This window comes from Dysidea avara, chromosome 10, assembly GCF_963678975.1.
Source record: "Dysidea avara chromosome 10, odDysAvar1.4, whole genome shotgun sequence".
NCBI lineage: Eukaryota > Metazoa > Porifera > Demospongiae > Dictyoceratida > Dysideidae > Dysidea > Dysidea avara.
The window spans coordinates 19,067,433-19,139,521 of record NC_089281.1 but is presented as its reverse complement, the minus strand read 5'-3'; the positions used below and the strand labels follow the sequence as shown (position 1 = coordinate 19,139,521).

The window sequence follows — 72,089 nt, the reverse complement described above, 5'->3', positions numbered from 1 at the left end:
GGTCATGTGTCATAATGGCCAACCTCCATGCCACTGGGAGCTTTGGATGGACCACAATGACACAAAACATAGACATTTTCATGTTTGTGCAAGGTTGTAAGCTACTCCAACCTAATAAAACATCACCTGAATGCACTTCAGTGTCTTCCCAGGGCCTCTAGAGCAATGTATAGCCCTTGACACGCCTATACAGAAGTCTTTCTTTAGAAAACAGACCTGGCAAGAATAAGACAAAGTTAGTGGGAAATTTGTTAGCCAGATAGCGTAGCCATCTCTTGCTGGTATTTTGTTTATGTCATATTTATGACTTTCTTTTTAAAAAGTCTGTATCCTCTGCTGAATATCTGCAATGGTGTAGCTAGATGTGTAATATTTGTTACTTTGTCTTGTGTGTGTGTATGTGTGTACATGTGCGCGCGTGTGTGTGTGTACATGTGCGTATGTGTCAGGGGCTGATCCAGAAATAAATCAAAGGGGGTGGCTGGCATGCTTTTGCAAGTTTTTTTATACAGTGAGCACTGCCATATAATGAAGTGGGGATTTATCAAAGTGTTTGTGTTAATAGGTTCAGTGTGCGAACATGCTCTTACTAGGGGGTCTGGGGGCATGCCCCCCAGGAAAATTTAGAAAATTTCCCTCCTGAGATTGAATCTGGAAGTGATTTTGTGCTGGCCACTTGTACTGAACCTAAAAAAACACTGGTACTTGCATGTAAACACTTGTAATTGCCACAAAAGACGGGCATCAGTTATGTACCATCTTAAAAAATCTAAATGGAATCATTTACTGCAAGCAGCTCAGATGACAACCTTGATAGTGAGCTTGCTAGATGGAAAACTCACTACAGTAATTTCTGCGCAACTTTAAAGGATAAGTCTATAACTCATTTGTTGAGTGAAGATGCAGATCCTATTCTTCCCCAATATATGAGAACTCCTCTGCATATTGGCAAAACTACCCATCGGAAGCACTGAGACAGAAAGGACCTTTTCTTGTCTCAGGCAAATCCATTCATGGTTGTGCACCACTATGAGTGATGAAAGACTGGGTAACCTCAGAGTGTTGGCAATGCAAGGATTTAGTTTCCCACTGAATGTTGAACAAATATGCAAAGAGTTTGTCACTAAACATAACAGAAAAATGTGTCCTATATACAAGTGTATTATCAAGACACACGGTAGTGTGTCGTGCGGCCCAAGAAGCCGGCGTGCCACCCGTGAGTATATTAATAGGAAGAAAGAAAACGCAATTTTCACACCTATGTAGCTCTGTGATCCCTTATCCGATTGGAACCAAATTTGCTAGAGAGGTGCCGGCCAGCAAGGGGAGTCTACACACCAAATTTGAAGAAAATCGCTCCAGCCATTTCCGAGATACGAGCGAACAAAATTTCGTTTTAATTTCTTCGTTTTTTTCTTCTTAATTCTTCTTCTTCATTTCGTACACTTCGCAAAATCCGCCATAAAACACGAATGCGTGCTCGGATCGGACTGACATTTGGCACACTTAAAGGGCTCATTACGGCGGATCTCTGTACCAACTTTGATAGGAATCCCATCAACATTCACGGAGTTATTACCGATTATTTGCGTAAAATAAGGTCGAAGGTCTGTCACGCCTACAGGGTAAACTCCTTTGAGGAATCAGTTGAAAATAGCTATGTAGATGGAGCCACCATCGTAGGAGTGCCTTTTTGTGGTTTGAAAGAAATCGGGATAAAGACCACGGAGATATGACACAAAACCCGACCTGTGTCAAAACTACGCGATCGATTTTTATGAATAAAAAAGCTATTAGTTTTCGTGTCTATCAGGCAAACCGCTTAGAGCAATGAGCTGAAAATCAGTATGTAGCTGGAATAATCATGATAGAAAGTCCTTGCAGTAGTACAGAAGAATCGGATTACAAACCACCGAGTTATGATTCGAAAGGCAACTACGTGTAGCAAATGCGAGATCGAGATACTCTAATAGAACAGTCACCCTAATAAAGTATTCAACTGCATTTATAATTTACTCAATTTTATTACATTGCAAGTTATTCTGTAGGGAATTCAGCTACAAACAAGTCACCCTGTAGTTAGATCAGCCAGAAGATGGTACCTAATAGAGAGTTCAGCTACAAAGAAATCATCATGTAGAGAGTTCAGCTCAAACAAATTGCCCTGTAGAGAGATCAGCTAGAAGAAGTTACCTTGTAGAGAGCTCAGTTACAAAGAAACAATCATGCAAAGAGTTCAGCTGCAAACAAATCACCCATGCAGTAGAAAGTTCCGCTATGAACAGATCACATTGTAGAGAGTTCAGTTAGAAACAAGTCATCTTGTAGAGAAATCAGCTAGAAGAAGTCACCTTGTAGAGAGTTCAGCTACAAATAAACCACCATGTAAGAGAGTTCAGCTGCAAACAAATCACCTGTAGAGAGTTCAGCTAGGAACAAGTCACTCTGTACAGAGATCAGCTAGAAACAAGTCACCCTGTAGAGAATTCAGCTACAAACAAATCACCCTGTAGAAAGATCAGCTAGAAGAAGTTACCTTGTAGAGAGTTCAGCTACAAACAAATCACCCTGTAGAGAGTTCAGCTACAAACAAATCACCCTGTAGAAAGATCAGCTAGAAGAAGTTACCTTGTAGAGAGTTCGGCTACAAACAAATCACCCTGTAGAGAGTTCAGCTACAAACAAGTCACCCTGTAGAGAGATTAGCTAGAAAAAAGTCACCCTGTAGAGAGTTCAGCTAGAAGAAGTTACATTGTAGATAGTTCAGCTACAAAGAAACTACCATGTAGAGAGTTCAGCTGCAAACAAATTGCCCTGTAGAAAATTCAGCTACAAACAAACCACCCTGTAGAGAGTTCAGCTACAAACAAGTCATCCAGTAGAGAGATCAGCTAGAAGAATAACCTGGTAGAGAGGTCAGCTACAAAGAAATCACCCTGCTTCATCTTTTCTTCTTCCTGTAGTAAAGAAAAAATGATAGGTTAAAAAAGCCCTAAAGCCGGCCATAGGCCGGCTTTGGGGGTATACAAATACAAAAAGAAGTGAAATCTAATCCAAAACAGCCAAGCTGTTAAAAAAGTGCGGCCCTCAGACAGGCAATGGTGAAAAAAGATGTGAAATCCAAGGTGGCGGCCAAGAAATGGCTGTGATGGTAGGTTAATGGTAAAAATTTTAATAATGACAATTCAGGTGAATTTTGTGCCAATACCAAGCGGCACCAAATTCAGCTGAATTGTCGTTATTAAAATATTTACATAAAACACGAATGCGTACTCGGATAGTGCTGAAATTTGGCACACTTGAAGGGCTCATTAAGGCGGATCTCAGTACCAACTTTGGTAGGAATCCGATGAACATACACGGAGTTATGACCTATTATGTGCGTAAAATAAGGTCGAAGGTCTGTCACGCCTACGGGGTAAACGCCTCGGAGGAATGAGTTGAAAATTTATATGTAGATGGAGTAACCATCGTAGGAGTGCCTTTTTGTGGTTTGAAAGGAATTGAGATAAAGACCATGGAGATATGACGCAAAACCCAACCTGTGTCACAATTATGCACCTATCAATGTTATCCCCCATCTCCCCCCTCCCGGGCGTAGTGGGGGAAATGGTGGGGATTTGACTTTTTGAAAAATCAAATTCTCCACCCACTGGGGAACAACTAGTGGTCAAATCTCCATGTAGTATCGCTGGAATAAACTTTAGGAAACAGATTAATTTTCATAGCTCGCAAGCTAAAGCAAACGCCTAAAATTTCGAACGGTCAAATGCCCCACTAGTGGGGCAAAATTTCTGATCAAATCGGCGAAAATCCCCCACTAATCCCTTAGTAAGCCCGGGAGGGGGGTAGTGGGGCTTAACATTGATAGGTGCATTACGCAATCGATTTTTATGAATAAAAAACTATTAGTTTTCACGCCTACCATGCAGGCAAACCGCTTAGAGCAATGAGCTGAAAATCGGTGTGTAGCTGGAATAATCATCATAGAAAGTTCTTGCAGTAGTACAGAAGAATCGGATTACAAACCACTGAGTCAGGATTCGAAAGCCAACTACGTGTTGCAAATGCGAGATCGAGATACTCTAATAGAACAGTCAACCTAATAGAGCATTCGGCTACGTTTACAACTTACTCCATTAAAGAATTATATTACATTGCAAGTTATTCTGTAGGGAATTCAGCTACAACCAGTTAATCTGATAGACAATTCAGCTACAGGCAAGTCACCCTGTAGAGAGTTCACCTAGAAACAAATCACCCTGTAGAGAGATCAGCTAGAAGAAGCCACATTGTAGAGAGTTCAGTTACAAAGAAACTATGCACCATGTAGAGAGTTCAGCTGCAAACAAATCACCCTGTAGAGAGATCAGTTAGAAGAAGTCACCTTGTAGAGAGTTCAGCTACACAGAAACCATCATGTAGAGAGTTCAGCTGAAAAAAATCACCCTGGAGAGAGTTCAGCTACGAAAAGATCACCCTGTAGAGAGTTCAGCTAGAAAAATTCACCCTATAGAGAGTTCAGCTGCAAATAAATCACCCTGTAGAGAATTCAGCTACAAACCGCCCTGTAGAAAGATCAGCTAGAAGAAGTTACCTTGTAGAGAGTTCAGTTACAAATAAACCATCATGTAGAGAGTTCAGCTAGAAGAAGTTACCTTGTAGAGAGTTCAGTTACAAATAAACCATCATGTAGAGAGTTCAGCTGCAAAGAAGTCACCCTGTAGAGCGTTTAAATCACCCTGCAAGAGTTCGGCTGCAAACAGTTCACCCTGTAGAGAGATCAGCTAGAAAAAGTTACCTTGTAGAGAGTTCGGCTACAAAGAAACCACCATGTAGAGAGTTCAGCTACAAACAAATCATCCTGTAGAGAAATCAGCTACAAACAAATTGCTCTGTAGAAAGATCAGCTATAGAAGAAGTTACCTTGTAGAGAGTTCAGCTACAAAGAAACTATCATGTAGAGAGATCAGCTACAAACAATTCACCCTGTAGAGAGTTCAGCAAGAAGAAGTCACCTTGTAGAGAGTTCAGTTACAAAGAAACTATGCACCATGTAGAGAGTTCAGCTGCAAACAATTCACCCTGTAGAGAGTTCAGCAAGAAGAAGTCACTTGTAGAGAGTTCAGCTACAAAGAATCCATCATGTAGAGAGTTCAGCTGCAAACAAATCACCCTGTGGAGAGTTTCAGCTATGAAAAGATCACTCTGTAGAGAGTTCAGCTAGAAGAAGTCACCTTGTAGACAGCTCAGCTACAAGAAATAACCATGTAGAGAGTTCAGCTGCAACCAAATTACATTGTGGAGAATTCAGCTACAAACAAATCGCCCTGTAGAAAGATCAGCTAAGAGTTACCTTTTAGAGAATTCAGATACAAAGAAACCATCATGTAGAGAGTTCAGCTACAAACAAGTCACTCTGTATAGAGATCAGCTAGAAGAAGTTACCTTGTAGAGAGTTCAGCTACAAACAATTCACCCTGTACAGAGATCAGTTTGAAGAAGTTCTTTGTAGAGAGTTCAGCTACAAACAAATCACCCTGTAGAAAGATCAGCTAGAAGAAGTCACCTTGTAGAGAGTTCAGTTACAAAGAAACCACCATGTAGAGAGTTCAGCTACAAACGCATCACCTGTAGAGAGTTCAGCTACAAACAAATCACCCTGTATAGAGAGATCAGCTAGAAGAAGTTACCTTGTAGAGAGTTCAACTACAAACAATTCACCCTGTACAGAGATCAGATAGAAGAAATTACCTTGTGGAGAGTTCAGCTACAAAGAAATCATCATGTAGAGAGTTCAACTGCAAACAAATCACCTGTAGAGAGTTCAGCTACAAACAAATCACCCTGTACAGTGATCAGCTAAAGAAGTTACCTTGTAGAGAATTCAGCTGCAAAGAAACCATCATGTAGAGAGTTCAACTATAACAAATCACCTTGTAGAAAGATCAGCTAGAAGAAGTCACCTTGTAGAGAGTTCAGTTACAAAGAAACCACCATGTAGAGAGTTCAGCTACAAACTAGTGACCCTGTAGAGACATCAGCTAGAAGAAGTTACTTTGTAGAGAGTTCCGCTACAAAGAAACCATCATGTAGAGAGTTCAGCTACAAAGAAACCATCATGTAGAGAGTTCAACTACAAACAAGTGACCCTGTAGAGACATCAGCTAGAAGAAGTTACCTTGTAGAGAGTTCAGCTGCAAAGAAAACCATCATGTAGAGAGTTCAGCTACAGTACAAACAAATCCTGTAGAAACATCAGCTAGAAGAAGCCACCTTGTAGAGAGTTCAGTTGCAAAGAAACCACCATGTAGAGAGTTCAGCTGACCCTGTAGAGACATCAACTAGAAGAAGTTACTTTGTAGAGAGTTCAGTTACAAAGAAACCACAATGTAGAGAGTTCAACTACAAACAAGTGACACTGTAGAGACATCAGCTAGAAGAAGTTACCTTGTAGATAGTTCAGCTGTGAAGAAACCATCATGTAGAGAGTTCAGCTACAAACAAATCACCCTGTAGAAATATCAGCTAGAAGAAGTCACTTTGTAGAGTGTTCAGTTATAAAGAAACCACCATGGAGAGTTCTGTAATAATTATGTATTTTATATATATATATATAATTTGTACATTTACTGATAAAATATTTAAAGTACATCTGCTTCGTCTTTTCTTCTTCCTGTGGTAAAGAAAAAAAAGATAGTTTTAAAAAGTCCCAAAGCCGGCCATAGGCTGGCTTTGGGGTATACAAATACAAAAAGAAGTGAAATCTAATCAAAAACAACAGCTAAGCTGTAAAAAAAGGTGCGGCCCCAAAAAGGCCATGGTGAAAAAAGATGTGAAATCCAAGGTGGCGGCCAAGAAATGGCTGTGATGGTAGGTTAATGGTAAAAATTTTAATAACGACAATTCAGGTGAATTTGGTGCCGCTTGGTCAATTGACACAAAATTCACCTGAATTGTCGTTTTTAAAATTTTTACCATTAACCTACCATCACAGCCATTTCTTGGCCGCCACCTTGGATTTCACATCTTTTTTCACCATGGCCTTTTTGGGGCCGCACCTTTTTTTACAGCTTAGCTGTTTTTGATTAGATATGATTAGTATGAGTACTTTAGCTATTAATGCATGTGTAAGTGAAGTAGTTCAATTCATGGTGGGTGGCTAGCCACCCCATCCACCCCCCCCCCCCCCCTATATCAGCCCCTGTGTGTGTTTTCTCACTTTTTGCACATGTTTTCTGTGTAGCTAATTTTTGTATGCTGTAGTAACTATTATGTATACGTTTGTATGTGTGTTATATTCTGGGGAAGCACCCTCGTGCAGGCCTAGCCTTTTGGTGCCACCCCTTCTAATTTGGATGAATTAGATAATAAATAAATAAATAAATGTTCATTAAAAAACAGGATACTTAGTTGGAAAGCATGATGACATTACCATTGCAAAGGCAAACTCTTTTGTAATAAAAATGCATGAATTTGTCAATTTGTATGCAGCTAACTATGCATTAATAATTGAGCTTCTTAAATAAGGGTTGCTCCTTTTGATTGCTAAGGTCTTAAACTTTCCTTAGTTATGCGACTCCTTAATATAAAAGTAGTTCACATTTTTAAATTTTGCTAGGCAAACACTAAATGACTTACAATTTTGACTATGAGTGTTCGGGTGAAGCTTGTTTTGTGCATAATATCTATTCTTTGCTTTTACAAATCGTTGGCCATATCATGTTTTCAACACCGAAATGGGATTCAAAGATGTACAGTTCATATTATAATCTATCCACTACAGTGCACTCTTGTGACTCCCAATACGTATTATGATCATCATTTTATTATGTAATCAATACTTATACAACTATCACAATAATTTATTTTAGCCTTCGAATATTTCCCGTTATATGGTATTTCTACCCCCAGAAAAATCTGATATTTGTTACCTATTGTATGATAACAATGGCATTAACTCATGTAGCTCATTCCAGCTTCGTGAAACATACTAGACTACATAATTTATAAACAAAATGATTGGGTTATGTCCTATGTGAGTTAGCCATGATGCCTGCCCAATGTAAACTGACATTTTAAAGGTTACGTTTACGTACCTTGCTGGAGCTATTTTTCATCTTTTCCATGACTTATCGTTTCCACTTCAATGAAGCTAAGTGCCACTTGATGAAGCTTAATAACCATATACGTACACAGTATGCATGTGGAGATATTTTTGTAAGTTGGACCATGCCTGCATGTAAGACTCACCACTTGGCATTTCATGTTTGTGTTAGTGGGTCTGGTACTATCCCATTGTAGTTGTGAGGTTTTCTGTGTTTACATGACATTGCTGCTTTCAGTATATGCTAAGGATGTGTGTTTCCTTGTCATCTTAACCACTCTGCCTGGTGGATGACAATGCATTGTTCCATGACCTAACAGTTTTAGTACTTGTGTATATTATACAATCTGGCCCTTCACTTTATAGACCATTTGGTAGTCTTGTGTGACATCATCTGTACAGAGTAGTGAATAGTGGAACAAAAAGCATTTTGTAGTTCTAAAATAGATCAGTTCACTGATGCATAATGTTCATGCTTGTTCTAAGATAGGTACAAAAATATCTAACCAACTGTATTCCGTGCTTAATACCATACCTGTTTCACTGCCCATACAAAAGTCTCAATAGTAGCAGTGAAATTTATCCCGTATTTCACTGGTAGCAGTGAAAAAGTTGTAATTGCAATTTCATTGGCTAGAATTGATGTTAACAATGTAGCGCCAATTAGTGTTGACGCGTGTTTAGTACATAGTGACAAATTGCGTACATAGCGACACTAATGCACAGCATGTGTATATGCAGCGAGTATGGTATTAACTGGGAATAGCAGTGAAATTTGGGATAAATACCACGAGTGTTGTATTGGAAATTTATCCGGCCCCATTTCCAATACAACACTCGTGGTATTTATTCCAAATTTCACTGCTACCCATGCTATTACTAGTACATATTTGACGTACAGCACTTGTGGCAGTGCTTTAACTCTTACATATGTAATTTTAATAAGGACATAACTATGCTTTCATTATTAATCAACAACTTTGATTGAAGCCATTTCTTGGCTTAGCTACACTGTTTCACTATTTTAACCCTGATAATTTTTAGGCTGCACCCTATTTTTTTTCCAGCTTAGCCGTTTTGGTATTGATTTTTTTTTCTATGTTATAACAGCTTACAAGCAGAAAGTGTCTGGTGCTTTTATTGTGGAATATTCTATAACAGATGTATATGGTACTAGCTATTTGGGTGACTGTATACTATTAAAGTATTTCATTCATGTACCTTTTATGTTGTATAATTTTCAGTTTTACTATTATTATTCAGTTTGCAAATTTACATGACACAGTGATTTTCAACTTATTCTTTAAAGTGGCTTACCTTGTAGGTATGACAACAAATTGCTTTTATTACGTTTTAAGTACACATAACTTTGTGAACATTTACTAGAACCATACTAACTTAAAACTTTACCTTCATAACTTGGTCCCCAGGTTTTTCTTTTAAAAGTGTGTCAAATTTCAAGGCAATCAGAATTATTCTGTGTTCATGTTTTTAATATCTGTGAAGTGTGCAAAAGTGAATAAAGACAAATATTTTGGCTGTGTATATCTTGAGAATGGCTAGGGTGATTTTACTCAAGTTTGGTAAATAGGCTACTTTATATTCTTAGCAAGCAACTCTATATTGCAAAAATTGTCACATTTGAAGGGAGCATTGCATGAGCTATATAATTATGTTTTTTTTGTTATTCATGTTAATGACATACTGCAGCCTCCTCAGCTCAATCCTTGGGTCCACATGCATATTTTGATATCTACTAAATGTCAAGTATACAACTGCTTATGGTGCATACTGAGTGCCTGGTATATATTCCCAAGCCCGAGGGATACAGGCCCAATTAAGGGAACAGGTATATTTAGCTATCAGACCATGGTCACTCTCAGGTGTGCTCAAGAAATATAGTGCATTCTCCATTTAAATGCATGCTGTTAGCCTTGTCACAATATAGGTATATGGGGTTTAGTCATACCTCCCATATGTGCATGTACATGCATACATGCATGTGTTAGCTATATTATATATTAGTATGACACATGCATACCTAAGAGTAGGTATAGGTATATATATTATGTATATGAATTAAGCTTGCCATTATTATCATTATTATTATTATTTGGGGGAAAAGGGCAGACAGCAAAGCTGATTAAGCCCAAACAATTACAAATCAGTGCTGTTCAATCAAGTTATCTTGCTAAAGCCATGGAACTATGATGGCCTCACTGTGGCATTGAAGTATTATGACCCTGAAAGAGTGACTGCTCTGTATGTACACATTGCTTTGGATTATTTTGTTCAGTTAATAAAACTTGTTGGTATAAGCATTTTTGTGTGTTGTGTAAGAGCAAAGTGCAATATGCATTTTTCATTTCTGATCATTATAATAATGCAATTACAACTTGTGCAGTACTGATGAAATCAATATTAACACACCATTATAATGTTATGGTGCCATGAGCCTAGCAGATCTAGCAGCCTGATCTTAAATGGGTTGCAAGAATGTGTATCCTGTTTACAACTACATACATTCCTACAACAATTTAAAGTAAGCAAAGAAACCTCAAGGAAATTGAAAGTACAAGTGAAAGGGTGTGTGAATTAGCTATATGCATGTCAACTATCATGATGCACACTGTTCTCCATATATAACCTGCGCGTTGCTGTGTATAGCTAGTAATGATAGTTCCCTGTATGTCTTGTGGACATAATCATATCCCAGGAATATAAATAATCGTCATATACAATTTAATCAATAAGTGGCAGGTGTACTGATAGCCATAGCAATGTATATATATAGCCACAGTCGAACAATTGCCTGATTATATATAGATATGCTTATATCACTAAATGTACTTGTGTTATTTGGATTGGTGCATATAGTGATGCTAACATTAATTTAAAGTAGCTATTAAACTTGATGCAAACCACAACATCCTTTTGTGTATAAACATCTGCAAGAAGGAAAGTATATTGTCATGTAAAATTTCCCACATACTCAATGTGACCACATGAATAGTATAGCACCTAGATGTTAAATGAAATATGTATAGCTACATGTATACATGTAACAATTGCAGTTTCTGCATGTGCTACAGGTTCTTATATGGATGTTCATTGCATTCGAAAAGTATACTTTATGACAAAAGACTGTCACTGCCTGTTATCATTTTGTGTGCGTATGTTGAATCTGTGCTTATATGACATGTTTTGTGTGCTAATCTAATGGTGATCAGATTAGCACACAAAACACATTATATTTATTCTGTGCTGGTAAGTGCACAGACTCAACAAATGCACACAATTATAATGTAACAAGTAGGAGAAAAATTAAATTTGATTAGGGATCATAGAAATAAAAAAATGGTGAAACAAGGAAGATTTCCTACACCTGAAGATATACTAGTGGACAATTTAATCCCTAATTCAATCCCCCCCCCCCCCACCAGGGCCGCCCACAGGGTGGGGCAACTGGGGCATTTTGCCCTGGGCCCCAGCTTGAAAGGGGCCCCAGGAGGCCCCATGAAGGGCCCCCTGAATACCTGTTTAAAAGATCGATATACTCTAATAGAGCAGTCAGATCTAAATACTCTAATAGAGCAGTCACAGTATTCTTCAGAGGAGCAGTGTAGCAAGCTTATAGATAAGGAGATATGGTTGGTGATGGGTAGTTATTGTCATTGCCAGCAGGTTGTGACCTTTTTTTTTTTTTTTTTTTTTTTTTTGGTCTTCATTTTATAACTTGGGTCAAGAGCCCCACTTTAACTCTTTGCCCTGGGCCCCTTAATTTCTCTGGGCGGCCCTGCCCCCCACACACACACACACTTTATTTCTATGATCCCTAATCAAACTTAAAATTCCTAATTTATCCTTGTACTTCTTTGTTTACCTTTTTTGTAACATTATTATGACTGGTTATTTGTCCATACCCCTGGACTCGAATCTCCATAACAACTGTTGAAGATGCGTCGACCTTAACTTTAAAGCCACAGGATCTGATGGTATCCCATCCAAACTATTGAAAGAGACACAAAAAAGAGAAGGGTGCTGAGAACAGCCCAAAGACACAAAACTAATTATGATGGTTGAAATCCATTACAGGTAATATACTGAGTATGATTGTCTAAGTTCTATAATGTAGTACTTTATCAAATCATATATATGCTTTGGTTGAAGCAAACACATCAATTTGAATTCTGTAATTCTCTTATTATATATATAATTATTGAGATTTGAAACAAAGTCATTCACAGTACATATTACTCATGACCATATTGGCATTTAGAAAGAACATTGAGACTGTTCAGATGTTTTGTGATATTAAACACTCAAGAGTTTTGCAGCATACTGAAGTTAATGAGGCTGGTTAATTTTTTGGGCACTTTGATTAAATGAGAGAGTCAATAAAGGCTGTCTTTCAATCACGAGAGATGCTTCCTGCTTTAGAAATGCATTGAGGAGTAATGTCAAATTGTAGGCATATTCCATATATAAATGACTTAACCAATTGTGTGCAGCTTGTTTGCTGATGACTGCTTATTGTATAGACCAATTCAATCTACAGATGACCAGTGTATATATTTCACAGGAGCATGGATAGAAGAATGGGCTAATAAATGCATTATGATATTCAATACTGATACAAGAACTACTCCAGAAATTTTGGTGACAGGTTTCCAAATTTTCTGGGGATGCTACTCCAGGAAAGCTGAAATTGAATCTGGTAACAATTTTCACCATAAAACCTTTAAAGCTGACATTTTAAATATTAGGCAAAACTTTATTAAGTTTGCCATACAACACATGCATGGGCCTGTTACAGTATGCTTTTCCACTAAGTAATGAGACACTTCTGCCATTAAGCAACTGTCGTAGGCCTCGAGATACGAGTGGAAATTGTTGCAGGTTTTACAGATTAGCAACTACATGCGCGAGAATCCCCCTTGAAATTTGCAACCTTGATCAAAATGGCATTGCTTGAGCACATAAAAGATACTGAAGAAGACATATATATATATTGTATATTGCTTTATGAATTGGCAACCAATGTAACTATATATGCATGCACACAGTGATGTCATTACGTGGTCAAGGTGATTGTAAGAGTCACTTGAAGCATTGCTATATCACCTAATAGCTACTGTGACCCTTGTGATTCACATTACTTGTAGGAAAGGTGTAACCATAAACTACACTGACTATCCTAATAATTGGCCCACCATGTGTTAGGCTGTGTGATCTTTTATCACTGAAAGTGTTGCTATTATGAACCATGCAGGGTATTATGAGTCACTGTGTTCATAAGGTCATTATTTCATATCCAATTATGGTAAATGATAGGCTACTCCAAATAAATTCTCTATTTCTCATCCTGGACTTGGATATATTTGCATGTGTGTAGGCAGTCCATTTCCAGTATTCCATTATATATAAGATTGGAAGCTTTTCAAGCCATTATTTGCCTGCCTCAACCATAAGAAGCTGCATAAAAGCATACTGAAGCTTGTACCTTCCCCTTTTAAGTTGCAAAAAATAGCACAAATGTGAATTTGTGCTAATTTATTACAAACTGAGTACAGTATGCAAGAAAAATAATGGAAGAATATGGAATAATGAAGTATTTAGAGGTGACACTAACCAGATGTGGGCGGTGGACAGGAAAGAGAGAATTTATTTGTAGAGGCATTAAATTTGGGTGAAGTCATACTTCAAAGAATTTATCTATACTTGGACAATATGGTATAGCTATTGCTTGAGCAATAACTACCATATTGTCCAGTAAGATGCACCAAATGTGTAATGGTGGCAATCATCAGCATAACATGTTTGTGTCACCTGAATATGAAGCGAAGTGCCCACAGTCTTTATAAACCAGTTATATCACAGCAGTTGTAGATATTAATACTCATCTTTGGTTGTATATGAAGCCATGTACAAAGTACTGACAGTTTTTTTACTTGAACATAGTTGTATCACAACAGTTGTTGTTATTATATAACACTTGTATTATTATTATCAAATTGTTTAAAGGGATACACAAAAGGCATGTGCCTGTACAAGGTGATACCATTGTCATCAGTTTTGCCTCCGACTTGTGTCAATAACTAAGGTATTCTATTCTACTCCTGCTGTGAAATAACTGTATAACTTAACAAGCACTCTAGCAACACAATCATAACACTTTATTTATTTATTTTATTATTGTGTAGGACTCTATACAGAGTATGACACACATATATACAGTAAACACCAGATTTGTAATCTACAGTGATTATACAGTAGATCTTTAAAACTGTTCAAGGGTGACTGGTTGACAATGCTCTCTGGAAGATTGTTCCATGATCTAACCATTGAAGGCAGGACTTAAGGAGTAATGAATGGTAAACGTTAAGTTTAGCATGTGGTGTTCTAAAATGTTGCGAATGCCCCCTGGTGTACATTAACATTAAGATTAATGATACGGATGGTACAACAATGAGATTATTAATTATCTTGTAAAACATAACTAGTTTAGAGTAGGTGTGGTGTGATTCAAGAGAAGGCCAAGTGAGTTGAGCATAGCGGTAAACATTGTTTCTTCATTCACTATACATATCATGCTGCAGTGCATTGTACTTTTTCTATAGCAGAGACATCTAGCTACTTGTAAGTGAGGTGACCATGCATATTCAAGGATAGGTTTGACTTTAGTTGGCTTATAGTTTGTGCAGTTAATAACTTTGTACTCCTTACTAGGTAAATGGTGAGGAGTGCAGGTATAGCTAAGCCACTCCAAATAAACTTTCCAAACCACCCGCATCTCTTTTTTGTCAGCATTAAAATCTTCCATTATTCCGTATTCTTCCATCATTTTCCTGTTTTTCTTGCATGCTGTACAGGTTCAGTAAAAATAATCCTGTAAGGGTGTCAGCTTGTGTATCAGTGCTATCAAGCAGGCCCGTAGCCAGGAATTTTGAAAGGGGGGTTCTTTTTGACCAAAAGTGGACCTTTACTTGCATGATGATTAATAAAGGTACTGAGACTGGGTGTGCGAAGCACACTCAATCTAGGGGGGTCTGGGGGCATGCCCCCCCAGAAAATTTTTTGAAAACAGATACTAAAAGGTTGAATTTAGTGGCATTTCAGTCAATAAAAATAACAATTTTTTTAGGTAAGCTGAAGACCAGCTGTATGAATGATATCTGGAAAAATATCTCTACTGCTACTGTAATTATACCATCTGCACATGCATGTGTCTAAATATAATATATTGGAATGTCACAATGAATAAGAATGGGAAAGATTGAGCACTCTGCCATGATCAACAGGGGCAGTGTAGCAGAACAAAGGGTATCTTAAACAATGAAATTTACACATTGCATGGAGTTGAAGCATGGATGCTATTCGTGGGCTCTGCATGGAGGGGCTTGTCCACCAAAATCTTATATTTTAATGAAAGCTCGGTTTAGACAATCTACATGTAAATTAAGTAGCTTTGAAAAGAAAATGTAATTGTGACTGTTCTATTAGAGTGATTGTTCTATTAGAGTGGTTGACTGCTCTATTAGAGTATCTCGATCTTGCATTGCATTTAATGCAAGCACTGAATGAGTTACTCGGAGCACTTATTTTAGCTTCTTATTATAGTGGTGTCTAGTAAACTGTAGCTAATGGACTTTTGCTCCTGAAAATTTGGACTTGTATACTAAAATTGTGGACCTTTTTGCTAAAATTGTGGACCTTTTACTGAAATTGTGGACCTTTTTTCCAAGAGGGCGGTTCTTCAGAACCCCCCGAACCCCCCCTGGCTACGGGCCTGTCAAGTCTGCACAAATTCACCTTTGTGCATGCTATTCCTGCGTCAAGGTACAAGCCTCAGTATGCTCTCATGCAAATTGCTATGGCTGTACATGTGCCAGGCAAATAATGATCATAATGAAATAATGGAAATGGACTGCCTGCATGCCTGCATGCAAATAGCCATGCTCGGGTAATACTACAGGAGAGGAAACAGAGAATTTATTTAGAATGCCTAATCTAGGACAGTGTTTCTACATAGTGACACAGGTTAAAGAGCTATTTTATCTTCTGATTGGATTTGTGGTTAGCTAATGATCACTGCCTATGTTTTAGAGGTTTTCAGTAGATTATGAAATCATGTATTTCATTGTATATGCATTATAGCATAGAGGATTATGTAGCTCATAAATTGCATTAAATTGCTATAATATGTGCAAGTTGAGCTGGATCCTGAAAAACAGAAAAGTGGATTTTTTTCTCAAGAGAATTAACATTTCAGCCAACCAGATGATTAGTGGTGACAGTAAAAGTGTCATCAACAGACATGTGTGGTTTAGCTCCATCACAAGTTTGGAAAAGGGCTGTAATGAACACTGCACTTTTATACCTTTATAAAAATGTAGTTTTATTTGGAGGTGGTCATTATAATGAGGTGATCACTAGTTTAATTTAGTGTCATACTCCTCCCTATAGGGTCAGCAGTACATGCAGAATCATAGAATTCGATGTGCGTGAAAGACCCCTTTTTACCAATCCAGTTACAAATAAATTCCATTAATATATATATCCATACTGTACAGGCTCAGTAAAAATAATCTTGTAAGGGTGTCAGCTTGCGTGTCAGTGCTATCAAGTCTGCACAAATTCACCTTTGGACATGCTTTTCCTGTGTCAAGGTACAAGCCTCAGTATACTCTCATGCAAATTGCTATGACTGTGCCAGGCAAATAATGGTCATAATGAAATAATGGAAATGGACTGCCCGCATGCCTGCATGCAAATAGCTATGCTTGGGTAATGCTATACAGGGCAGGAAACGGAGAATTAATTTAGAGTGCCTAATCTAGGACAGTATTTAGATATTACGCTGGAATTTTCAACAAGCACATTCAATGGACCTGTAAAAGGACAAACTCAGCCCTAGCATTCATTAGAATAAATTCTCAGAGAAGATGCATACTGGGATGCATATACTGTACATACATGAGACCAATTCTGGAGTAGACAGCTTTTGTGTGGTCCTATTGTAACTGTAATCCGTTCAAAGGAGATGTGTTAGATGCGTAATGTCTGACTTTAATATATACAACATGCATGCAGTGTTACTGACATTTTGTCTATACCTTGCAGTGGTATAGCTTGAAGAAAGACAACATATTCAGTCTCTATGTGTTTTCTTAAATGGTTTAATAGACGTTTCACTCCCAGGGAGCATGATCAAAAACTCTCTCATCACTATATAGGTCACAACAAAAGATTCTATTATTATTATTTGTTGTTGTATTGTGCAGGCCTCAAGAAGAGTGTGGTACACAAAATCATTACAATATCCTCGACCAGTGGCTAAAAAAATTGTTTTTACAACTAGCCAAACTTGAGAGTGGGGGGGGGACACTTGTAAACAAAATTTGCATTTAGGTTTGATGTACATATTGTACTCTATAATTATTGTTGTGATTGTCTAATAGCTAAAGTAGTGAAGAGAGAACTTGTGTAGTGAAGTGTCAGTGGATGGGGAAGGCCTAGATGGACTGGGGCATATATACTGTCCCAGGAAATTTTGAAATGTAGCTATGATGAGATTGAATCTGGAAGCAGTTTGAGAGAAATGGCTGAAATCAGGATGTTTTAAGGGAATTGAAAGGATAAAAAGAACTATGTATAGAGGCAGCATAGTTAGAGTTTGAAAGTAGTTTTTTAGAATAAATTATTGTTTTATTAGCTATAGTAGATTATAAGGCAATTTTAATCGTGGACTGTATAATAAAAGTAACTATCATGACTATAGGCTGAATTGTAAGGCAATCTCTAGTGGAGTGGAGAAATTTTTTGAAAAATAGCAATCTTAAGATAGGATCTTGAGGTACTTCTAGCCTAATTCCTGTAAAAGAGATTTAAGCTGTACACACGTGCGCATAATACTATTATACATAACTTTGAGGTTATACTTTTCTGTGGTGTAGCTTGCTATTTTAGCCTGACTTTTACAACTAGCCCAATCACCATTTACAACTAGCCAAAAGTCACTTACAACTAGTTTTTTGGCCACAACTAGCCCCCTTTTTAGCCCCTTTTTTAGCCCCTGTGACCCCAACAGTTGATAGCTACAAGCTCAAATTTTTCTATGAATATAATTCCTCAAATTTTCAACTTTACTTACAAATAACTATATTTACTTAATTATATATACTTAACTAATTACTTATTTACTTAATTAATTAATTATACTTAACTAATTGCTTAATTAATTATACTTAACTAATTACTTATAAATGCTTAAATTAATTATACTAAATAAATAAAGTAATTATAATTATACTTATTTTAATACTTAACTAATTACTTGTACTATACTATACTTACTTATTGCAAATTATACTTATGCATGCATATGAGTTTTACACAATGATGTTGATCTGAGATGGTATCATCCTTTCTTCCTTTATATATATATAATTAAATCTGCAGGACCCACTGAATATATTTAAGCTGTGACCCATAATACTCCTCATGATACCAGCATCTACTCTACTATAGCTAGTGTGTGCTAGCTATGCACCGTATTAGCATGCATGCACTTGTATTGCATGCACGCATGCATGAATTATAGTTAGCTATATAAAGAATATTTATGTATTATATTATTATATATCTATATAGCCAGGCAGTGCAGTCGCTACGTTAATTTCGCTGAACTCAGTGGTAGCTAACTCGGCTAGCTATATATATAGCTAAGTATAGGTATATTAAGCTTATAGTACTGAAATATTATCACAATGGCTGTACAGTTGTCTGACTCCGAATACAGACGCTTGCTGCAAAATTGTGGACGAGAAATAGCAGTGCAAACTAACTTGCTTTTGTTGCTTCCCATATTACGTACAAAAGGGTTGCTGATTGACGAAGAGTTTCAAAAACTACATGAACTGCCGTCGTATGATAAAGGGTCACATTTGGTGCAGATCTTGTCGAAGAAAGGAGGTGAAGATGCATTTCGTCAGTTTGTCAGTGCTTTGAAACAAGAGAGAGAGCACACAGGGCATGGAAATCTAGCTAGAAAATTGCAAAATGAAAAAGAGAATATTCTATCGAAAAGACCACCGCCAACACTTCCTCGAAGAAAAACAAGCCAAGGGCCTGCCTTTACTCCACCTCCTCCCAGAAAAATACCTTTGATTCCTCCGGTGAACAATAGATCCAAGAGTCTCCACCAGATAAATGAAGTGGGACGTGACAGAGATCAGGTAAATGATATCTGCATGTAGCTATAGCTATATATATTCTTCCTGTTCGGCCAAAAACGCATTCTTCCGGCTATTTTATAATAATAATAAAATAATAATAATAATAATAATTTTCAAGTCAGTAAAATAATTGAGGTTCACTGGGTTAAGAATGACCACCTCTGATTTTAAGTATAGCTAGTAGCTAGCTATAGATCTATCTAGCTATCTTGATGATGTATATATAGGCCACTCCAAGTCATACCTTAGTTTCTGGTCACTCCCAAGCCTACAAATGGATGCGGGCGGGCGGATGATCAGGACTTCAGGACTATAGACTCTACTGTGACAATATACTGTATGGTATTATTATTTGCTCAATTTAGCAAATTCATGTTGATTTTGTTTTTAGTCAAACTTAACCAACAACATAAGTAGTTGTGCTTCGGCAAAAAATGCACTAGAGAAGTTGTTGATGGATCATGGCTAGCTATACACTGATGTATAGCATTTAAGTATATTTATTTATTTATTTAGAATATACTATAGGAAATGTTTTGCTCATGTAGCTACTTATGCTTTCCAAGTGAAATAAATGTCTCATTAGCTATGTCAGGAAAGTATTACTATGACTTATAGCTAAGTTGTTCAAATGATCATGATCCAAAATGAAATTTAACTTCTATCATCACATCAGAAATTCTTCATTCAAATGTGAAGTCTTAGCCCACTAGCTATGTGTTTCCAGCCTTCTATTCAGTAATCTTGAGAAAAGTAACTGTCAAAGTTTTGAGTCATTGAGCGCTCCAGACTAGTGTTTTTTAGTGATCATCTGGGAATGTTTAAACTATAAGGGTTTTTACTTGCCAATCTAATTTTAGTTATGGAAAAGTTTAAGTTTAAGCTCACCGAATGTTGCCGGCTTTCCATACCCCTGCAGTGTTCAGTGATAAGGAATTTGAAGTTACTAGACTAATCATTAGAGGACTGCATTTGAATTATAAAGTTAAAGCTATGGCCCATCTGCACATGATGGGCTAGTAGTTAATGCTACTGAAATTTCTTTGGTTACAAAAGTATTAGTAACAGTTATAATCTGAACAGCTATATAACCAACGACAAAATTAGCTATAGTTAGAAACATTTTATTAGTGTCGCATATATACCTAATATTAGAGTTAAGAGTAGTGTGACTGCTCTATTGGAATCCCTGACTGCTCTATTAGAGTATCTCGATCTTTTGCAGTAAAAAATAAGTGTCTTGCTGGGTCACATGCACTTAAGCACCTGTAATATTAATAATAGTCCTCATAAACTAGGGTTCCAGGTTTACCATGCGGGCGGGTGACTAGAAACTAAGGTTTGACTTGGTGTGGCCATAATCTTGACTGTCATAAAAAGAAATTCTTAAAAGTATAAAATTGAGAATGCTAACTACAATTGTGGTCAGGCAATTGGAAACAGTGGAAATGGAAACCGGGAAGTGGAAAATGGTTAAATTGTCATATAAATGTACCCTAGAGTAAAACCCTTGTTTAGTGGCCACCTCTTAAAAGACCACCTTCTTACAAAGACCACCACTGTACAAAGGCCACATTGTAATTAGATCTCATGCAAAGATGGCTAAGGAATACCGACCACTTTATGGTCACCTTTTATAAGATCACCTCTTTACAAAGATCACCTCTTCACATTACAATAATAGCTAGGTTCCAAACATCCTGTCATGACCACTTTATCAAAACAGCTAAAAAGACTAGGCTCTTAAGGTCATCATCCCCTAGGAGACTTCATTTTTTGTTGATATGGTAGGTTGTAGTGTATACTAGCTACATTTCACTTGCACGGAATATTTTTTTGTATGACACATTCTGGTACCATATTATTATCTATGCTGGTACAAACTAAGTGATGATGGTATATGACTTGAGAGGAGTGTGGACAAAGAGATGACATTGATATGAGTCATGAAATACACGTTTGAATATTACCATGTAAAGAGGTGGTCTTTATCAAAGGTGACCACGAAGTGGTCCTTAGCCATCTTCAAAATCTAATTACAACAAGTGCAAGAAAAAATTAGGAATTTTCCATATGAGTAGGGACTGCAGCAATAAAAAAGCACTGAAACAAGCCGCTGAGACAAACACAACTGAATGATTGCATTTTTAATCCCTACTTTAACCATACATCATAGCAGGCTAAAGTAGGGATTAAAATACAATCATTCATTTGTGTTTTGTCTCAGCGGCTTGTTTCAGTGCTTTTTATTGCTGCAGTCTCATATGGAAGATTCCAAATTTTTTTTGCACTTGTTTGTGTACTTTTTGTAAATTTTATTGAATAACCGTATTTAGAAATTCACCCCCCCCTGCAATTCTCGAAATGCACAACTATACCTTCCTAAGTATAGGCGGTCCTGTTTTGGTTTTAATTGAAACTGCTAGTTATTTGACACGAATAATTTCTTTAGGAGTTCGTTTGGCAGCAAATATTTGTGCTGGGCATTTGCTTTTGAGTATTATTTGTGGGTTTGTTATAAATTTATTAAGTATGGGCTGATATTCTCTTGGATTGGGGCTGGTCTTATTTTTTTTTTCTTTTAGAAATGGCGGTCGCGGCGATTCAAGCTTATGTTTTTTGTTTATTAACTTCTATCTATCTGGTAGACACTTATAAATTACATTAATTGAATCCCAAAACTATCCATTTTTGGGATTCATAAATTGATACAAAGTGTCAATTTATGAATCCAAAATTAAATTTATATTTAATTTTGGAATCAGTATTAAAATCATATTTTGTGAAGAATTTAGAATGAAATATTATAGGCCGGGGGGGCCATGGCCCTTCCCGCTTTTATGGGACACTGTTTGCAAGAAAAGATCGAGAAACTCTAATAGAACAGTCAGGATCTGGATACTCTAATAGAGCAGCCACAGTATTCAGAGAAGCAGTGTAGCAAGTTACTTAGCTACGTATATGTGTAGTTATAAATAAGGAGATATAATCGGTGGAGAGCAGCTATTGTCAGCAGGCTGTCACCTTTTTTTTTTGGTTTTCAATATGCAGCTGACCTGGCCCCCTCACTCTTTGGCCTGCTCCACCGCCCCTGTTCCTAATAGTCCCGCTTAGCCAGACCCTATTTCTCCGCACGGCACTTATCGATTGGAATTTATAAGCGCCTGCTCCGAAATTATAAGCGCTTTCGGAGCAGGCGCTTATAATTTCCAATCGATAAGCGCCGTACGGAGAAATAGGGTCTGGCTACGCGAGACTATGTTCCTAAGGCTAAGGATCCGGATTTTTAACAAACCGCTTTAAACAACACACAGAAGTATCTTTCCAACTGTTTTATAGCCGGTGTGTCTACAGTATTCAGTATTTTCCACTACTTCTCTCAACAAAGCCTCAGGGCTGCTCTTACTTTTAGTTCGCGTAAGTACGGGTCACGCCCACTTTCTAGACGATGAGATACGCGAGCCTGTGAGGCCTACTACGGTATTTTTCAGTTGTAGTACGCCTGAAAAGTGCTCTGGGAAAGCTACCCATAGAGTCTGTAGAGAGGCGCCATATACAACCGGTTTTTAAACTCGGAAAAGAAACCATCTTCGAGCCAAAGCAAACACTCTAATCCTTACGCGTATAGTGGCAATGTTGAACAGGCAGCAGCATACAGTCTATTTCAGGTTGGTTGTCCACGTAAGCCAAATGCAGAAATATTACGTGAATAGAAATAAATAACCAATGAAATTTCACACCAGGCGGACGGCGCTAGTTTAAATGTGTATCGTCACGAGCATGCAGCTAGTTTAAATTGAAGGCTGCTGATCTCATTGGCTACTTTCAAGCACGTGACTTTTAACGCTTTGTTTCCCCATAAATATACAGCGGTTCTAAGAGACCTTGCGCGACAACAAAACAAGCGAAAATCACGTGTACAAGATTTCGTCCAATCAAATCAATTTATTTTTGAAGTTCAAACTATAATTATCGCACGTGACGTTTTGTTGTCGCGCAAGGTCTCTTAGAACCGCAGTACCATAGATATACAGACAAGTACCCGGGATTGGAATCATCCGGTTTTTCGTGCCGGATCATTGTTACCGGAAGTAGCAATATCTTCGAATTTATAACACAGAAGACTACTTCTACTCTTGTGAGTACTTCCTAAAACATTAATACTTAGTTGCCGTGCGCTATAAGTCTGGTTCCCTGGATAATGGTGGCTACGCATCGAGGGACACACCTACAAACCAGGCCCTACCGTTAATTAACCACCCCCTTTCGCGAGGAAGGCTTACCAACGACTAAACAAACATTCTCACATATTGACATTTTACAGAAACGTATTGTGAATGGCGTATTTCACTATCCCGCCTTTTCTGAAAGGGGTAACAATGATCCGGCGAACGCGTTTGCATTGAAGTTATTGGCTCACGTGAGATGATTCCAATCCCGGGTACTTGTCTGTATATCTATGGCAGTACAGACAAGTAGCTACCCGGGATTGGAATCATCCGGTTTTTCGTGCCGGATCATTGTTACCGGAAGTAACAATATCTTCGAATTTATAACACAGAAGACTACTTCTACTCTTCCTAAAACATTAATACTTAGTTTCCGTGCGCTATAAGTCTGGTTCCCTGGATAATGGTGGCTACGCATCAAGGGACACACCTACAAACCAGGCCCTACCGCTAATTAACCACCCCCTTGAGGAAGGCTTACCAACGACTAAACAAACACTCTCACATATTGACATTTTACAGAAACGTATTGTGAATGGCGTATTTCACTATCCCGCCTTTTTCGAAGGGGGTTGTTAGGCGCAATCTGTGAATTTGCGCAGTTTATACAGAAAATTGCATTGTCTTTGCAACAACCGGCCATGCGCGGTTTGAGCATGCGCGTGTTTCGAATAATAAAACGCGCGCAATACCGGGTATAACAGTACGCAGGCATCGAAGCCGTTCAATTCCGCGTCAGTTAAATCATTGCATAACCGGAATTATACACACTTACGGCAAGTATACCAGGAATGGTAGGATCATCACTAGTTAGCAAATACCAAAACCCTGTATTGCACGCATTTTATTATTCAAAACACGCGCATGTTCAAACCGCGCATGGCCGGTAGTTGCAAAGACTATGCAATTTTCTGTATTCCAGCCAAAGTTGGTACCGAGATGCGCCTTTATACCCCCCTTCTGTGTGCCAATTTCAAGGCAATCGGATATGACGTTCGCGTTTTATAGCAGTTTTTAAGTGTGCGGAAAGAGGAAGAAAATAAGAAGAAAAAAACAAAGAAACTAAGCCAATTTTTGAGGTCGCATATCTCGGGAACGCTTGAAGCGATTGCGCTCAAATTTGGAATGTGGAGTGCTGAAGTTGGAAGGAGTGTCCACAGCAAAAATGGTCTTGTTTCATGAAGGCAGCACAGAGCTATGAAGGTGCGACAATTTCGTTTTCTTTCTTCCTGTCAATATACTCACGGGTGTTGCGCGCCGGCTTCTTGGGCCGCACGACACACTACCGTGTGTCTTGATGTGGTTTCCATGAAAGTCTGTGATGTAACTTTACTCCAAGATACAAATGTTGTTCTGTAACTGCCAGTGAGGTGCCATTATTTAATACATATGAAAATAAACTTTTGTTATGGTGATTAGAAATTTTACATTTGTTGATGTTAAAAGCCATTTGCCATTTATCTGCCCAGTTTGACAGTATTGTCAAGTCTTGTTGGAGTGTTTGATAGTTTGTTGAACTGTGAAAAACTTTGTATATTAAGCAATCATCTGCAAAGAGTTTCATTTGGCTACTAATACCCTCAGTTATATCATTCATGTACAGTAAGAACAAGGTAGGACCCAAAACTGAGCCTTGTGGTAGGCATTCCAGTATCCGAGATTTTTAAATAAAAAATTTCTCCGTATATTCCCAATAGAACCCTGGCACAAAACAACAACTCGCGTTTAACTTGGGATTGCTCCGTAGTCCGAGCTCCAATGAGGATGAAATTCGCTATGGGATTTGTCCACACGCTAATCATCATGAAAATCTTAGTTTTGTAATGTGCGTTACATATAAGTAAGTTTTGTGTTGTTTTGTAATCTTTTCAAGCCTTGTAATGTATGTAGAATACTTTAAAACTTTAAAAAACATACTGTTGGGTGGAAGGTAGTCACTGGTGCTTACTTTAAAGTGCGTAGTTACTCCGCTCGGGTTAGCGATTTTCAGCTCCAGAGCAATTTTCTGATGGCAGTGTCATCAGCTCAAAAATGCAAACCACTTCAAAGTCAGCATAACAATGCCATAATTGAAACCACAACTCCACCTTAGGTATTGTTGCATCATTATGGCACCTCCACTTTAGTTGTTTACCTTTATAAGTTGTTAACTTTGATGTTTTTACTTACTTGAGATAGCCACTTACCTATGGGTATGACACCATTGTATTGAGAAGTGTGCAGTAGGTGAAACATATTTGCTCACCACAAAGCATACAAAGATCACTGAGATCCGATAACATCTGAAGTTACTCTCATTGCATGTACAAACTTGCAGCTAGAAGCAACTGCAGTTTCAAGACAGTCCAGATTGCTAGATGGCTTCCTGGTTCAATTGTGCCATTTTTCCCTTTAAAATGTATGGGGAGCCCTGGAGAAAAAATGTACCTTTTTTCAGTTTTAAAGCACTGTGCATGCCAAAATAGTTAATTCCAACCCAACAAACTATATATTTCTGAGATCGGCAATTAATACTCTATCTATTGAGCATATAAAAAGTCCATTTTTCCAAAATTTAAAATCGGGCTGGAATGCCTACTTGTGGTACTGCCGATGTGACTAGAAAAGGAACCATCTACGACAACTTGTTGGTAGCGATTGCTCAAGAAAGACTCTAGCCATTGTGAAATCTTGCCTCTAATGCCATAGAATTCAATTTTGCTTAGCAGTCTTTTATGTGGAACTTTATCAAATGCTTTGGACAGGTCTAGTATACCAATGTCTACTTGGAGTTTATTATTCAATGCTTTTGCAAAGTCATCAGTAACAGTAAGCAGCTGCGATTCACAGGAATGCCTTGCCAAATTGACAGGGGTCTAAGATATCATGAGCTTCCAAGTGTTTCATAATTTGACTTGTGGGTATATGTTCCATTGCTTTGCAAATGATTGATGTCAGAGATACTGGTAGGTAGTTTTGTGGGACAGATCTTTTGTCAGATTTGAAAATAGGAGTGACATGTGCTAGTTTCCATTGTCTAGGGACCACACCAGTGTACAAAGATTGTTGAAAGAGATGGATCAGCATCGGAGTAATTTCAGCAGCAGTTTGTTTTACTAAATGTCCAGAGATAGCATCAGGGCCAGGGGATTTATAGGGATCCAACTCAGATAGTATTTTGAAAACCCCATTTGGTGATATATCAATGTTGTTTATAGATGGATATGAGGACGCTGGCATTTCAGGGATGCTTTCCAAGTCCTCTTCTGTAAAGACAGATTTAAACTGGTTATTTAAAGTTTCTGCAATTTCTTTGGGTGTAGTTACTTGATCAGTAGGTGTCTGTAATGTGCTAATGCCAGTTGTATCCTGCTTTTGAGACTTTATAAACCTCCAAAATGTTTTTCTTCTGTTATTGTCACAATCTGAGTTTAGACTACTAGTAAGATATTTAAGGCGCTGTTGCTTTAAAGCAGATCGTACTTGGGATTGCATGTCTTTATATGCTTTCCAATCAGAAGGGTGTTTAATTCTTTTAGCTCGCTTATACAAAAAGTTGTTTTCTTTTAATCAGCCTTTTGAGTTGAGAGGTCATCCATGATAAGCGACTTGATGTAGATATTTTCTTAGCTGGAATATGGTCTTTAACGATTTGTAGAATACTTTCATGAATAAAGTTCCAATTTTGTTCCACAGTTCTAGAGTTATTTTCATTCAAAGTTAAATACATGTCTGAAACTGTAGAGACCTTTTCCTTAATTATATCCCAGTTTGCTCTATTATAAAGGTATATTTTCTTCTGAACATTCTTGTGGCCAACCTGAAGATTGGCCAGTTCTACAATAACTGCCTCATGGCCACTGAAGCCTGATACTGTTATACACTAATGGATATAGTCAGGGTGGGTGGTAAAGCACAAATCTGATATGTGATTACCTCTGGTTGGCAAATTAACAGTTTGTTCCAACATAAAATCATGAGCTAGTGTTATCAAGGATTCTCGGAAAGTTGATGTTATGTAAGAGTCCATAAGTGAACCAGACAACCAATCCACCCCAGGGCAATTAAAATCACCTCCCAATACTGGTTGGAAATTTTTGCCTTACTTGCGTTAAACTTTCAGAGAGCTCATGATCATCCCATACAGATGATGGAGAATTTGGAGGAGCATAGAAAGCTCCCAGGATGATGTCATGAGAATGTTGGAGATGTAAAAGGACCCAGACAACTTCACAAGTTGAGTCTATCTCTAGAATTGATGATGGTATGGATTTTTCAACTAGGATAAATACTCCTCCTCCATGAATATTTCTATCCTTCCTGAATACAGAATACTATATTAGTTTCTGGGGAAAACTTCTGAATCAAAAATTGTATCGTTTAAGTGCAATTCAGTTCCAATTAATAAGTGATTATCTTGATTATCTAGAAACAATTCCAATTCAGCTTGTTTGTTTCTAACACTACAATAATTAGCAATGGCAAGCTGTGGTAGTTTAAAACTAATTTCAGGGGAACCAGAGTTATCAAAATTACACGGGCCAGGAGAAGAATCAAATTGGCTGCTATAGCTTAAATCAGATGTATGAGACATGGAACAGTTAATCAGGCCATTTTGAAAGTTGTCAGGAATGTTGGTTTGTAGTAGGTACAGAGTTGTGAGCAGCTTTGTTACCTCTAGCAGGTTTGGTGATTATAGCTCCATTACGGATTATTAGGTCAACCTCATCTTGTGAGCGTCTGTGTTTAAGTTCAGAAAGCAGTTTCTTATGTTTTTCTCTCTCAAACCTGGTTCTGTCCGGGGCTATGAACACGTTCTTGTAGGAATCATTATGGCGTAGAAGGTAAGAGCGAGAAAGCAACGTAAGTTTGTCTTCATCGTGTTCTAAGCTCAGTAACAGAGGCCTGTGTTTGTTAGGCAGTTTTTTCCCCAATCGTACTGATTTGTGATAGCATATGAACCATTGATAACAGAAGAACACATAGCAGTAAATGAATCACTATCACTTTTGTTTGGAGCAGGTTCAGGTAGGTTATAAACAATCATGTTCTTTTTTCTTCTGTCACGGTCAGCCAGCTCATCAATTATACTTAAAGCAGAGCCAGCTGGGGGCGTAGCTGCAGAACTAGATTGGGTTGGGTTTAAAGATACTGAGGTACTTTCAATTTCCATCTGAAGATTACTGCTAGAGGTGGACAGGTCATTAATTTTTGTTGATAAGTCTTTAACTGATGTTTGTAGCTTTTTGCAAGTATCCTCCAAGGCTACTAAATTAGCTGCCTCAAAGCATTTAGTAAGATGGTGACTGATTCCCTTGTGAAACTTATCTTCCATAGACTGAAATCTCTTTTCGAACTCAGCATCAAGTTTGGAATAGGTGTTGTAAAGTGAGAGGGCTTTTGAGACATCTGGCAAGCAACGATAGCAAAAAAATGCAACATTTTCATAATTACATAATTCAAAGTCCCTTTCTTGAATCGAGGCACAGGATCTATGCTCCCATTCAGTGATATACTACCCTGCATAATATATATTGTTGTGTATGTTGCATATGCGTGAGCCAGCAAAATTAACAGTTACTAACACAGATATATATATATATGCATGACATGTATACATGGTATACATGCATCTGCTTTAAAAAAATCAGTAACCATTGCATGTGTCCTATGAGGCATGCATCATGATAAATTACATGTATGTTGTGCAGGATGAAGCTGATAGTGCTCCAAAAATTATATTGGATGTTGTTTATTCAAATGCAAAGCAAATAGATTCTGAACAGCAAGTGATGACAAAATTGTCAGGTGATGTTTATGTACAGAGTCAGCTGAAACAGATTAATAATAACTTTACTAAGAAGCTTGATGACATGAATGCTAAAATGGATGTGATACAGTTAGCAGTGCAGCATTTATCAAACGCTGTGGTGGTGATTCATGAAAAATTGGAGTCTATGGAAAATTATGTTCCTGCATCAAAACATTACAGTTTGCAGGTAAAGTTATAATATCAGTATACCTATGTACAGACGTCATGATGTAATAATATACAGTATGACTTAGGTTTTGAAGACTTGGTACAGGGGTGGATCCAGGAGCTGGCAAAGGGAGGGACACAAACAGGCTAAGTTGTAGGTGGCTGGGGAGAGCAGGTTCCCTTGTTAGTTACTATATATTTTAAGCATCAATGATCACTCCTTAGTAGGCTGATTTTTGTCATCATGTCCTTTGCAGATGGTTGTGAAGTCTTAAAAGCTGTTAAAAAGGCTATGTAAGTCTTAATACAGGCTTTAAGCCTTCTCACAGGTCCCTAGTGGGATAGCATTCACAGAATAATACCAGCCACACGATATTTATTTTAGAGGCGCTTAGTACATACAAATGTGCTGGTTGACAGTTTGACAGCTGTTTTTAACTATAATTTCAAGTGACTTTGCAATATATGGTGATATGCAGTTTTATATAAATTGATTTTGGTCTGACAACTATGACAATCTGTATAGTATTTCTATCAAAAGAAGTGTGGCTTTTTCACGGAGCAGGGCCGCCCAGAGAAAGTAAGGGGCCCAGGGCAAAGAGTTAAAGTGGGACCCCAGGGGCAAGGAGGTTTCCATTCTGAATCACAACTTCACCCAAGCTGTAAGCTGAAGACCAAAAAAAAAAGAAAAAAAAAGGTCATTACATGCTCACAATGACAATAGTTACCCTTCACCAACCAAATCTCCTTATTTATAAGCTTGCTACACTGCTCCTCTGAAGAATACTGTGACTGCTCTATTAGAGTATTTAGATCTGACTGCTCTATTAGAGTATATCGATCTTTTAAACAGGGGTCCCTCCTGAGGCCCCTTTCAGGCTGAGGCCCGGGGCAAAATGCCCCAGTCCCCCCCCCCATGGGCAGCCCTGCTAAGGAGGGGGGGATTTGCCTCAAATGCTCCATCCTGGATCCGCCATTGTGGTACATGAAGTGTTTGCGGTGAAAATTCATGTAAACAACAGAATAATTATAGGCATACATTTAGGTAGTCTAAATCTGAAACATGAGTATATATATTCTTACATTTATAAGATTTGTACATTACGTAAACACTTCTGAATACATACTCAAAAAACGTGTTTGCTTATGCAATAGCAGCGAAGCATACAACTGCAGTCAAGATAAAATTGGGACTGTCTTTCCTGGACAGCAAGAAACTACCCATACGATTTCTACTAGTAAATCTGTATAATGAATATTGGTACTGAATTGTATACAATTGTTACAGTAACTTATCATATTATTATTATTAAAGTGCTATGGTATACAGTGGCGGATCCATTTGGGGCAAATGCCCCCCCCCCCCCCCCCCCCCCTTCAAGAAATTGCATACAAGATCGAGATACTCTAATAGAGCAGTCAATTACTCTAATAAAGCAGTCACAATGTTCATGAGGCAGTGTAGCTTACCTATGAAGCTATAAATAGGATTTTATTTTACATAACAGACGTGATATAGTTGGTAAGGATAACTAGCTATTATTGTCGTGACCTTTTTTTTTTTTTTTTTTTTTTTTTTTGGTCTTCAAGCAAGTTTTTTTGGTCTTCAACTGTTTTTCAGAAAGGTGCCCCCCCTCTTTCCAAACTCTGGATCCGCCCCTGGTATATAGCACTGTACAGTAGAGGGATAGTATATCTTAAAACAAAACCAACCTTGGGCTGTAAAAAAAGGGCACTGCCAAGCAAAGTAGGATCAAACAAGCTTATTCAACATGACTGGTAAGAACAAGGACTGATATCAAGTTGCGGCCAAGTGAAAGCAGCATTACCTATTCTCTTTGTATCTAGCTATAGCTACATAATAAAACTAGAGCAAATACACATGCAACTGTTATTAAATTGTCATTTGGGCGTTTTTTAATATCACACGCTACAAAAAAAAGCGGCCAAATGACGATTTAATAACAGTTGCATGTGTATTTGCTCTAGTTTTATTATGTAGCTATAGCTAGATACAAAGAGAATGCATGGGTAATGCTGCATTCACTTGGCTGCAACTTGATATCAGTCATTGTTCTTACCAGTCATGTTGAATAAGTTTGTTTGATCCTACTTTGCTTGGCAGTGACCTTTTTTTACAGCCCAAGGCTGTTAGTCTCACATGGCCAGACCGCTTTTTCTCGGCACGGCGCTTATCGATTGCATTATAAGCGCCTGCTCACTACAAGGTTGTTTTTATTTTAGGATATCACACATTTTTTGTCACTGAGCAAGACCAAGAAAAATTAATGTATAAAGCTAATAGTTAGTTTCATGCAACCACCTTTGGATATCACAACAGTTATTGTGTGTACTACATCACAGCTTGGGACATGAAGTGGCAAAACCAAAAAATGTAGTTTGGTACAAGTAGGCAGGTACTTGTCGCGGTGTTGCAACCTCAAATGGCTTCTATAGGCACCATTAAAACCATCAGTGAACAGATTGAGTAAAGGCTACTGTATAGCGGGTTTTTATCACGAGGACTTTAATCTCGCGTTTTGGGAACTTCACAATATTAAAATTCGCGACATTTTATCACGTGGAGTTTTGTTTGTTGCGAGGTTTTTAGCGCCTGTAAACTGTCGTGTTGGAACGTTCAACAACAAACCAGGTGCTTGTTTGTACATAACAGCTTGCTGATTGTTTTGTAACGGCTTGATAAGTTGCTCGTTCCCCTACACAACACGTGTTTCTTCACCAAACATCGCTGAACGTGGCTGCCCTACCCATTTCCTAGCGAACTTCAGGCGCCTGCATCAATTCATCGTGGATACAAGCATAGATACAAAGAAACACGGCAAACATAACAAATTTCACTGCTTTCCATCTTGTACGCGAATACTTATTACAACGAGTAATAAATTCGCGCCAGGAATTTAATGTCGCGAATTTGTCACCTCGTGAGATTAAGTGTCGGATGCATGATTTTATGTTCGCGAGTAAATTTGTCTGTGAGAAAAACCTGCTATACGGTATTTCCCGGCAGGTGAGAATGTGTCCCAAACATCTTATTATCAGGGGCGGAGGAAGTAGTTGATATGAGGGGGGGTTGGGGATGAAGTACTACATTGTTTCTGGTATGGCAAAGTGAGACCAAAAAAAAAAAAGAAAAGGTCACAACCAGCTGACACTAGCTACCCACCTCACCAGCTACATATTCATAACTGATAAACTACATAAAAATCCTTACATGTTATTGTTATGTTATGATCTACTTTACTAGTCTCGCGGCGCCCGACCCTAAAAAGAGGGTCTGGTGAAACTGTGTACAAAAATTTGAGCTCTGGAATGTTTATTGGATGACGTTTAAGTGTTACGTGAGTGCACTGTTTACGTCACAACATCCATTCAACCAGATCCGCTTACAGCATTACCAAACTAATGGTGCTACTTTATTTATTCAACATTATAACGAACTCAACAGAATTGTGTGGCCGTTTTCTCAACGATTTTAATTGGCAAAGTCACCGGATGTAATTAACTGTAAGCCGCGAATCTTTTGAAATGTACGCATTACATAATCAATTTGAAATGGAGCGATCTGATTGGAACTTCCAACATTCCGGCAGCGCCAAAGTTTTTGTACACAGTTTCACCAAGAGTTCATAATATAGAAAGAGGAACTCTTGGTTTCACCAGACCCTCTCTTTAGGGTCAGGCGCCGCGAGACTTACTACTTTACAGTTAGGCACTGGAGGGTGTCCACAGAAACATAGATAGTATACCACAGACACTGTCTGTGGTATACTATCTATGACAGAAGGCAGAGCCTGTTCGAGGTGTTTACCCATAGCCTAGGAGCCTAAGCGAGCTAAATATCCTAAAGCGAAACGGAACAAATACCTAGAAGGGCTGAAAAATACATAGCTCGCTACACACTGCTCTAATACTGTGACTGCTTTATTAAAGTGACTGTTCTTTATCGCGGTTTTCAGCCCCACTCCAAGAAGGATAATTTCGGAGTGGTATCATTCTGAGGGGGGGCTAAGCTCCCCTCAGCAGATCGAGGGGGGGCTTCAGCCCCCTAGCCCCCCCCCCCTTCCCCTTTCTGCCGCCTATGCTTAGGCCACTCCAAATAAATTCTCTGTTTCCCGTTCTCCGCCTGCATCTAGTTACTGTCAGCTCTAAATATTCCATTATTCCGTATTCTTCCATTATTTTCCGGTTATTGTTGCATACTGACAGGCTCACTTGAACTGTGTCAGCTCACGTGTCAGCAGTGCTATCAAGTCGGCACAAACTTCACGTTTGTGTTATTTTTGCAACTTAAAAAGGAAGGAACAAGCTTAAGGTGAAATATAAGCATGCAGTTATGCAGCTTTTTATGGTTGTGCCAGGTAAATAATGGTTTGAAAAACTGCCAATCTGATAATGAATAATGGAAATGAACCGCCCGCCCGCATGCAAATATGCTTGAGCCCAGGACGGGAAACAGAGAATTTATTTGGAGTGGCCTTATTATAGTCTACTGGATTGTCCCTTGAAATGCACAAACAAAGCTGCCGGTATTGTGGGCTGCGTTAGCTACTTCACACCCATTATTAAATAAGGCTGAATAACAAACACTTACGAGCCAGCATGAGTGATAGCAACTTCAGTGAGTTTACTACACAGATCATGTTTACCTAGCGTTGACGCTTACGGCCGAATTTGCACCGAGTTCATGACTGTAAATAAATGCTACTGTAGTTAGAGCAAGAGTATACAATGTGGAAGGGCTCCCATATTATACACTCTTGGTTAGAGGTGTCTTAAATTTAAGATAGTGTTCTAAAAGACTGCAAAATAAATCAGTAAATAGCGTAGACGATGTTATTATCTTATGAGCGCATGTCACAAATTAACTCACCACTTCCCAGAAAAACGGCAGGTCATAATTGAGCGAAACTACTCCATGTGTTTAACTACATATCAAAGATTGTCCCACGAAGCGCAAGAGTGAATGAATCAAACTTTGAGAAAATTGCTTATGGTGGCTCTTGCAAGAGAGGTGGAGTTCCAAGATTTTTACTGAAGAAACTTAACTAGCCAACGAACTTGTGATAGCAAATCCAAGGCTGTAGAACGATCATAGTCTAAGATATAAGAGTAAACAAAATGGGTGGCTCGCGCTAACGAGTATGCGAAGAAGAAGGAGAAGAATTCGACATTTTCAGCAAAATTTCATGCGGTGTTACTAAAATATAACATGGATTACTTACTTAGTAATGTACTTATATAACAATATACCAAAGGTTTTGTTGTATCACGAGGTTTTTTTTACAAAAGAATAGTTTTAAGGTAGGTTTTAGGTGTGCGTTCTATTAGAGTTAGTCGTTTGTGTAAATAGCTCACGGTAGTCGCTTGACCTACTTTCCTTGGCCGCACGACTCACTACCGTGAGCCTTGATATAGCATGAAGGTATTGATTTACAGGTAGCATGTCAATGGCTTTGTCACATAGGAATAATACTGGTATTGTCAGTACTTTTCACACCGTGCCTCCAACAGCCAAAGTAAGAGTATTGAGTCATATAGTACATACATGTTGAGCTGAGTCCTGAGAAATTTAGCCAACTAGATTAGTGATGACAGTAAAGGTATCAGGAGCAGACATGACTCCATCACAAGTTTGGGAAAGGGTGGTAGCAATGGGCTATGGTGTCTGCACTTTATGGCTTTACCTTTGACTAGTCATACTGTGAATAAATTTGAATAAGGAGATGTTGAAATACTTTTTATTAGGTTAAATGAGCCAAATTTTCATTAACTTGTGCAATTCCTTCCACGAGTTATTGATTTTTTATGACTCAGCTCAATGTGTTCATACCATATGCTTGCAACAAAACTTTGATAGAGCACTCAATCACTTCAATCAACCAGAAATGCATATATTATCTGTGCTCCAATGGAGCAGTCTTTTAAATAGTATTAGTTATTAGCTGCTTATACAATTTATACTACATGTATCAGTATCTCCAAAATGGTGGGACTCCCCAAAGTAGTGACCATGCCTATTGTATGCTCCAAACTTCACCACACATGTGTAACTTTCATTGCCATACATGGAAAATATATTACACCAACTATATGATTGTAAGTTAAAATGAGAATGTTGTAATTATTTTTGCAGCCATCTACAATGAGTTCAGATTCGCGTGTGATGAACTGTAATCCTAGCAGTGAACGAAAACCCTTTAATCAACATGCCCCAAAGATGAATACCTATGTCGACACTATGGGGTCGGCAAACTCAACTGGGGAGGTAAACAAGTTTTGCAAAGTAATATTTGCTGCTAATGATGGAATGTCTTTTTAGGACATACAAGCTGAGGGAGAAGTTCATTCACTGTCACACACTTATGAGTATGTCCAGATAAGTGATAGAGTAAGTTGGTGCATAAATTTTAAGCATCGTAAAAACACAATTAAGAGATTCTTACTTAGATAATATAATTATACATCTCAAACGGTTTCACAGTGCAGAGGGATCTGTTTGTGTTCATACCATGCAGTTATACATTAGCTTTCTACCTAGATTTTTGGCTGTTTACATGGTGTTAAATAATTGATACACATGTAATCAAGAGTTCACAATATAAAAAAGGAGAGAGTGTCCAACTTCCAATATAGCCTGTATAAAGTCACTGTGTCAAGTTCTGTCATGTTCACCTTTGATCAAATTAACACTACCATTGGTGATACAGAACTGTTGATTGGTGCTTATTGGCATTGATACGGTCAAGCCTTTATTCTGTGAACAGGCTAGAGGTGTTACTTGATTCAGTGTGCTTGCTGACTGTATTCCAGTTGGACACTCTCTCCTTTGTTTGTATTATGAACTCTGATGTAACTGTAGTGAAAACTCATGCTGCATTGTGCATGATTTATAACCTATATACCATGGCAAACTGTCAGGGGTGTAGGGAGGAGAGTTTCCAAGGGTTATAGGAAATTCCTGGTTGAAATTTAGATTCCTACTTGTAATAACGGACTGCGTAGGTATAGCAGCACGAGCTAGAAGCTTGAACTATCTTAGAACTGACTGAAATAATACAACATGGGTATAACATTATATACAGGTACATCACATGAGCTAATACATTTAGTCAATACAATTACATCATACGTTGCATCATTCAATATAATATTATTACACTAGTAAGTTTGACAGCTTACAAGTGTGAATGAGTAACAGCATGCAGTACAGCACAATAATTAATAGTAACATAAAACTTGTATCATGTCAAAGTATATCATGTCAAAAGGAAGGATCTATAGAGGGGACATGAGCCCTCTTGAAAGTTATTTATTAAAGATTGAGAGTCACCTGTGCTGTAATAGAGCAGGATATTTGTAAGTATGCTCTAATAGAGCATTTATATGCAAATATCTAAGTATTATTGGATTTATTTATGTGATAATGAACTTTATTGTTGGAAATGATGTAAAGCGTTGGTGTTTATTGGAGGAAGAAATATTTCTAGAGCAGGTATTTGTAGCATGATAAATGTAGCTGATACAAAACTGAGGTTGGGCTTTTATATAGTACTAAAGTCAACAGTTTTCCTAGTCATGCATGCCTAGATCTCCTACATTTGTATCATGCCCTAGGGTGTATAAGACACATCCTCAATACATTTAATTGCAGCAAAATAATCCCTTGATTAGTTACAAATCATTAATCATTCCATTGGATTTCTGTCCATATGTGTAGGTACACTGACCACCTGGCAGGTTCCTAGGCTGTAAGCATTTGAGCATAAATTGGATGGGCAAGACTGTCCTGTAAAGCCTTAATAAATGGTTAAATAAATAAATAAAAAATTCTCTGTCTCAGCTAGAGGTTATACAAATAATATGTTTTATAACAATCTGTTGACCATTAAAATATTTAAGGACTCTCGGCAGCTGGGGGCTGTGTCCTTGGACTCCTGCTGCTGATGAATTCATGCTCCTGTTAGAAACCTCCTTTTAAAAAACCTGGCTATATACCCTTGAACTGTGTGTATATAATTCATATACGCATTGGTTTCTAATGTGGCTTAACTTCACAAATTCAGTTGTACAGGAGCAATAATTATAATGAAGTGCATGATGTATTGGTGCTGATTCACCATACCACTTTGCCATTCAGAGAATATGTGTATAGGATAAGACCTTCATGGTGCTGTGTATGGAAGCATTGATTAGGTAAACAACCAAACCCAAAAGTGCTCTCCATGTGGGACTCAATATAAGACCATTACTTTATCAACTTTCTTCATTATGGAGTAAGCATGCATGGGTATATAAATCTTGAATATACAACAACTGTCTTATTAATATGAATGTAGAGCTGCATGTCAGCTGTTAAGTTAATCCATACAAAACAGCCAAGTTGTATAAAAAGGGTGTGACCTTGGTTAAGCATCTCCATGCATTTTAAGATCAACATGAGGCAGTATTGATATATTTCACCATAATGTTTTATTAGAGTAGTGACTATATATAATTAGGTGTATGTACTAATTGTTTCTGTTTTTGTACAGTCTACCTCCATGTCAACATCTCAGAATACAAGCATAGTGAAAGTGAGCATTAACACTGTACTGTATATTTTACATTCCATAGCTACAGGACCTATATAATTGCAAATGCTCCTTCTAAATTAAGAATTGTAATGCAGGAATTTGATACCATCGTTAAGTCTCACTTAGTGCCAAGTCTCACTTAGTGATGCCACCTTGTTAATAAGACCTCCTCTTGTAGGTCCCAAATACAGCTAAAAGTGCATGCACTTTATTAATAAAACTAAAGAAGAGTACTGATCTAATCCTTCCTTTACTATAGCATTAGCTTCTAGATTTTGGAAGAAATAACTGATATGATATTCTTATATCAAGACACATGGTAGCGTGTCATGTGGCCCAAGAAGCCAGCATGTCACACCAGCTAGTGCATGCATTGTTGACAGGAAGAACAATAATGTAATTTTTATGCATACATAACTCCATGCTTCTGGGTGAATTTTTGATAGAAATCCCATCCATATTCAGTAGTTCACATACCAAAATTTGAGCAAAATTACTCCAAGAATTCCCAAGATGTTAACCTTCAAAAATAGTATTAATTTATAAATTTTTTTCTTATTTTTGTTAGTTGTCTTTTCACACACTTACAAAAACTGTCATACAATGCAAATATGTTATCTTATTGCCTTGAAATTTTAGAAACATAAGCAGGGCTTGAATTAAAGCAAATTTTGCTACTAATTTTGGTTTGGCATGCACTGGTATTGGTACCAATATAAAAACAGTTGCGGAGTTATTAACAATTATTGCATCAATATATATGAACCAGGCTGTAGTGTAGGACCAGGTGTACAGGCCTTCAGCACTTGTGCTGTAAAGCCTTAATAAGTAAATAAATAAATAATAGATAAATACCAAAGTACTTCATAACATCTATACCTACAAATGCAGCAGTGTTTTTCCATTGTAGCCATTTTATCAGAATCTGTCATGCATGACTGTGTCAATGCATGTGATAGTGTCCCTAGCATATTATACTCATGTACATGTAGTACATACATGTGCTGTTGCTGAGTTATGATGCCACAGAATGTACGCTACTATCACTGCTCTGTGCAATTTTTGTGAATGGTAACAGTTATAGAATTAGTTCAAACTACCATAAAGGATTTAAGAGTTTAACAATAGTGTGCATGTATTATACTGTACTTTGTTGCTTCAAATGTTCAAAGTAGTGAATTAATAATGGATGATTTTTTTCTAGCAAAATGAGCATCAATATGAAAATTCTCAACCAGTGAAACCTTTTAACAAGGTATTTGACATTTGTGTGCAGGAATTCTGCTTGGTATACGTTGATTCCTATATATAATAATTATATACACTGATATAGCATGGGTATATCTTTGGCCTTTTAATTGGCTTATAGATGCATACTGCACTTCATTAGAAATTTTTTAGTAGTGTGTAAGGGATCGCTTAAGCTAAAACCATGCACATTTTAGTTACATATTTCTGACTCCCTGGCTGTATTCAAAGGCTTTAATTTAAGCCTTCTCACAGGTCTCTAGTGAGATAGCATTCACAGAATGCATTTATTGCATCCCATTATTATTAATTGCAAGGTCCACCTAAATTCGAATTCCTACAATATAATATTTAGATATAAATGGATCAAACTATGTTTAGGCTGACTATGTTGAGGTCAAGGTACTGGCTCATGGTCAAAGTGGGGAATTTTGGTTGGCAGTCAATAGATTTAATGGATGGAAAGTTGTCACCAAGAAGCCAAAAGCCACAATCTCACAAGAGTTGTTAGGAAATGAAATCCACCTGCTATCACTGTGTCAGCATCCCAATGTCATAAGGTTTATTTCAGCAGATTTGAATCAATCAGAGCAAACATATTCACTGTTTTTTGAATATGCAGAACTAGGCCAGTTAAAATGCTTTTTGCAGAACAATAAAGACAATATGAATAATGGAAAACTGTTAGCTATGGCACTTGGTGTGGCTAGTGGAATGATAGAGTTGGGGCTGAAACGAATTATCTATTGTGATCTGCAATCCAGTAATATTCTGGTTGATGGTGACATGGTTTGCAAAATAGCCAGTTTCAACAAAGCACAGTACCTAAAGGAGAACGAAACGTACAAAGTTTGTCACAGTTTTCAAATAGCCACCAGATGGCAAGCCCCAGAAGTTTTCAACAGTAGAAAGTTCAGTGTCCACTCGGATGTGTGGTCTTTTGGTGTATTTCTTGCTGAACTATTCTTCTATGGTGAGACTCCTTATCCAGGAATGACGACTGCTGAGGTAAAAAACTTTGTTCTGGGTAAAAAGAAAATGGAAATGCCAAAAGAATGTCCCAAAGGAGTCTACAGCTTGATGAAGGAATGCTTCCGCTATCGTGCTGAACAAAGGATGACCTTTACTGCCTTGCACAAGGCACTAAAAACACAACACAGCATATTTTCAAAGAAACCATCTGATGGATCTTCATCTGAATTTGAAGACTGACTATCATCCCAAAACTACTGTATTAATGTATGCACCTTTAACTTCACACATGCACTTTAGCTCTATAATTCCTAATGTATACAGTGCATTAATATAGCACCAATAGTTCATATGCTACAAAAGACATTATTTTGTAATCAAGCTGTTTGTGAATTTTGAATAGACCAACTTAAGCGATTATATTCCGTACATATTGCCATTTATATTCCTATTCTTTCATGCACCAACGAATAATCTTATTTCTGCCATAATATCATTATAGAATATCCTTTTCGGCTCCATACTGTGGCTATATTTCTTCATATAAAAACTAGGGATTTATTTCCTTCCCAACATTTTTGACCTGGCCTGTAAATGAGTAGGGCGTTTATCTGAGACTGCAAAACTTATTTGCAGAATGAAACAGATGGCATGAACAGGGGCGGTGGAGCAGGCCAAAGAGTGAGGGGGCCAGGCCAGCTGTAAGTTGAAGACAAAAAAAAAAAGGTCACAGTCTGCTGACAATAGCTGTTCTCCACCAATTATATCTCCTTATTTATAACTACACATACGTGGCTAAGTAACTTGCTACACTGCTTCTCTGAATACTGTGACTGCTCTATTACAGTATCCAGATTCTGACTGTTCTATTAGAGTATCTCGATCTTTTCTTGCAAACAGTGTCCCATAAAAGGGGAGGGGCCGTCTCCACTGCCTATGGGCATGAATACTGCAATATTACTAGGAATGGCAACTAATGTGGCTTGTGGTATGACAGAATTAGCTCAAAAGAAGATAGCCCATTGTGATCTTCGCACAAGTAACAACATGGATTCTGATTGATGCAAATCAGATATGTAAGATTTCCAGTTTTAATAAAAAGCTAAAGGATAATGAAGAGTACAAAAGTTGTCATTTTATTTCATTAGCTACCAGATGGCAACCACCAGAAATTCTCAGTGACAAAAAATTTAGTTTTAAATCAGTTGTGTGGTCATTTGGTATCAGGGCCGCCCACAGGGGGGCAACTGGGGCATTTTGCCCCGGGTCCCAGCCTGAAAGGGGCCCCAGGAGGCCCCATGAAGGGCCCCTTGAATACCTATTTAAAGGATCGATATACTCTAATAGAGCAGTCATAGTATTCAAACTGGAACCATTAACTGTTCAAAATAAATTTTTAGATATTGTAACTCTGGAGCAAGCTTGCCCTCTGTGGAAGAGATTGATGTATGGCCTCCCTGAAAAGCAGCTGTCCTTCCTGCTACGTGCTGGTTGTGACACTCTACCAACCCCTATGAACTTGGCCAGATGGAACATCACTACTGATCCTAGATGTGCTCTTTGTCAAGCTCCTCAACCCACGACAAACCATATTTTGACTGGCTGTCCTGCTGCTCTAGATCAAGGCAGGCATACCTGGAGACATGATTCAGTTTTACAGGTCCTTGTTCATGGGCTCCAACAGCATTTACCTGAAACATTCAAACTTTACGCTGACCTTCCAGGTTATCTAGCTAGTTCCAGCCCCCCTAGTACCATCCCAACCAATCTTTCCTCCACCCTCAGCAGGCCTGACTTGGTATTGGTTTCTAATGATTCCATTTGTTTGTTCGAATTGACAGTACCAACTAATACCCAGCAACATCTTCTTGCTGCTAGAGCTAGAAAGGAAGATCGATATAGCTCCTTGCTATATGACCTCCATCTTTCTGGGTTAACTGTCAAACTTGTTCCCATTGAAATTGGTTGTTTAGGCCACTTTTTGTCAGAAACAATTGCTCAAATGGCTACTGCTTGTGAAGTGCCAAAGAAAACCATAAGATCCTTGTTTGAGCAGGCAGCTTGTATTGCTGTGTCCTGTTCTTACAGAATTTTTAATTCTAGAGCCTCCCCGGGCTGGGATCTTTTAGACCACCTTAGGTAAACTTTAAGTATTACATATATGTATAGCTTTTTTTTTTGGTGTATTGTAATTTAATTTACTTTTAGTTAATGTAAGCATAGATAATAGACACCCCATACATTATCTATGATGTAAGTCTTGCCAGGGCTCCTGTACTGATCCATCAGCACATGGTACCCCTGTGTCTAGGCCCCTGTATGCTTGTAATGTATATTTTGTCTTAATCATTAAGACGTTTATTCTCCCTTCAGAGGAGCAGTGCAGAAACTTATAGATAAGGAGATATGGTTGGTGAGGGGTAGTTATTGTCATTTTCAGCAGGTTGTGACTTTTTTTTTTTTTTTTTTTGTCTTCAACTTACAGCTTGGGTGAAGTTGTGATTCAGAATGGTAACCTCCTTGCCTCTGGGGCCCCACTTTAACTTTTTTCCCTGGGCGGCCCTGTGTGGTGTATTTCTAGCTGAACTCCTTTCTCATAGTTGTGATCCATATCCTAAAATGAAAGCTATAGGTGATGTTAAAACATTTGTTTTAGAAGAAAAAGAAAATGGTAAAACCAGATGAATGCCCAAAGGATGTCTACAGTGTTTTTATGAAGGAGTATTTCCACTATCAACTTACCAGATTTTCCATCACTGCAGTACATAAAGCTCTGAGTGATACATAACATATACTTCAGAAAAATTTCTCAAGAAGAAGCAAATTTATCTGAATACGACGAATAAATATTTATTTGCTATGTTATTACATTTGTGTATCCAGCATATACAAAGTGCTATGATGACTGTACATTTATGTATGCATGTATCACTTTCACATCTCACTTCAAAAGGTATAAGTATCATATACAGCACTGCTATCAATGCTCAGGAATTTACTAGTGAGAAATGGAGGAATATACGTATGTAACTGGATTTGACAAAAGCAGGCTTCCATACCCATCCAATTATTTCACTTTAACTGCTTACATCTTGACCACCAAGTATGCCATTGACCTCAAATTTTCACACAATTCTCTCATTGTAGTATGCAACACCAGATCAAAATTTGAAAGTGATAGGTTACTCCTACATTGAGTTATGGTCCTGTAAAGTCACAAATCTGGATGTGTGTGGAAGCCTGGTTTCGTCAAATATAATGTATCAAAAACAAATTGCTAGGTCAGCTACAGCCTCCTCATTCTCGCAATACACATGTGAAAAGTGAAGTTTGGTGTAATATTAAGACTACTATAGACCACACCATATTAAGCATTGCTAATGATCCTACATAAATGTAGCTACACATTTTATTATCATGTTGGTTAGTTATTGTTGGTAATATTAATTATTGACTATAATGGTATTACTAACCACAATGTTACAATAGTATGCATTCCAAGTTTATATGGAAGACATTACGTATAATATTTAATACTGCTGCCATCACACACACAGCAATGCAACTCACTAGCATAATGAACTGCCAGCATAACATATATGAGACCATATAAGTGTTTGAGATTGTGCTATGATCTGGCACCGCCTGCTCCTTTTGCAAAAAAAATAAGGGTATATATATTTCACTTAATTAGACAGCATGTAACTGCTGGTTATGTCAGATGATTGCCTTCAATTCAAAAAAAGCAGTGAATTTCCAAAGCAATTTGTGTATGAATATAATTATTATGATTCGCACACATGAATTGGCTACTGCTGAATTTAAGCATTATAGAAATGATTCTGTATTTCACCAGAACCTTACTTTTGCAAAAGGGCAGGTGGTGCCAGACTAATTGTGCTACTGCACTATAGGTTGGTTTAGTTCTACACTTTTCTGTTAGTGTAAGTGTGTAACCCATGATAATGGAATCATTTTCATCACAATGAATGACATTTTCAACTCCATATGTTGGTGCCATAACATGTAACCAAAGGAATTATGTTCTTACCACGCACTTCCCCAATAAAGTACCACTGAAACCTTACATGCATGGAACTGATTACCTTTCCTTATTTATAACACATAGGGTATTGACATTAGCTGTGGGACTTTTTGGCTGTATAGCTACTCATATGAATAATCTTTCTTTCCTCTGTAGGAGTAAGTTGTTAGGTCTACGTCATTGCTGGGTTGTGATTAGTCTCGACAGGCCAGCCTTTGTCATTTGGTTGGGTTTTCCTACCAAATGACAAAAGAAAAATACAGGCTGAGACTACACATTCCTTACCCATGCTGGTAGAAATAAAATTTACGTTTCAGGTGGTGACTCCTTGTTTAAGTGTTTCAATAATGATCCCTACTAGCTTGTATTTTTATTTATACCTGTTACAGTTATAGTTAACCCATCACAATTTAAAAAAAAAAAATTTAATTTATTTTCAAATTCTGGCCCTAGCTTCCCGGCGACTTCCAGTCCCTATAGTCTATCAAAAATGAGTCCTCGGTCACATGCAACCACTAAAACAGGATTAGCGATTAGTTAATACCTGTGTGTGTTAACCAATCACATACATGCACTAAGTGTATCACATTTTATTTTTAACAGCTATATGTGGGCAGGCTATCTAGCTACCAACAAAAATAAATAAGCATGTCCATGTAGATTAATTTTAGAGGTTCTATACGTAGTATTCCTGGCCGGAGTCAAACACGAGTCATTTACAGTTCTTATTAAAGCACACTACAACAGTCACGTGACTACACACACAACATACAGTATACTACATTCCCTCCACCAAAGAGGGGCATACCCCACTACAAAAACAGCAAAGTACAGATGTATGCGTGCCTCTATAAGAGTATATACTACTACAATGTCAAAAGAAGAAAAAAAAATGTAAGTGTGCTTACAAAACAAATGTAAGTCAGTCAGTCAGTCAGTCACAAGTATTCTTGCTCAATTAAGCGTTTTGGCTTCACCTTAGTCTGAGTTGATCTCCGCAGCACTGGAGGATGTGATAAAATAAGTTTATGGGGCATAGGGTCCTTCTGACTATTGTTGGTGTCGAATCTGGAGACTGTGTTAGGTCAATAACAGGAGGACTATCTTGTGGCAGCTGAGTCACCTGTGTGGTGGAACGTACAACCTCTGGAATCATAGGTTTCTGCAACACTTCTGAAGGTCCCTTGGCCACTGATCCTGCTGGTATCAGTTGATCGATATGCACTTGTCGTTGATGACCTTCACAGGTAACCGTGTAAAGTAATTTTCCAAGTACTGGTAAAATAGTACCATGCTGCCATTTGGATGGGGCTGTTGGGAGGAGGTCACGAACCAGAATCACCAACTTGGAACTTGCGAATTGTTCTTATTGTCTGTTCAGGAGTTGGCTGTAAGTGCAGCTTGATCCTCTGGCAAATACTGGGGAGAACCATCGACAAGTGTGTAAGTGGTGCTTGTGATAAAATAATATGAGCTGGTGCTCTATTGGTGACAGTGTGTGGTGTATTACAATATGTCCTTAGAAAGTCTGCCAAGCAAAGGGGCACATTGGTTGGTTTGTGCTTCTTAAGATGGTGTTTAACAGTCTTCACCATATTCTCTGCCAGCCCATTTGTGGATGGGTGGTACGGTGGTCAACTGTAGTGGACTATGTTGTTCTGATGGAGGAAATCTGCACACTCAGCAGAGGTGAATTGCGGACCATTATCCGAAACAAGAATTCTTGGGAATCCATGGGTCGCAAAAATGTTACTTAACACATTCACTGTCATTCGAGTGGTCGTAGTAGACACAACTTTAACCTCTGGCCATTTGCTAAAGGAATCAATTAACACAAGAAAGTGGTGGTTCTTCCACTCACCATAATCAATGTGGACTCTGTCCCATGGCGCATTAGGATGTTGCCATGGATGGCGTGGTACTGCTGCAGGCATGGCAGCAGTGACTTTGCAAGCTTCACAATCTGATACTAGAGTTTCAATGGCAGTATCAAGACCAGGCCACCAAATATAGCTTCTGGCGAGTGCATTCTACAAATGCTGATGTGGCCTAAATGTAACTCATCCAATAACTGGGTCTGCTGTGACTTGGGAATAATCACTCGTTTACCCCATAATATATAATCATCTTGAATAGTATAGAGCAGCTAAATTTGTCCTGAATCGAACATGGAGAAGGAATATGCGAGATAGTATAACTGATATGCTAACATCATTAGAATGGCCACCACTCCAATTAAGGAGAAAATGTGCAAGATTAACTCTGAAATACCTAACAGCTACTTACCAACATTATCACCTGTCACCATTACAAGATCTAATCATGAACAAAAATTCCTACACTATCATACATCAATAGACAATTATAAGTACTCATTTTTTCCAAGAACAATACCAGAATGGAATGGACTACCACAAGACATCATCAACCAACAAACTATTGACAGCTTCAAACAATTATTATACAATCACTTTTAATTTAATGTACATTAGCACTTATGCCCCAGGCGGGCTCTGCTAATTAAACAATATAATAATAATATAATAATAGTAAGTTCATGTTTACGGCGATGGTAAGGGACCAATTCATCTGGTAAGGGGTGTGGCCAGGATCTGTGTTGCACACAAGTAAAAACTATAGACAGTGTCTCGTCTTTCACTGTTGTCCTGGCTATGTCACAAGCAGTAATAGGAGGGTAGCAGGAGTTAAGTGCGTGAATTTCATTCCCCTTCTCTGCTGGCATTCCCTTCTCTGCTGGCATTCCCTTCTCTGCTGGATGGATTGACTCACTACTAGGGACCCGCCGATTATGCTGGCATAATTATGAGCATAATAGGTACCTGAAAGCATTGAGCATAATGCTAGCATAATAGGTAGAATATTTTGTAACAGTATGAATTGTTGCTTATGAAAACAAGTATCACAGAAAGATCGATATACTCTAATAGAACAGTCAGTAACTCTAATAGAGCAATCACATAGCTGACTGTTCTATTAGAGTATATCGATCTTTTCTGTGATATGCATTTTGACAAGTAAGTTTGTGCTTCAGGCACTTATTATTTACCCATAAACTGGAAATTATTAGCAGAGCATGAGAACTGAGGCATAAATAATTGGGCATAATTTGAGCATAATAGGTAGGGTCCGCAATCCGAAAAATTAACTTTTACAAATCAATCCCCCTACCATTGTGGGATGTTCATTGTAGTATCCCATTGCTTGATCCACCATGAAACCGGAGGCACGATTGTTGTCTTCACAGAAATATTGTTTTCAGTATATCACAAGATTCAAAATTAATTTTTAAAATCTCGTGCTCTACACCAAGGACCGGATGAAACTTGCTACTTAGCCAAATCGTATCCAGAGTTGTTGTAGTTGAAAAGTACGCACAGAAATAAGTAAATGGTTTGCTGGGTGCCTGGCACAGGATTGCTTTCTTTGAAAAAACTGACAAAGAGATACAAAGTTTCGAATTCAAACTGCCCTACCACCCAGGGCAAGAGAAGCCAACTCTTCTTCATAGTGTTTCGATATGGTTGGGTGCATAGTCTGTCTATGCTGTTAGTTTGGAAAAGATCTGATACTTCTCACCATCTCAGAGCAATGTGAAGATGTTTGCAGATGATACCAAGATATACTCTGTCATCAAAAGTTTTGATGATAGTTTTAAACTGCAGCATGACATTGATAGGTAGATGCAATGGTCTAGTATTTGGTTGCTAAGGTTCAATGCTGCGAAATGTAAGGTTATGCAATTCGGTAACTTGATTCCTGTATCATACACCATGAGAGACTGCACTTTGAATGTGTCAACTGACTTGGAAATAGTGAATGAAGAAAAGGATCTTGGTGTGTGGTGTACAAGTGACTTGAAGCCATCTTTGCATTGTCAAAAAGCTGCGGTTAAGGCCTCACAGGTTCTTGGCCTTATTAGAAGATCCTTTAAGATAAATTCTGTTGAATTGTTTATTTTTTTATATAAGTAGGCATTCTAGCCTGATTTTAAAATTTTGGAAAAATGGGCTTTTTATATAGCCACAGAAACTACAGTTGCTTCTAGCTGCAAGTTTGTACATGTAATGAGAGTAACTTCAGATCGTATCGGATCTCAGTGATCTTTGTATGCTTTGTGGTGAGCAAACATGTTTCACCCACTGCACACTTCTCAATACAATGGTGTATACCCATAGGCAAGTGGCTATCTCAAGTAAGTAAAAACATAAAGTTAACAACTTATAAAGGTAAACAACTAAAGTGGAGGTACCACAATGATGCAACAATACCTAAGGTGGAGTTGTGGTTTCAATTATGGCATTGTTATGCCGACTTTGAAGTGGTTTATACTTTTGAGCTGATGACACAGCCATCAGAAAATTGCTCTGGAGCTGAAAATCGCTAACCCGAGCGAAGTAACTATGCACTTTAAAGTAAGCACCAGTGACTACCTTCCACCCAACAGTACGTTTTTAAAAGTTTTAAAGTATTCTACATACATTGCATGGCTTGAAAAGATTACAAAACAACACAAAACTTACTTATACGTAACGCGCACGATAAAACTAAGATTTTCATGATGATCATCGTGTGGACAAACACCACAGCGATTTTCATCCTCATTGGAGCTCGGATGACGGAGCAATCCCAAGTTAAACACGAGTTGTTATTTTGTGCCAGGGTTCTATTGGGGAATATACGGAGAATTTTTTTATTAAAAAATCTTGGATACTGGAATGCCTAATATAAGATGTACGTTCGGCCTCATCTGGAATATTGTGTACAGGCTTGGAGTCCCTACTTAGCCAAGGATATTGATAGTCTTGAAAAAGTATAGAGACGAGCAACAAAATGTGTACCAGGACTTGCCCATCTTCCATATGAAAGTCGTCTAGAAAAACTTAAGGCCACACCAAGTCAAACCTTAGTTTCTGGTCACCCGCCCGCATGGTTAACCTGGAACCCTCGTTTATGAGGACTATTTATTAATATTACAGGTGCTTAAGTGCATGTGACCCAGCAAGACACTTATTTTTTACTGCAAAAGATCGAGATACTCTAATAGAGCAGTCAGGGATTCCAATAGAGCAGTCACACTACTCTTAACTCTAATATTAGGTATATATGCGTCATGCGACACTAATAAAATGTTTCTAACTATAGCTAGTTTTGTCCTTGATTATATAGCTGTTCAGATTATAACTGTTACTAATACTTTTGTAACCAAAGTAATTTCAGTAGCATTAACTACTAGCCCATGCAGATGAGCCATAGCTTTAACTTTATAATTCAAATGTAGTCCTCTAATGATTAGTCTAGTAACTTCAAATTCCTTATCACTTAACACTGCAGGGGTATGGAAAGCCGGCAACATTCGGTGAGCTTAAACTTAAACTTTTCCATAACTAAAATTAGATTGGCAAGTAGAAACCCTTATAGTTTAAACATTCCCAGATGATCACTAAAAATCACTAGTCTGGAGCACTCAATGACTCAAAACTTTGACAGTTACTTTTCTCAAGGTTACTGAATAGAAGGCTGGAAACACATAGCTAGTGGGCTAAGACTTCACATTTGAATGAAGAATTTCTGATGTGAAAATAGAAGTTAAATTTCATTTTGGATCATGATCATTTGAACAACTTAGCTATAAGTCATAGTAATACTTTCCTGACATAGCTAATGAGACATTTATTTCACTTGGAAAGCATAAGTAGCTACATGAGCAAAACAATTCCTATAGTATATTCTAAATAAATAAATAAATAAACTTAAATGCTATACATCAGTGTATAGCTAGCCATGATCCATCAACAACTTTCCTAGTGCATTTTTTGCCGAAGCACAACTACTTATGTTGTTGGTTAAGTTTGACTAAAAACAAAATCAACATGAATTTGCTAAATTGAGCAAATAATAATACCATACAGTATATTGTCACAGTAGAGTCTATAGTCCTGAAGTCCTGATCATTCGCCCGCCCGCATCCATTTGTAGGCTTGGGAGTGACCAGAAACTAAGGTATGACTTGGAGTGGCCTAATCTCTATTCTCTATTTTGTAGATGCCAAAGAGGAGATATGATTGAAACATACAAAATACTTCATCGATACTATGATATAGAGCCATCCACTTTCTTTACCTTAAACATCCAATCTTCCACCAGGGGCCACTCTCTTAAGTTATTCAAGGAAAGTCCAAGATTATTTATTAGGCATAACTTTTTTTCAAACAGGATTGTAAATGTTTGGAACTCTCTACCTGACACCATCATTTCAGCACCTACAGTAGCAACATTCAAAGAGCGACTTGATGATTATTGGAAAAAATCAAGATATGGGCACACACAAAGGCCTGCGGCCTAGCCTGGCAATATTCATTGCCTAGGCATCTCAGCCCATTACATAATAATAATAATAAATCTGGGTGACGAGCGTCAAAATTTTCTGCAGCATCAAAGAATTGCGTCGCGCTTTCTAGCCATTTCCAGCGCCTCTGCAGCCACAACAATCATCAATTATAAACTAAAACTATGGCAAAAGATGTCCCTGAACGTTTGGTAGGAGCGGTTGTCAATTATTATTTCATCCACGGCTTCCACACTTCGCTCTAAGCTATGCATCAAGGGAGGCAGCAAAATCGTCCAAATTTGACTTCACCTCTCACGCTCCATAGCAGCTTCAAATCATCACTAGATCACCCTACATCACCATTATGCTGCAAAACATCCAAAAACAAACCGAAAAAAGCACAAAATCTTTCATTTTTGATTCGAGCTGGGTAGAGCTCCTGGTGAGCTGCTGGTATACTTCATCATATGAAATCACAGAAACACCAACTACTACTACTACCAAACATTTTGATCCATCATTTATCATCATGCTAAACAAAATTAAGTGACCAGTGTGGCATCAGAAGTACTGGAAAGCACTTTGGCAGCATTGAGAGAATCCCTTGAAATGATGCACGGAAATTTTGACATTCTTCACCCAGATGGTGAGAAGTCTCAGATCCTTTCCAGACTAACAGTATAGACAGACTATGCATCCAACCTTATCACATCACTATGAGAAAGAGTTGGCTTTTCTTGTCTTGGCTGGTAGGGCAGGTTGAATTCGAAAATTTGTGTTTCGTTTTCTGCTTTTTGAGAGAAAGCAACCATGTGCCGGGAACCCAGTGAATCATTTGCTTATTACTGTGCGTATTTTTTAACTACATTAACTCTAGATAATATCTAGCTAAGCAGCAAGTTCTATCCTGTTCTTTGTGTGGAGCACGAAATTTAAAAAATAATTTTTGCATCTCACGAAATACTAAAATCGATATTTCTGTGAAGGCAATGATCGTGCCTCCGGTTTCATGGTGGATCTAGCAATGGGATACCACAATGAACATCCCACAGTGGTAGGGGGATCGATTTGTAAAAGTTGATTTTTCGGATTGCGGACCCTATAATAGGTAAGTATTGAGCATAAATTTAAGCATAATAGGTAAATTTTGAGTAGTGCAGCATAGCATAATAGGTAAAATTACGAGCATAATCGGCGGGTCCCTACTCACTACTGACTGGCAAACGTGACAAACAATCTGCACATTGGTTTGCTGTGCCCGGTGTATAATGTATCGTATATAAGTATGCAGTTAGGATGAGTGCCCATCTCTGCATCCGGGCAGCAGCTAGTGGTCATACACCTTCAGCATGGCCAAACAATTTGCACAATGGGCGATGATCAGTTACTAACGTAAAGTGTCTACCATATAAATATTGGTTAAAACGTTTGACACCAAATATAATACTAAGAGCTTCACGCTCTACCTGTGCATAGTTACGCTCAGCCTGTGACAGTGTGCGTGAGGCATAAGCAACCGGTTGTTCACAGCTTCCAATAATGTGCATCAAACATGCACCTAAGCCAGTTGGGGATGCATCACAATACAATTTGAGTGGCTTCTGTACATCATAATGAGCTAAAACTTGAGCTTGGCTGATGAGTACTTTGGCTTTGTCAAAAGCGCTCTGGCATTGTTGGGACCAAGCCCAACGGGCATTCTTGCGTAGTAATTGATACAATGGGTGAAGCACTGACTACACTGATTTTAAAAACTTTGAAACATACGTTACTAAGCCAAGAAAGGATTTAAGCTCTGTTTTGTTAGTCGGTGCGGCTGCATTAAGTATGTTACTGACTCTCTGTTGGGTTGGGGATATTCCTGTTGCAACAATGTGCCCAAGGAACTCCAGTTTATCCTGAAAAAATTTACACTTTGAAGCATTAAGGCGTAACCCAAATTTCTGTAACCTTGACATGACATTCCTGGGATTCTTCAAGTGTTCTTCCCTGGTCACCCCAGTCACCAATATGTCGTCTAAATAATAAACAACCACAGGGCACCCTTGCAACACAGTTGTCATTGCTTTCTGCCAAATTGCAGGAGCTGAGGCAATGCCAAAGGGTAGTCTGAGGTATTTGAACAGCCCTAGAGGTACATTAATGGTGAGGTACCCTTGGCTTTCTTTGGCAACCCTCATCTGTTTATATGCCCGAGCTAAGTCTAGTTTAGTAAATGACTCACCATTGCTTAATGTGGCGAATACCTCATCTGGGGTTGGCAGTGGGAAGGTCTTCATGTGGAGATAAGGGTTACTCGTCATCTTAAAATCGGCACATATCCGAATGTCACCATCTTTCTTGGCAACCACAACAATCGGTGCTGCCCAGTCACTGTGTTCAACTGGTTCTAGTTCACCTTCATCTACTTGTTTACGAAGAGTTGTCTCAACTTGGTCACGGAGGGCAAAAGGAACACTGCGGCTCTTGCAAAACCTGGGCCGTGCATCTGTAGTTAACTCAATATCTGCTTCAATGTCCTGCAGCAAACCGAATTCTTCTTTGAACACTTCCGAGTGCTCATCTCTTAATGTAGTAGCCTCCACACTGTGTACACTCTGATACTTAAACAACTTGGGCCAGTCTAACCTCAATTTGTACAGCCAATCTCTGCCTAGCAATGGCAGTTGTGCATCAGCATTGCCGTCAATGACAAATCTCCCCTGGAATTCTTGACCATTATGTGATACAGTTACTTCAATTTTACCTTTTGTCGGCAATGCAGTACCATCATACTGATGTAAACTAACAGTCGATGGTTGTAGTGGAAACTGACTGAGTATCTCTGTGTACAGGCCAACTGGAATAGTTGACAATTCCGCCCCTGTATCAACTTCCATTGTAATATTCACACCTTGTATGACAACATAGTAGTGAGCTTATCTGAGTGACGCCTACTTGTCTTGTGGACATGTACATGATTGCTGTCGAAATCTTCATCACTGGAACTGGTTGTAGTAGAAGCAACAATAGTGTGGGCTGCTTTAGAGTAGCGATTTCCAACCTACCAATTTTTCACACATATTTTTGCTACTTAAATTATACACTTTCAATAAACGTTTCAAAAGCTGCCGTTCCAGTAAATGGTAGCCAATGCTTCGTACTTTGTATTGCACTTTACTGGATTAAAATCCATGCGGTATTTATTGAAATACAGCAAATCAAAGTTTGAGAAATAAAAATCCCCATAGGAAGCCCATACAAATAATTGCGTACGTAATTCTAATTGGAAGAATGTGGCACCTGTGATGGTCGAAGTTTCCGAGTGTTTCCGCGTGAATCTGCTGCTGATGAGGACGAAGAAAGTGGTTCTGGGCAAACCGTATATGCTGATTTCGATTTTTCCATGTGTTTTTTGATTGGAGGACGATTGATGTTGGATTACGATGGAAATATGGCCCTTTTAAAGGTAAATCGCCATCTAACACTGCTCAGAATTCAGCATTACAATCACCCTGGGCTTCAAGGCATCCCCCTGCATCGATGCAAGTATAGTTTGAAGGTGAGCAGTTTGTTGTCTTGCGCGGAATTGCAAAATAAGGTTCAAGGTTGAGCATAATCTTTTCAAAAGTGGAGACTGGCATGTGATACCAACCTTACATGGCTTCACACTTACCTGTTGTTATATTCTTGTGTGTTTACTGCTGTTTTGATCCATTTTATAGCAGCTTCAGTGATTGTAATTTTGATCAGAAACTATTTATAATTTCTCTTTGTAGTATAGTGATGTCATTGTGTTATATAATAATTATCATCCTTAGTGCTTACAATGTGACAAATAAAGCTGAGCAGTGTCCAAACAAATCTATTTTAAAAATAATGTTGCTCTTACATTGTGTTATCTGATTGTTATGTTTCCGAAGTACGTGTTAATTGTGACTTGTGATGCCAGTACTTGCCATTTATAAAATATTACCGATTTTTCTAGTTAGTTATCCTTGAAAATGCATTACGTACCTGTGTATATATATTTAGTATTACATAATACACAGTTTTATTTATGCATCACTTGCTTTATTCATGTAATATTCTGAGTGGTCAGTCTACAAAGAAGTGGTCACTTTTGAGAGGTTTTACTTACTTCATATGCTGTTCTTCATAAAATAGATATGTGGTGAAAATTTCATGTCGTTATTAGTTTCCTATCTAGATTTATGACACTTTGTATATTGTGTTTGGTGCCATGCAATATACATAAAAAGCATTGAAATGCTGTACACAAAAATCATCACACTGTAAACTTCTTTTCCTTATATCTTTTGATAGGAAACACTGATTGAGGTGGGGTTTACACTAAAATGACCCTGACAAAATGCACAATATTGTTCATACCAATGAATGTATGGAATGTTAATTATTTAGTTTAGTTGGAAATCTCTATTTAGAGGTATCTTTAGACTTCATAGGTTTCTTTTTAACTGATCCCTTGGACTTACACATGGAGCTAAGGTGTCCTATCTTGTTACATATGTGGCAACGCTTGTGTTTGTGCAGACAAGTAGATCCAGAATGACCAGTCTTGCCACAACGATGACATGCTTTTTGTCTACTATATAGCTTGTGCGTGTCTGTGTCTACCGGAGAATTCTGCTGCACTTCTCGGTTGACAGCTTCTGCAGCTCGCGAACGTTCAATTGCCACTGCAAGTGTTAGACCTTGCACGCATAGAAGTTCCTTCTGGGTCTTCTGATCCTTTAGACCACAAACTAATTGATCTCGAAGTGCTGTATCGAGGTAGTCTCCGAAGTTGCAAGTCTTCCCTAATCTGCGTAGCTCCGCCACGTAATCAGCCACTTCCTCATCTTCTTAAGGCCCCTGTCCGGGGGTTTTGCTGTGTGTATGCTGGCGGTCCATGCGGTGTTTTTGTAGGTCTGTGTAGGCTCTGTAGGTTTAGCTGCTTTTTCTTTTTTCTGCTTTTTGTCATTTATAAATTAAAACTTCTAGCTAGAGATCGGGGAGGATGGGAGTGCCATTAGGGCCGGAATAAATAAAACTTCCTCATCGTCATGTTGAACACGCTTAAAAAACTTAAAACGTTCGGCTATCTCTACTGTCTCTTTCTTGTAATGTTGCTTCATAGACGTGATAATGTCTGTCAGCGACAGGTCATCAAGCGAGGTCGGACTTAGTCTCGCGTGGCCAGACCGCTTTTTCTCAGCACGGCGCTTATCGATTAAAATTATAAGTGCCTGCTCGAAAAAGGCTCAGCACGGCGCTTATCGATTAAAATTATAAGCGCATGCTCGAAAAAGGCTTTTTCGAGAAAGCGGTCTGGCCACGCGAGACTAAGGTCGGACTTACTAGCGTCTTCAACTTTACAAATGCCTCACGCCCAATTCTTGTCAGAAATAATGCTTTCCTGCGTCGTTGCGGAATATCATGAGCTGTACAATGGAAGTCAAAACGTTCTTTATAAGGCCACTCCAAATAAATACTCTGTTTCCCGTCCACCGCCCGCATCTAGTTACTGCCTTTTTTTTTTTTTTAACCCGGGCTTGATGGACTGCCCTTGCCTACCACCCCCAGCACAAAAATGGCCTGTGCTGGACAAACCGGGACTTTCTTAGTCCACGGCAAGTTACTGCCAGCTCAAGTTACTGATCTAGTTACTGTCAGCTCTAACTATTCCGTTATTCCGTATTCTTCCATTATTTTCCGGTTATTCTTGCATACTAATAGGCTCAGTAAAAGCCATCTTGAAACAGTGTCAGCTCACGTGTCAACAGTGCTGTCAAGTCAGCACAAACTTCACGTTTGTGTTGTTTTTGCAACTTACAAAGGAAGGAACAAGCTTAAGCATGCTTTTATGCAGCCTTTTTGGCCGTGCCAGGCAAATAATGGCTTGAAAAGCTAGCCAATCTTATAATGGACCGCCCGCCCGCATGTAAATATACCCTAGTTCAGGACGGGAAACAGAGAATTTATTTGGAGTGGCCTAATCGTCAATGCTCTCTACGTCAGGATTGAAAATCTCCAGCGTTGTTGATGATGCCATATTCGAGGCCATATATGCTACAGTCTTACTGAGAGTTTTATCCTCGTCGCCACTGTAGTATTGCTGGTCGGAGAGAAACACGCGGTCATTTACAGTTCTTATTAAAGCACACTACAACAATCACGTGACTACACACAACACACAGTATACTACACTATATGTGACTCATATAGCGCTTCTAAAATCCGATAGCCAAATCGGGGTCCGCAACTCCGCAAAATCCTGTATGAGATTTCAAATCTGCGATTTGAAAAGATTTCAAGCAATTTACGGCAAGATTTCAGAGCATTTAAAATCTTGGATATCTTGAATAGTAGCATCACGTGATACGTAATATGCGGAATCCTTTTGCGAGTTCTCTGCAAACTTGTGGGGTTGCTGGACGTAGCGTACGTGACGCTTCAAATACGGAAGTATACAGGAACTTTACAACAATTTTCAGAGATTTCAGATTTCAAATCTAGAGATTTCAACAAGTTTTCAAAGAGGGATGTACGAGATTCGAGAGGATCCCTCGGCTCAAATTCCCCTCACATACTGCACAAAAAAGCTACCAAAAAGTACGCAAGCGTGCAAGAACTGCAGTTAGCTTAATCTGAATCAACCAGCTGTTTGTAGGGTTAATTAGCAAGTTCACTAGCTTGTAATGTTGTATAGTTAGCTATACCGTTTATACGGTGTTTCTCATGCATGTAACATGAGCTTTGAGATTATACCTGACTCCCAACGCAGAGGTGGACCTAGACTTTTTTAAAAGGGGGGTTCCACCACTCTGGAATTGCAACTGCAACTTCAGCCTAGCTGTAAGTAGGCATTCCAGCCTGATTTTTAAATTTAGGAAAAACGGGCTTTTTATATGCTCAATAGATAGAGTATTGATTGCCGATCTCAGAAATATATAGTTTGTTGGGTTGCACAGTGCTTAAAAACTGAAAAAAGGTACATTTTTTCTCCATGCAGGGCTCCCCATACATTTTAAAGGGGAAAATGGCACAATTGAATTACAGTGGCGGATCTAGATGGGTTTCTTAAATTTAGCTCAGTGGAAGTCTAAATACATAAACATTGTTGTACTGACAATTTGTCATATCAAACAGCTATATACCACTGTATTTCAGTAGCATGCATGCAGCTGCACTTAACTGACACCATTTATAGCTATTAAACCCTCAGCAGCACTTCACTTTTCATCTCCCACTACATTAAAAATGATCGAGATACTCTAATAGAGCAGTCAAGTAATTACTCTAATAGAGCAGTCAAGTAACTACTCTAATAGAGCAATCAAAGCTATAGCTTAGAGTCACCATCTTTGCCCTATAGTTAGCTATAGTATTTACAGCTTAAAGCATTGGATTTATTGTAATTGCTAACTAAAAGTAGCCTAAAATCCAATCTCAGAGTTTCTAAATCTCAAAAATTTCTGGAGAAATGACATCAGATGCCTTATTCAGCTATGCCAACTTTCAGAATCCCCCTTTTAAAAATCCTAGATCTGCCACTGAATTAGGAAGCCATATGCATCTAGTAACCTGGACTATCTTGAAACTGCAGTTGCTTCTAGCTGCAAGTTTGTACATGTAATGAGAGTAACTTCAGGTCTTATTGGATCTCAGCAATCTTTGTATACTTTGTGGTGAGCAAATATGCTTCAGCTTCTCAATACAATGGTGTATACCCATATAGGCAAGTGGCTATCTCAAGTTGGTAAAAACATCCAAGTTAACAACTTATAAAAGTAAACAACTAAAATGGAGGTGCCACAATGATGCAACAATACCTAAGGTGGAGTTGTGGTTCAATTATGGCATTGTTATGCCGACTTTGAAGTGGTTCATACTTTTGAGCTGATGACTCAGCCATCAGAAAATTACTCTGGAGCTGAAAATCGCTAACCCGAGTGAAGTAACTACGCACTTTAAAGTAAGCACCAGTGACTACCTTCCACCCGACAGTACGTTTTTTAAAGTTCAAAAGTATTCTACATATATTACAAGGCTTGAAAAGGTTACAAAACAACACAAAACGTACTTATATGTAACGCGCACGATAAAACTAAGATTTTCACGATGATCAACGTGTGGACAAACCCCACAGCGATTTTAATCCTCATTGGAGCTCAGACGACGGAGCAATCCCAAGTTAAACACGAGTTGTCATTTTGTGCCAGGGTTCTATTGGAGAATATACGGAGAATTTCTTAATTAAAAAATCTCGGATACTGGAATGCCTACTGTAAGTCGAAGACCAAAACAAAGAAAAAAGGTCATCGCCTGCTGACAATAACTGCCTCTCACCATAGATACCCTCACCAACTATATATCCTTATTTCAACTTCACATGTATAGCCTGCTACGCTGCTCCTCTTAAGAATATTGTGACTGCTCTATTAGAGTATCTCGATCTTGACTGCTCTATTAGAGTATTTCGAGTAATAGAGGCCCCCTGGATCCGCACTTGCACCGATGTACCGGCACTGGGCGGCGAAAATTTGCGTTTGGGGATCGAAGAAGTCACGCAGTACAAGAAGGTGAAATTACTAATTATCTACTAGAGCTTTGCAGCAAGAAGAACACTTAAAGCATAAAAGTTTGGGACAATTTTTAAAGGAGACAATTGCAAAAGGACCTCGAATCCCGCAACCATTCGCTCTGGCTCGGCCGCGAAGGAAAACATTCCAAGGACTACGGCTCTTCAACTCCACCTGCTACCACTGAGAAAAGCAACAACAGTGCTAAATGTGAGAAGGTCAAAGAGTCTACAGCATCTAAATGAAGAGGAACTCTCGGAGGAACTTGACAGCCAGTGCGGTCGGTTAGTGAATTGAACTGAAGTGATTGATTGATTGTGTACTGGAATAGGCAGCTTGATATGCATAATGTTATCCCAGGGAATTGAAGCAACACAGCTCCTGAAATTATATAGCTACATACATAGTTCAATGATGGCCTGGCCTTGGGGGGGAACTCTTCTGATAGTATGATAGTAGAAAGAAAATGCAGTTATGGCGTTCATCTGTTTGTATAGGTTGTTGATGACCATATAGCGCCATACAGTGGAGTGGGTGGTAATAGTGGGTGTTATAAACCCAACAGGTCAGGTTAATACGGCTACATTTTTTTACCTTTGACAGAGGAAAACTTCTATAACAGAGCAAAAAGTGGTGGGTCCCAAAATGTCCGTAATCATGTTGTGGCATGTCAACGAATCTGGTCATACAAGGCAGTTTCTTGGTGCATTTATGTAAGGTACATTATTTTAATAACGTGTAGGACTTTGGTTGTTTCATTCACTTTGAGTTGGATATGATAGGACATTTCATCGAACTGTGGAACCTGACACCTATAGGTAGTCATGTTGATTAGTGATATCTAATGGATGTTTAGTAGACTGTAGGGGTGGAAGTAGGTGATCTGGTGAGTGTTAAGTGCCTATTACATTTCAAAGAATTACAAGTGAATTTCATGCATGTGAATGATGTGGTGAAATATTGAAATAACATGCAATATACAGTATGTAGCTAGCTATAGATACTGATATTTTTAGATGGCTAGTATGTAGCTATGCATAATTTGTTTGTACAGTGGAACCTTCCTTATCCAGACCTCTATAATTATTATCCAGCACCTCTGTTGTCCAGACAACCAAAATTAGTCATGTCACATGCCTTAGGCTATTGACCATAATGAAATTTGGGTTAGCTGAAAGCACAGGGAGGGAGCCTAAAGGTTGTTGCTCACCTGTTTGTCAGTGGCATAGCCAAACCCGGGAAAGCCAGGGCATTGCCCTGGCATCAGACCATTGCCCTGGCATCAGACCATTTTGTCCCACCATCAGCCACCCAGAGCCCCGAGCAATATTTAAAGACGTGGGCTGGATTAAAGTTAGCTACTCCATTATTGTACAAGAACGGTAGATAGCATAACTTACTAACCTGTCAATGTCTTTCTTTCCGACTAGTCGAGGGACAGAGATGGGATTATCCAAGGGATTTTCTCTTTGTGTAACTCAATTGTGTACAAATAATAGGAGGCAATAAATAGAAGCGAGATCATGTGATTACAAAAAAACGTGCAGCATTGTGACAAGGAGTGAAGGACAAGGATTATAAACTCTTCCAGTATAGTGGGATGGACAGTTAACAATTGGATTAACTTGTGTAACTATTGGTACAGTCAAAATTTGAATCAGAGAATAGAGGCGAGATATTTGAGGCATTGGTACCCACCTAGCCATGTAGATACTACTAAGTGATAGTTCAAATGGTATGGAATGCTTATTCAGTCAGCAATTATTTTCTTTTTTTATTTCTAGGCTGTGGCACTGGCAGAGCACAGTCATCACGTGATACAACACCATAAGCGTCTCATGCTTTAATTAAGGTTTCTTCCAAGTCTGGTATTAACACGGAGGTATGTACTAGTGTAGAATAAGAAGGCCAATAGCTAGCGTTCACCTAGAGTAAGGTTAAAGTCCATTAGTCATGCATACAGAAGAGTAGGTAAAGTATACGTACACGTTTTTAAAGTGCTGTATTAATGTCCATGTGAAGATGGGCATGTGTATGTGTGTTGCATGGTTGAATGGCTTGCCCGCTCAGTGCCCTGGCATGGCAAAAAGTCTGGCTACGCCACTGCTGTTTGTTGGCTTGTTTATTCTACAGATAATAACTACCACTTGGTTGCTAGGTAATAAAACATGTTTACAGCCCAGGGGAGTGACCATGAAACCCCCTCTACCCACTTAACTGTATAGTACAAACTGATGCCAATAATAGCATTTAAAACAGTTACTTCAGCATGTTAACATGCATTTCTTATAGCTATGGACATTTCTGTGATATGGACAGTAGTATGTACCAGACTGCTAGATAAAAGAGGTTCCACTGCAGCCAATATGCCACAATCAATAGGTAAAGTCAACATTAATAATACCTTAGGGCTGCAGTGCACATGCACCTATACACATGCAGCTGCATATTTAATATTTAATTGATTTGAAGTACTGTTGCATCTGTTAAGCTAAAGACTGTTATTTAGCTAAAATTGTTGTAACCTACATGTGCAAGCCTCAACCAGAAAGGGCACCTTATAAGTAATTTATCTGATGTTCCTGGAGAATACTGTCACTAAGGAATATGATGAAGTATTTGATTAAGTATACCAATGAAAATCAATTATACCATTGCTCCAAAAAGGTTTGCTCTTGATTATTATTCTACACTACAATGCCAGTGTCAAAAATCATTCACAAATTTGCTTAAATTCAGTTATTTTCCTTGTTCAATCCATGATTGCAACAATCTCTTATATATCAGAATCATTGAATCAAATTCCTTACATGGAATTATTTGTAACATATATACTTGAACTGATATATGGAACTTTGATTGTCACATGAAAATTTGTGCATGTATGTATGTGATACAAATTTTGGTCCTCAAGTTTGTACATGATGTTGCAATGACGAACATAGTATTTGTTGAGTTATTGTTATATGCACAGGAAAGCTTGCAGTACAATTTACAGTGTGATTTGTCCCATACTTTAGATTGCCAGCTATCTACAATGCATTATATTTTTTGCTGTTTTGTAGCTATGACTATTTTAATTACTTGCAGCTTGTATTACCTGCTCAGTATTTTATTGATGCAAAATTTTCTATTACTGTAGCTAAAAGTAAAGTTTGACCACATTAATCTGTATTGAAATAATGGCATAATTAATGGCCAAACGCTCCCGCCCTTGTCCGATTTAACAAGTACCAAAAACAGGAATGCTACTTGGAATGGTCCTATAACTACTTCTTGAGTTTTTCACTGTTTCTGAATGTCACTTATAAGACCAAACCATGCCTTTGCCAACCCTACAATGCATGCATTGATATCCCATGCATGAACTTACCTTTGTGTCCTGTTGATTTCTCCCACACTACTGTGTAGGCGGGTATATGATGCATTACAATTTAATTATATGCACAGCTTGTGTTGTAGCTAATCACAAGAACCATTCGTAATTTCCAAAGTGAGTACTGTAGATTAGTGCTCCCTATGGTCACTTAGCTAGTACGATGTACGTACATAGCTACTTCACCATGACTTGAATCACTTGATGTACATATAGCTATACTTCTGACGTTAATGAAGTAGCTATGTATGCCATCATACTGTGAAGTATAAGTAAGTGACCGCAGGGAGCATGTACCATTAATTTACAGTGGGTGGATTCAGTCAGTCAGTTACTTATATGCATACCATTTTAGACAGCTATATGTTTATTGTCAGGGGCCGATCTAGGATTTTTAGAAGGGGGTTTCCAGTGGTAGCTAGTAGGACTCAGATGCAGGGGTCTGGGTGTAGCCCCCAGATGCTGACAAGGTTTTACTTTTACAATGCTTGAAAACTTTCTGCTTTAAGTCTACTATTACAGAGTTTCTGATCTACTGATGCTCACTAGCATTTAATATGTCGTGTTTTCACCAATAGTTATGTAGTTAGCTATGATAAATTGTTCTATTGAGTCTTTATGATTAGATTCAAGTATTTAGCTATATAGCTTTATAGCTAGTCATGATTCTGCTTGTCAATCTTCATTGCTACTTAGCATTTCTCCCTCATTATCACTGTTACCATAACCTTCTATATCCTTTTCTGTTTGCTCTGTAGCCTCAGAAGGTTTACTGCTATGTCAATTAAAAAGAATTAACAGGGGTGGAGAACAGTACCCTTACTCTAAGTTGGGGGGTGTTGGGGGGTGTTGGGGGGGGGGGGGGGGGTAAATCATATGAGGTGGTTAACATTCAGGAAGTATCTAAGAATCATTAATAGTACCCTAGTGTGCAAATCACAATATTAAGTACTATCCCACTAGGGACCTGTGAGAAGGCTAAAGCCTGTGAATACAGGGGGTCAGAAACATGTAACTGAAACTGTGAAGAAAGCAGAAAAAACCCCAGACCCAGTGGTGACTTGATTCCCCACAACATGCAATCCAGGCATGTACCAAGGGAGTTACAGCAGCTGAGATCTGAGATCTTTTCTGCATTCAACCACTACTTAAACATTGACTTCTCACAATATTAGGGGATATATGCATAACCCCATAGTAAAATTTTGAATGTTGAATATGAGAACAATTTCAGTAGTGCATGCATACACAAATACAGTATTTCTCAATGACTGTCATTAAAATAATACGTATACTGTACAAGTAAACATCAATAAAAATGTACACATAAATTTGTAAAGATACATATCTAATTGCAGACAGGTTTGGATAAATTGCATCAACTGAATGTTCTATTAGAGTAGATGACTGTTCTATTAGAGTATCTCAATCTTGTACTCACCAATAATAACTTGTGATCCTTGAGTTTTACTACAAAAATAGTGAAAGTATCATTTAGCAGATGAGCATTGGTGAGTATGATTTGTGTCTTATGTTCTATGGGTTTATAGTTGTAGTTAAAGAGGAATCAGTATAATGCTAGCTGCTTAAAGGCTGGACCGCCGTTCTGAAGTAAGCCCAGCCCCAAAGGTAGAAACCCCCCCTAAAACCACTCCTGATTGTATATATCACAGTGCAGTATCATATCAATTAAATGGTGTATATACCAATTGGAAGGTAAAGCTATATACATGTGTGGAGCTAGCTAGGTTACTGTGGTTGGTATGCTTATACCATGGTATATAGTTAAATAGTTAGAGAACTAAGACTTTTGTGGCTAAATAACTCACAGTATTGTTATTTGAGATGTGCACTTTTTACTTTCTTGGTTGCATGACTTACTGCCACGAGTCTTGATACATACGTTCTCTTTGAGCATCTTGTGATACTTTGGCTGGATCAAATGAAGATCACCTACTCAAGTTTGAATTTTTCATCAAAATAAATTTTATATAATAATATCCAGAGTTACGTGATAATATTTTGAAATTGAACAGTACTATTTATATGCTAAAGCGCGTACTGCAATTTGAGGAAACTGCTGACTAGACAACAACTTTATTACTAGTATATAGACTTATGAAAAATGGGAAAAGCCAATTCTTACCATCACAGGTCAGGCCAGGCATGTTGAACAGATAGTTACTGTATGGATCGATGTGTCATTCAAGCTCTCTCAATGTTGGATATGAAGGACACTAAAGAGCTGTATGCAAGTACAGAAGAGTGTAAAGAGAAGTCAGTCCACCATTGCTTAATTTTAGCTTCTTTCTTATTCATGCAGTAATTTTAATAGCCTAGTGAAATAAGCTACAAGAACGGCAATGTAGCTAGTAATATATCATTAGCTAGCTAGGTATGTATATGCACTTTCAAACAGTTTTTCAAAAGCAAATGTGTATTAAAGAGTCTACAGAGATGGGCTTGCATTTTGTACTAAATGTATGGCTTTCACAGGGACAGATAGGCCTTGTAGAAGCAGTATTCCTGTGGAAGCTGGCTCCACTCCTGACTCCAAAGCTTTGTACTTTTGTTTGCTCTCTACAGCCCATTGAAGGACTGAAACCTAGTTGAAAAGTTGAAGTATTTTTCTGTCGACAAGCAGCTCTTGCATTAATATATTAGACATATTGACCTTACGGTCATGTGTCTTTTCAATGCATGCAAGCAAAGTGGTCTGTGGGAAACATGCATGTATTTGTACCTATACAGCCAGAAAAGATGTATGCACGAATTATTCTAGCCACACAAAAAAATTGGAATTTTCAACTAGAGTAGGACCATAGCACATTGATAAAAAGTACTGAAATAAGCTGCACGATATTAAGTCACAGTAAAACAGTAAGAAGCTTAAGTGTTATATCCCTACTGTGCATTTCCATTATGGTATCTTTAGCACAGTAGAGATATAACACTTCTTATTGTTTTACTGTGATTTAATATCATGCACTATTCCAGCTTGTTTCAGTACTTTTTATCGATGTGCCTACTCTAGTTGAAAATTCCAAATTTTTTGTGTACTTGTTTGTTAACTTTTTTTTGTAAGTAATTATAATGACCATGCATACCGCATCTGAAATGGCACCGTGTTCCCCAGTTATATCAATTATCATCTGAAAAGTGAAGTATCCATTATGTTTCGTTGTCGGTTATGTTCAATCCATTACACAGCAGTACGATTCAAGAACTGTTCAAAAACACCTCTGCAATCAAAATAGCCACTATGAAAAATATGGACGATTTCCATTTTGAAGGGAAGCCATCACGTGCTACCGCCAAATCAATACTTCACTGTCAACAAAGATGAATGGGACACAAAGGAGGACATTGGTAAGTCCATGAAGAATGCATTGTACGTACTGCAGTATGCCAAAAGGCACCTCTCGAGCCAAAGCAATGTAAAACAGTGATAAAATCAAGCCCGTAGCCTTTAGCCATTATTGAGTTACGCTTGTCTGAAGGCATCAGTCAGTCAGTCAGTAGAATATTCCATTTAAAAAAAAATTTGTAGTAACTTGTTGAAAGTGTTTCGGGTTGATCTGAAAGCTTGTTTGGGCTTAGTTTTACATAACCAATACTGTCTCATTGTCGTCTGGGAAAATTGAGGCTGGTTTGTGGGTGATATTATTTTGTGGGCCATGCCTACTCCTTTGTGGTCCCTACTATACAGTACTGTATGACATATAGTAAAGGCTTGCATTTAGATGCATGCAGAGACTGGTGAGCAAGCACTATGAATACTAAAGCTGTGAAAAAATGTGTCACAAAATGTATGTGCCAGTATAATTATATGGAATGAAAGTTTTCACCAGTGGGAATCCAACCCTGTAGTAATTATAAGTAACTAATTGTAATACTATTACAGTTGAATGTACCTTAATATTCTTATTGTAAGCTTCTATGCATGTGCTCTCATTCATCTACTTCAGCACATTGAAAGGCATGGTATATATAGAAAACTGAGTTGCATTTCAAATCAAACCATGGGGTAAACTGTCCAACTGCTAGGGTGTGTGAGCATGTGATTTACATGCAATAGTTGCAATGGCATACTATATCTTTTGCGTATACTTACTCTTTGCTCATAGTTTATGATCCTGGTATGCATGTTGAGTTATGGCATATACATTTAGGATAGTATATAACACATTGCTAAGTATAGAGCAGGGTAATTAGACATGTCTTTATTTCATAAAAACTGTCTTATTGTTTGTTCCCCTTTTTTGTAATTCTGCATGTGCATCTGTAAAGCAATGGGGACTAGACTGATTGTAGAGGCGCTTCTTAAACTGTTCTTCACTTGTATAGTGGGCAGAACCTAGCTGATAGAATGGTCACTTCCACTCTGTAATATAATTAATAGTATTGTATACTATGTACTGTATAATTAATAAGTTCTTTGTACTTAGCTACATTAATTGTCACACTGTATGAATATTAAATTATTTCAATAATACAGGAAGAAGATTTTCCCCCACAATTTATTTTGGATTTTACTGATGCAAAAGAAATTAGCTCTATGTCAGACAATGTTGTCGTACTCAATCAACTGAAACACATAAAGAGCACATTCACTAAAAAGTTTGAGGAACTGAGTGCTAATATGGAAGTGATGCAATCTGCAGTGCAATATTTATCCCAAAATATTGTGACAATCAACGAGAAGTTGGAAACTCTGCAGTATTCATTGTCTGCATCATTGGAGTACTATCAGGTAGTTAAAGCTGTTGTCAGAATTCTTATTTTTATAAACATGTGTGTAAAAAGCCTCTATAAAGTAGCTGGGGTTTTATATAAGCTTTATACTTTTATACTCCTGAAGCAGAAAATATTGCAAACTTCAAAGTATATTTTGTAATGATTATATACCATAGTGGATATTGCCTAAAACTGCCTGTGTCTTAATTTTTCTTATGAGCCAGAATTGTCTGTAATTTTTATGCCCCATCTATCATAATCTAATTTAGTGACACGAAGTTAACAAACTAAAAAATAGAAATATTTAAGTGGTAGCAGGGATCAAAGGCACTACGCCAAGAAATTTTAAGCTTTTTGATTCCTATGAATTGCATGCATTATGGATGTAGGTATTAAATAACATCTTTCAACTGAAAATGGTGATTTTTGCTGTGAAGCATTTTTTGTAATGGGTAGGTGTGACATAGCCATTACAAAAACCAGCCTTCACTCAAAACCTGTCTTGTATAGTATGACACTTATACTTATGGGTGTTTGCACAATTATAGTGTGATATTTTACAAAAAAAAAACTACCACCAAAATCCAGACAAATAAATTACTGAATCTTTAGAATTTGACACTAACTAAAGTTACAGTATCTAGGGCATGTGAAAGGGATTTTAATATTATAGTATTGCTATACCCCAGAAATTCCCATAGAGCCTACATGTTTTGTTGTATAGTGCAGTTGAAGAATCACGGTAGCGACAGCTGGAGCATGAGTGTGATGTACAGGCTGGGATTACCAGTGTTTACAACAACTTGTAGTACTTCACCTGCCTCAAATGGCTTTTCAAAAGCATCAAAATTTTGAATGATTACCCATGACTATACTACTATAACCTAAAGTACTGTTTACAGTGTACTCTACACAGCATCATGTGATGTACACTAACAATCAATGATCACATAATATGTATATAGTTCCAGGAGACTAATAATTACATATGTGACCGGATTTGCGAAAAGGTACCTTTTTCACACACAAAATTTGACCCATTTTCTTTAACTTTATAACTTCATAACTTTTTAATCATAGCATACCATTGCCTGAAATTTCCATGAGTGTAGCTACAGTATCTGGCTACATTTAGATGAAAAGAGCAACTTAATCAGAATAAGAAGTCAACAGCTATGACATTTTGTTTGCTGGTATGTAAAATGTGTGTAAAAGGTACCTTTTCGCAAATCCGGTCACATATAGTTATTGTGTGTAGACCATATAGCATAACATTGTAGTTTGTCCTATACTATGTATAATACCATACCTGTTTCACTGCCCATACAAAAGTCTCAATAGTAGCAGTGAAATTTATCCTGTATTTCACTGACAGCAGTGAAAAAGTTGTAATTGTAATTTCATTGGCTAGAATTTATGTTAACAGTGTAGCACCAATTAGTGTTGATGCGTGTTTAGTACATAGTGACAATTTGCGTACATAGCAACGCTAATGTACAGCATGCGTATATGCAGTGAGTATGGTATTAACTGGGAATAGCATGGGTATTCGCCTTGTGAAATTTATCCCCATTTCCAATACAACACTCATGGTATTTATCCCAAATTTCACTGCTACCCATGCTATTACTAGTACCAATGTGATTTCAATATCTATAATTACAGCCATCTACTATGAGCTCAGATCCACATACAGTGAATTACAGTACCAGTACCAAGAAAAAAGTGTCAAGTCATTATGCCCCAAAGATGAATCCTTATGTTGAAATAACATCCGCAAGTTTGGAGGTACATTTTGTACTGTTACAACAATAAGTGTTGATAATATCTGTTCTATTAGTGTTCACAAAATGAAGGAGACCATCAACCTGTTCAACCACCACCCACATGATTATATATCAATAAACAGACATAGAGTAAGTTAAACTATCCACACAGTATAGCATCCCCATCTGTGGTATATATTTGTAGGAATAACTTAAGATCAGTGCAGTTTTACTGTAATTGCTCTGCGATTACAATGTAAATAGATAAATAAATGAGTATTCATTTATAGCGATATATCACTATTATTTATACTACACATTTCATTAATTTGTGTGATACATTTAAGTTTATTAGTTTACTATGGTAACATGAAATGCACACTTTCATTTGTAACTTTAAAAGATTGTTAACTGTGAGTTTAGCACAGTTGTTAATGATATCATTGAAAAGGCAAAGTGGTCCCATCTTGAGTTACACCCATGAAAAGTAGTTTGATACTTTGACCTTGTGTTAACTCCCAGAATAGATTAGTTATGAGTTAACTCCATGATATTTTTGGTTGTGGCAGCTTACTAAACAGAAAAGCATTAAAGTATAGAAAGCAACTGATTGCTTTATTACAACACTTAACACATGTCGGGACTATAAAGTATATGCTTACTGGACAATAAAACTGGTTAATTACACATGCAGTTCTACCATTGATATCCATATTAAATTTTACCACCAGCATGGCTAGATATATTTGGAAATGCTGTCATTGTGAACATATTGTTTGGTGTCATGGACTATCTATCTATAAGGGTATCATTATTTAGAAAAGAAGTGATCAGAATCCCAGTATGAAAATTCTCCACCAATCCAAACCTTCAGCAAGGTACTTTACATGTATTACTATATGCACAAGTATAAGAAACAAGTTGATGTAATGCTACTTCTATAAACCGGCACCCATGAAGTTAATACTATCCCATTCTAACCAAATAGGCAATTAATCAACCATGTATATAATTTCATGCTATTGTTATTATTAATTCAGCTAGACAATTAGATTTGTAAACACTGTAATTTAGTGTATTTCATAATTCATGAATTATTTTGTAATTCGGTAATTATGTTGCTATGCACTGCTAAGGAAGCGCAACTATAACAAACCACTTTAAACCACAAATTATGCACAGAAATATCTTCTCAACTGTTTTATAGTGTGTCTATTGTGTTTTTTCATGCGAATTGTTTAGACAAAGCCTCGAGGCTGCCCTCATTTTCATTCGAATAAGTACGGGTAATGCCCTCCTTTCAACTCGAAGGATACGCTATCTCTGGTAGCCTAAGAGGCCTTCAACGTTGTTTTAAAGGTGTTGAACGTCTACAAAACTGAAAGGGAAGACTGTTTATGAAGTATGTGAAGAGTTGCCATACCTGTTTTTCAGACTGCCGAGAAGAAATCACAAAGTTTACCTGTGCGGAAGTTTAATGCAGACTTCATTTCGCTTTTACTTTTTACGTGCAAGCTGCAGCTGCTTTTACCATTTAATGATTTTGCTCACGTGGGTGTATATGGACAAACATAGGTAGATAGGTAGGTAGGTACACACGCACACACACACACACACACACACACACACACACACACACACACACACACACACACACACACACACACACACACACACACACACACACACACACACACACACACACACACACTTTTCTGAAAACAATTTCAGTAAACCAGGCATGCACCTGGGTCAATCAGAATATAGTGAACCAATGAAAAGTACAGAAACAAGCTTGAATGCAAAAAGAAGTGAATATCCATCCATACTGTGCTGTGGAGTTTCTGTAATTGAAATGCACAGTAGGGATATCCACTACTGTGCATTCTGACAACATGCTTGTAGATTTCTTTAGCCCATAGGTAATAATTTGTATGGCTTTTTAAACATTTCAACTACTACTGGCTTGATGTACAGTAGCATGTTGGTTTTGATGGGCACTGTATAGTGCTTCAGGAAGTCTGATGGTTATTGGTTTAGTGTAGTGTAGCATCAACTTGTTATTGATAATTGCAAAGTGTTCTGTAATATTATAATGTAATACCTTTGTAATTTCAAACTGACTACATGGAGGTGAAAGTGCTGGCTTATGGTCAGACTGGTGAATTTTGGCTGGCGATCAATAGAATTGACAGATCAAAAAAGCCAGCTGATGTAATCTCTAAAGAGATGCTGGGCAAAGAGATTGACATACTAGAGCACTGTCAACACCCCAATATCATAAAACTTATTTCTGCAGATTTGAATTATTCAGAGAACACATATTCACTGTTTTTTGAATATGCAGAAAAAGGTGATCTGCGAGGATTTTTGCAGAATGAGGGAGCAAGGATAAATGTTGTAGTGCTGTTGGGCATGGCACTTGGTGTGGGAAGCGGTATGATAAGAGTTGGGGCTGAGAAGAATCATCCTCTGTGACCTCCAAGATAGTAGTATTCTGGTTGATGGTGACATGGTCTGCAAAATAGCTAGTTTCAACAAAGCACAGTACCTGAAGGAACATGAGACACACAAAGTTTGTGACAGTTTTCAAATAGCCACCAGATGGCAAGCTCCAGAAGTTCTGAATGGTAGAAAGTTTGGTACATTTTCAGACGTGTGGTCATTTGCTGTGTTCCTTTCTGAGCTCTTCTCCTATGGTGATGCTCCATACCCAGGGATGACAGCTGCTGAAGTAAAAAAGTTTGTTCTGGGTAAAAGAAAATGGAAAAGTCAAAAGAATGTCCCAAGGAGGTTTATAGTTTGATGAAGAACTGCTTCAAAAACCGTGTAGAGAAAAGGAACATGAGACACACAAAGTTTGTGACAGTTTTCAAATAGCCACCAGATGGCAAGCTCCAGAAGTT

At 38.0% G+C, this 72,089-nt stretch overlaps 2 protein-coding genes across 3 annotated transcripts in view; both read left to right on the top strand.

Moving 5' to 3' along the window:
- Positions 1 to 14,418: 14,418 nt before the first annotated feature.
- Positions 14,419 to 40,696, top strand: LOC136268799 (proto-oncogene tyrosine-protein kinase LCK-like). 2 transcript variants are annotated; one of them, XM_066064260.1, is made up of 7 exons: positions 14,419 to 14,481; positions 29,264 to 29,551; positions 35,687 to 35,818; positions 35,873 to 35,941; positions 38,085 to 38,126; positions 39,331 to 39,381; positions 39,756 to 40,696. In XM_066064260.1, exons 1-7 carry the CDS (start codon positions 14,479 to 14,481, stop codon positions 40,584 to 40,586), a joined length of 1,416 nt encoding a protein of 471 aa, XP_065920332.1. In that variant the 5' UTR covers positions 14,419 to 14,478; the 3' UTR covers positions 40,587 to 40,696. The 2 variants fall into 2 exon arrangements, with proteins under 2 accessions (XP_065920332.1, XP_065920331.1); XM_066064259.1 differs by lacking the exon at positions 14,419 to 14,481 and adding an exon at positions 18,766 to 19,344.
- A 26,536-nt stretch (positions 40,697 to 67,232) lies between these two features.
- The window catches only part of LOC136269270 (uncharacterized), a 10,441-nt gene continuing 5,584 nt past the window's right edge, over positions 67,233 to 72,089 (top strand). The window contains exons 1-4 of the mRNA XM_066064800.1: positions 67,233 to 67,433; positions 69,083 to 69,205; positions 69,258 to 69,333; positions 70,003 to 70,061. Of these exons, the coding sequence (XP_065920872.1) occupies positions 67,239 to 67,433; positions 69,083 to 69,205; positions 69,258 to 69,308 (369 nt within the window). The 5' untranslated portion in view covers positions 67,233 to 67,238 and the 3' untranslated portion in view covers positions 69,309 to 69,333; positions 70,003 to 70,061. The remainder of the gene's footprint in view (positions 67,434 to 69,082; positions 69,206 to 69,257; positions 69,334 to 70,002; positions 70,062 to 72,089) is intronic.

Coding starts and splice junctions, on each gene's coding strand:
- LOC136268799 (XM_066064259.1), top strand. CDS start 18,877: ATGGCTGTACAGTTGTCTGACTCCGAATACAGACGCTTGCTGCAAAAT. Junction 38,127..39,330: donor AGAATACAAGCATAGTGAAA/GTGAGCATTAAC, acceptor ATTTTTTTCTAG/CAAAATGAGCATCAATATGA. Junction 39,382..39,755: donor CAGTGAAACCTTTTAACAAG/GTATTTGACATT, acceptor AACTATGTTTAG/GCTGACTATGTTGAGGTCAA.